Below are 72089 nucleotides of genomic sequence, written 5' to 3' on the forward strand. Positions count from 1 at the left end.
CACCACTATTAGTGTTAATAGAGGACGCTAGGCCAGTGTTACTTCCTCTTCAAACAGTAATCACCACCACTATTAGTGTTAATAGAGGACGCTAGGCCAGTGTTACTTCCTCTTCAAACAGTAATCACCACCACTATTAGTGTTCATAGAGGACGCTAGGCCAGTGTTACTTCCTCTTAAAACAGTAATCACCAGTATTAGTGTTAATAGAGGACGCTAGGCCAGTGTTACTTCCTCTTCAAACAGTAATCACCAGTATTAGTGTTAATAGAGGACGCTAGGCCAGTGTTACTTCCTCTTCAAACAGTAATCACCACCACTATTATTGTTAATAGAGGACGCTAGGCCAGTGTTACTTCCTCTTAAAACAGTAATCACCACCGCTATTAGTGTTAATAGTGGACGCTAGGCCAGTGTTACTTCCTCTTCAAACAGTAATCACCACTATTATTGTTAATAGAGGACGCTAGGCCAGTGTTACTCCCTGTTCAAACAGTAATCACCACCACTATTAGTGTTAATAGAGGACGCTAGGCCAGTGTTACTTCCTCTTAAAACAGTAATCAACACCACTATTAGTGTTAATAGAGGACGCTAGGCCAGTGTTACTTCCTCTTAAAACAGTAATCACCACCACTATTAGTGTTAATAGAGGACGCTAGGCCAGTGTTACTTCCTCTTAAAACAGTAATCACCACCACTATTAGTGTTAATAGAGGACGCTAGGCCAGTGTTACTTCCTCTTAAAACAGTAATCACCACCACTATTAGTGTTAATAGAGGACGCTAGGCCAGTGTTACTTCCTCTTAAAACAGTAATCAACACCACTATTAGTGTTCATAGAGGACGCTAGGCCAGTGTTACTTCCTCTTAAAACAGTAATCACCACCACTATTAGTGTTAATAGAGGACGCTAGGCCAGTGTTACTTCCTCTTCAAACAGTAATCACCAGTATTAGTGTTAATAGAGGACGCTAGGCCAGTGTTACTTCCTCTTAAAACAGTAATCACCACCACTATTAGTGTTAATAGAGGACGCTAGGCCAGTGTTACTTCCTCTTAAAACAGTAATCACCACCACTATTAGTGTTAATAGAGGACGCTAGGCCAGTGTTACTTCCTCTTCAAACAGTAATCACCACTATTAGTGTTAATAGAGGACGCTAGGCCAGTGTTACTTCCTCTTAAAACAGTAATCACCACCACTATTAGTTTTAATAGAGGACGCTAGGCCAGTGTTACTTCCTCTTAAAACAGTAATCACCACCACTATTAGTGTTAATAGAGGACGCTAGGCCAGTGTTACTTCCTCTTAAAACAGTAATCACCTCCACTATTAGTGTTAATAGAGGACGCTAGGCCAGTGTTACTTCCTCTTAAAACAGTAATCACCACTATTAGTGTTAATAGAGGACGCTAGGCCAGTGTTACTTCCTGTTCAAACAGTAATCACCACCACTATTAGTGTTAATAGAGGACGCTAGGCCAGTGTTACTTCCTCTTCAAACAGTAATCACCACCACTATTAGTGTTAATAGAGGACGCTAGGCCATTGTTACTTCCTCTTCAAACAGTAATCACCACCACTATTAGTGTTAATAGAGGACGCTAGGCCAGTGTTACTTCCTCTTCAAACAGTAATCACCACCACTATTAGTGTTAATAGAGGACGCTAGGCCAGTGTTACTTCCTCTTCAAACAGTAATCACCACTATTATTGTTAATAGAGGACGCTAGGCCAGTGTTACTCCCTCTTCAAACAGTAATCACCACCACTATTAGTGTTAATAGAGGACGCTAGGCCAGTGTTACTTCCTCTTCAAACAGTAATCACCACCACTATTAGTGTTAATAGAGGACGCTAGGCCATTGTTACTTCCTCTTCAAACAGTAATCACCAGTATTAGTGTTAATAGAGGACGCTAGGCCAGTGTTACTCCCTCTTAAAACAGTAATCACCACCACTATTAGTGTTAATAGAGGACGCTAGGCCAGTGTTACTTCCTCTTCAAACAGTAATCACCACTATTATTGTTAATAGAGGACGCTAGGCCAGTGTTACTTCCTCTTTAAACAGTAATCACCACCACTATTAGTGTTAATAGAGGACGCTAGGCCAGTGTTACTTCCTCTTCAAACAGTAATCACCTCCACTATTAGTGTTAATAGAGGACGCTAGGCCAGTGTTACTTCCTCTTCAAACAGTAATCACCAACACTATTAGTGTTAATAGAGGACGCTAGGCCAGTGTTACCTCCTCTTAAAACAGTAATCACCACCACTATTAGTGTTAATAGAGGACGCTAGGCCAGTGTTACTTCCTCTTCAAACAGTAATCACCACTATTATTGTTAATAGAGGACGCTAGGCCAGTGTTACTCCCTCTTAAAACAGTAATCACCACTATTAGTGTTAATAGAGGACGCTAGGCCAGTGTTACTTCCTCTTAAAACAGTAATCACCACCACTATTAGTTTTAATAGAGGACGCTAGGCCAGTGTTACTTCCTCTTCAAACAGTAATCACCACCACTATTAGTGTTAATAGAGGACGCTAGGCCAGTGTTACTTCCTCTTCAAACAGTAATCACCACCACTATTAGTGTTAATAGAGGACGCTAGGCCAGTGTTACTTCCTCTTCAAACAGTAATCACCACCACTATTAGTGTTAATAGAGGACGCTAGGCCAGTGTTACTTCCTCTTCAAACAGTAATCACCAGTATTAGTGTTAATAGAGGACGCTAGGCCAGTGTTACCTCCTCTTAAAACAGTAATCACCACCACTATTAGTGTTAATAGAGGACGGTAGGCCAGTGTTACTTCCTCTTCAAACAGTAATCACCACCACTATTAGTGTTAATAGAGGACGCTAGGCCAGTGTTACTTCCTCTTCAAACAGTAATCACCACCACTATTAGTGTTAATAGAGGACGGTAGGCCAGTGTTACTTCCTCTTAAAACAGTAATCACCACCACTATTAGTGTTCATAGAGGACGCTAGGCCAGCGTTACTTCCTCTTAAAACAGTAATCACCAGTATTAGTGTTAATAGAGGACGCTAGGCCAGTGTTACTTCCTCTTCAAACAGTAATCACCAGTATTAGTGTTAATAGAGGACGCTAGGCCAGTGTTACTTCCTCTTCAAACAGTAATCACCACCACTATTATTGTTAATAGAGGACGCTAGGCCAGTGTTACTTCCTCTTAAAACAGTAATCACCACCGCTATTAGTGTTAATAGTGTACGCTAGGCCAGTGTTACTTCCTCTTAAAACAGTAATCACCACTATTAGTGTTAATAGAGGACGCTAGGCCAGTGTTACTTCCTCCTAAAACAGTAATCACCACCACTATTAGTGTTCATAGACGACGCTAGGCCAGTGTTACTTCCTCTTAAAACAGTAATCACCAGTATTAGTGTTAATAGAGGACGCTAGGCCAGTGTTACTCCCTCTTCAAACAGTAATCACCACCACTATTAGTGTTAATAGAGGACGCTAGGCCAGTGTTACTTCCTCTTAAAACAGTAATCACCACCACTATTAGTGTTAATAGAGGACGCTAGGCCAGTGTTACTTCCTCTTAAAACAGTAATCGCCAACACTATTAGTGTTAATAGAGGACGCTAGGCCAGTGTTACTTCCTCTTAAAACAGTAATCAACACCACTATTAGTGTTCATAGAGGACGCTAGGCCAGTGTTACTTCCTCTTCAAACAGTAATCACCAGTATTAGTGTTAATAGAGGACGCTAGGCCAGTGTTACTTCCTCTTCAAACAGTAATCACCACCACTATTAGTGTTAATAAAGGACGCTAGGCCAGTGTTACTTCCTCCTAAAACAGTAATCACCACCACTATTAGTGTTAATAGAGGACGCTAGGCCAGTGTTACTTCCTCTTAAAACAGTAATCAACACCACTATTAGTGTTCATAGAGGACGCTAGGCCAGTGTTACTTCCTCTTAAAACAGTAATCACCACTATTAGTGTTAATAGAGGACGCTAGGCCAGTGTTACTTCCTCTTAAAACAGTAATCAACACCACTATTAGTGTTCATAGAGGACGCTAGGCCAGTGTTACTTCCTCTTAAAACAGTAATCACCACCACTATTAGTGTTAATAGAGGACGCTAAGCCAGTGTTACTTCCTCTTAAAACAGTAATCAACACCACTATTAGTGTTCATAGAGGACGCTAGGCCAGTGTTACTTCCTCTTAAAACAGTAATCACCACCACTATTAGTGTTAATAGAGGACGCTAGGCCAGTGTTACTTCCTCTTAAAACAGTAATCACCACCACTATTAGTGTTAATAGAGGACGCTAGGCCAGTGTTACTTCCTCTTAAAACAGTAATCACCACCACTATTAGTGTTAATAGAGGACGCTAGGCCAGTGTTACCTCCTCTTAAAACAGTAATCACCACCACTATTAGTGTTCATAGAGGACGCTAGGCCAGTGTTACTTCCTCTTAAAACAGTAATCACCACCACTATTAGTGTTCATAGAGGACGCTAGGCCAGTGTTACTTCCTCTTAAAACAGTAATCACCACTATTAGTGTTAATAGAGGACGCTAGGCCAGTGTTACTTCCTCTTAAAACAGTAATCAACACCACTATTAGTGTTCATAGAGGACGCTAGGCCAGTGTTACTTCCTCTTAAAACAGTAATCACCACCACTATTAGTGTTAATAGAGGACGCTAGGCCAGTGTTACTCCCTCTTCAAACAGTAATCACCACCACTATTAGTGTTCATAGAGGACGCTAGGCCAGTGTTACTTCCTCTTAAAACAGTAATCACCACCACTATTAGTGTTCATAGAGGACGCTAGGCCAGTGTTACTTCCTCTTAAATCAGTAATCACCACCACTATTAGTGTTAATAGAGGACGCTAGGCCAGTGTTACTTCCTCTTAAAACAGTAATCAACACCACTATTAGTGTTCATAGAGGACGCTAGGCCAGTGTTACTTCCTCTTCAAACAGTAATCACCACCGCTATTAGTGTTAATAGAGGACGCTAGGCCAGTGTTACTTCCTCTTAAAACAGTAATCAACACCACTATTAGTGTTCATAGAGGACGCTAGGCCAGTGTTACTTCCTCTTAAAACAGTAATCACCACCACTATTAGTGTTCATAGAGGACGCTAGGCCAGTGTTACTTCCTCTTAAAACAGTAATCACCACTATTAGTGTTAATAGAGGACGCTAGGCCAGTGTTACTTCCTCTTAAAACAGTAATCAACACCACTATTAGTGTTCATAGAGGACGCTAGGCCAGTGTTACTTCCTCTTCAAACAGTAATCACCACCACTATTAGTGTTCATAGAGGACGCTAGGCCAGTGTTACTTCCTCTTAAAACAGTAATCAACACCACTATTAGTTTTGATGGAGGACGCTAGGCCAGTGTTACTTCCTCTTAAAACAGTAATCACCACCACTATTAGTGTTAATAGAGGACGCTAGGCCAGTGTTACTTCCTCTTAAAACAGTAATCACCACCACTATTAGTGTTAATAGAGGACGCTAGGCCAGTGTTACTTCCTCTTAAAACAGTAATCACCACCACTATTAGTGTTAATAGAGGACGCTAGGCCAGTGTTACTTCCTCTTAAAACAGTAATCACCACCACTATTAGTGTTAATAGAGGACGCTAGGCCAGTGTTACTTCCTCTTAAAACAGTAATCACCAGTATTAGTGTTAACAGAGGACGCTAGGCCAGTGTTACTCCCTCTTAAAACAGTAATCACCACCACTATTAGTTTTGATAGAGGACGCTAGGCCAGTGTTACTTCCTCTTCAAACAGTAATCACCAGTATTAGTGTTAATAGAGGACGCTAGGCCAGTGTTACTTCCTCTTAAAACAGTAATCACCACCACTATTAGTGTTAATAGAGGACGCTAGGCCAGTGTTACTTCCTCTTAAAACAGTAATCACCACCACTATTAGTGTTCATAGAGGACGCTAGGCCAGTGTTACTTCCTCTTCAAACAGTAATCACCACCACTATTAGTGTTCATAGAGGACGCTAGGCCAGTGTTACTTCCTCTTAAAACAGTAATCACCACCACTATTAGTGTTAATAGAGGACGGTAGGCTAGTGTTACTTCCTCTTCAAACAGTAATCACCACCACTATTAGTGTTAATAGAGGACGCTAGGCCAGTGTTACTTCCTCTTAAAACAGTAATCACCACTATTAGTGTTAATAGAGGACGCTAGGCCAGTGTTACTTCCTCTTAAAACAGTAATCACCACCACTATTAGTGTTAATAGAGGACGCTAGGCCAGTGTTACTTCCTCTTCAAACAGTAATCACCACTATTATTGTTAATAGAGGACGCTAGGCCAGTGTTACTCCCTGTTCAAACAGTAATCACCACCACTATTAGTGTTAATAGAGGACGCTAGGCTAGTGTTACTTCCTCTTCAAACAGTAATCACCACCACTATTAGTGTTAATAGAGGACGCTAGGCCAGTGTTACTTCCTCTTCAAACAGTAATCACCACCACTATTAGTGTTAATAGAGGACGCTAGGCCAGTGTTACTTCCTCTTAAAACAGTAATCACCACCACTATTAGTGTTAATAGAGGACGGTAGGCCAGTGTTACTTCCTCTTAAAACAGTAATCACCACCACTATTAGTGTTAATAGAGGACGGTAGGCCAGTGTTACTTCCTCTTAAAACAGTAATCACCACCACTATTAGTGTTAATAGAGGACGCTAGGCCAGTGTTACTTCTTCTTAAAACAGTAATCACCACCACTATTAGTGTTAATAGAGGACGCTAGGCCAGTGTTACTCCCTCTTCAAACAGTAATCACCACTATTAGTGTTAATAGAGGACGCTAGGCCAGTGTTACTTCCTCTTAAAACAGTAATCACCACCACTATTAGTGTTAATAGAGGACGCTAGGCCAGTGTTACTTCCTCTTCAAACAGTAATCACCACCACTATTAGTGTTAATAGAGGACACTAGGCCAGTGTTACTTCCTCTTAAAACAGTAATCACCACCACTATTAGTGTTAATAGAGGACGCTAGGCCAGTGTTACTTCCTCTAAAAACAGTAATCACCACTATTAGTGTTAATAGAGGACGCTAGGCCAGTGTTACTTCCTCTTAAAACAGTAATCACCACCACTATTAGTGTTAATAGAGGACGCTAGGCCAGTGTTACTTCCTCTTCAAACAGTAATCACCACTATTAGTGTTAATAGAGGACGCTAGGCCAGTGTTACTTCCTCTTCAAACAGTAATCACCACTATTAGTGTTAATAGAGGACGCTAGGCCAGTGTTACTTCCTCTTAAAACAGTAATCACCACCACTATTAGTGTTAATAGAGGACGCTAGGCCAGTGTTACTTCCTCTTCAAACAGTAATCACCACTATTATTGTTAATAGAGGACGCTAGGCCAGTGTTACTCCCTGTTCAAACAGTAATCACCACCACTATTAGTGTTAATAGAGGACGCTAGGCCAGTGTTACTTCCTCTTCAAACAGTAATCACCACCACTATTAGTTTTAATAGAGGACGCTAGGCCAGTGTTACTTCCTCTTAAAACAGTAATCACCACCACTATTAGTGTTAATAGAGGACGCTAGGCCAGTGTTACTTCCTCTTCAAACAGTAATCACCACCACTATTAGTGTTCATAGAGGACGCTAGGCCAGTGTTACTTCCTCTTCAAACAGTAATCAACACCACTATTAGTGTTAATAGAAGACGCTAGGCCAGTGTTACTTCCTCTTCAAACAGTAATCACCACCACTATTAGTGTTCATAGAGGACGCTAGGCCAGTGTTACTTCCTCTTCAAACAGTAATCACCACCACTATTAGTTTTAATAGAGGACGCTAGGCCAGTGTTACTTCCTCTTAAAACAGTAATCACCACCACTATTAGTGTTAATAGAGGACGCTAGGCCAGTGTTACTTCCTCTTAAAACAGTAATCACCACCACTATTAGTGTTCATAGAGGACGCTAGGCCAGTGTTACTTCCTCTTCAAACAGTAATCACCACCACTATTAGTGTTCATAGAGGACGCTAGGCCAGTGTTACTTCCTCTTCAAACAGTAATCAACACCACTATTAGTGTTAATAGAGGACGCTAGGCCAGTGTTACTTCCTCTTAAAACAGTAATCACCACCACTATTAGTGTTAATAGAGGACGGTAGGCCAGTGTTACTTCCTCTTCAAACAGTAATCACCACCACTATTAGTGTTAATAGAGGACGCTAGGCCAGTGTTACTTCCTCTTAAAACAGTAATCAACACCACTATTAGTTTTAATAGAGGACGCTAGGCCAGTGTTACTTCCTCTTAAAACAGTAATCACCACCACTATTAGTGTTAATAGAGGACGCTAGGCCAGTGTTACTTCCTCTTCAAACAGTAATCAACACCACTATTAGTGTTAATAGAGGACGCTAGGCCAGTGTTACTTCCTCTTAAAACAGTAATCAACACCACTATTAGTGTTAATAGAGGACGCTAGGCCAGTGTTACTTCCTCTTCAAACAGTAATCAACACCACTATTAGTGTTAATAGAGGACGCTAGGCCAGTGTTACTTCCTCTTAAAACAGTAATCACCAGTATTAGTGTTAATAGAGGACGCTAGGCCAGTGTTACTTCCTCTTCAAACAGTAATCACCAGTATTAGTGTTAATAGAGGACGCTAGGCCAGTGTTACTTCCTCTTAAAACAGTAATCACCACCACTATTAGTGTTAATAGAGGACGCTAGGCCAGTGTTACTTCCTCTTAAAACAGTAATCACCACTATTAGTGTTAATAGAGGACGCTAGGCCAGTGTTACTTCCTCTTAAAACAGTAATCACCACCACTATTAGTGTTAATAGAGGACGCTAGGCCAGTGTTACTTCCTCTTAAAACAGTAATCACCACCACTATTAGTGTTAATAGAGGACGCTAGGCCAGTGTTACTTCCTCTTCAAACAGTAATCAACACCACTATTAGTGTTCATAGAGGACGCTAGGCCAGTGTTACTTCCTCTTCAAACAGTAATCACCACCACTATTAGTGTTAATAAAGGACGCTAGGCCAGTGTTACTTCCTCTTCAAACAGTAATCAACACCACTATTAGTGTTAATAGAGGACGCTAGGCCAGTGTTACTTCCTCTTAAAACAGTAATCACCACCGCTATTAGTGTTAATAGTGGACGCTAGGCCAGTGTTACTTCCTCTTAAAACAGTAATCACCACCACTATTAGTGTTAATAGAGGACGCTAGGCCAGTGTTACTCCCTCTTAAAACAGTAATCACCACCACTATTAGTGTTCATAGAGGACGCTAGGCCAGTGTTACTTCCTCTTAAAACAGTAATCACCACCACTATTAGTGTTAATAGAGGACGCTAGGCCAGTGTTACTCCCTCTTAAAACAGTAATCACCACCACTATTAGTGTTAATAGAGGACGCTAGGCCAGTGTTACTTCCTCTTCAAACAGTAATCACCACCACTATTAGTTTTAATAGAGGACGCTAGGCCAGTGTTACTTCCTCTTAAAACAGTAATCACCACCACTATTAGTGTTAATAGAGGACGCTAGGCCAGTGTTACTTCCTCTTAAAACAGTAATCACCACCACTATTAGTGTTAATAGAGGACGCTAGGCCAGTGTTACTTCCTCTTCAAACAGTAATCACCAGTATTAGTGTTAATAGAGGACGCTAGGCCAGTGTTACTTCCTCTTCAAACAGTAATCACCAGTATTAGTGTTAACAGAGGACGCTAGGCCAGTGTTACCCCCTCTTAAAACAGTAATCACCACCACTATTAGTGTTAATAGAGGACGCTAGGCCAGTGTTACTTCCTCTTAAAACAGTAATCACCTCCACTATTAGTGTTAATAGAGGACGCTAGGCCAGTGTTACTTCCTCTTAAAACAGTAATCACCACTATTAGTGTTAATAGAGGACGCTAGGCCAGTGTTACTTCCTCTTAAAACAGTAATCACCACTATTAGTGTTAATAGAGGACGCTAGGCCAGTGTTACTTCCTCTTCAAACAGTAATCAACACCACTATTAGTGTTAATAGAGGACGCTAGGCCAGTGTTACTTCCTCTTCAAACAGTAATCACCACCACTATTAGTGTTAATAGAGGACGGTAGGCCAGTGTTACTTCCTCTTAAAACAGTAATCACCACCACTATTAGTGTTAATAGAGGACGCTAGGCCAGTGTTACTTCCTCTTAAAACAGTAATCACCACCACTATTAGTGTTAATAGAGGACGCAAGGCCAGTGTTACTTCCTCTTAAAACAGTAATCACCACCACTATTAGTGTTAATAGAGGACGCTAGGCCAGTGTTACTTCCTCTTAAAACAGTAATCACCACCACTATTAGTGTTAATAGAGGACGCTAGGCCAGTGTTACTTCCTCTTAAAACAGTAATCACCACCACTATTAGTGTTAATAGAGGACGCTAGGCCAGTGTTACTTCCTCTTAAAACAGTAATCACCTCCACTATTAGTGTTAATAGAGGACGCTAGGCCAGTGTTACTTCCTCTTAAAACAGTAATCACCACTATTAGTGTTAATAGAGGACGCTAGGCCAGTGTTACTTCCTCTTAAAACAGTAATCACCACCACTATTAGTGTTAATAGAGGACGCTAGGCCAGTGTTACTTCCTCTTAAAACAGTAATCACCACTATTAGTGTTAATAGAGGACGCTAGGCCAGTGTTACTTCCTCTTCAAACAGTAATCACCACTATTAGTGTTAATAGAGGACGCTAGGCCAGTGTTACTTCCTTTTAAAACAGTAATCACCAACACTATTAGTGTTAATAGAGGACGCTAGGCCAGTGTTACTTCCTCTTCAAACAGTAATCACCACTATTAGTGTTAATAGAGGACGCTAGGCCAGTGTTACTTCCTCTTAAAACAGTAATCACCACCACTATTAGTGTTAATAGAGGACGCTAGGCCAGTGTTACTTCCTCTTAAAACAGTAATCACCACCACTATTAGTGTTAATAGAGGACGCTAGGCCAGTGTTACTTCCTCTTCAAACAGTAATCACCACTATTAGTGTTAATAGAGGACGCTAGGCCAGTGTTACTTCCTTTTAAAACAGTAATCACCAACACTATTAGTGTTAATAGAGGACGCTAGGCCAGTGTTACTTCCTCTTCAAACAGTAATCACCACTATTAGTGTTAATAGAGGACGCTAGGCCAGTGTTACTTCCTCTTAAAACAGTAATCACCACCACTATTAGTGTTAATAGAGGACGCTAGGCCAGTGTTACTTCCTCTTAAAACAGTAATCACCACCACTATTAGTGTTAATAGAGGACGCTAGGCCAGTGTTACTTCCTCTTAAAACAGTAATCACCACCACTATTAGTGTTAATAGAGGACGCTAGGCCAGTGTTACTTCCTCTTAAAACAGTAATCACCACCACTATTAGTGTTAATAGAGGACGCTAGGCCAGTGTTACTTCCTCTTAAAACAGTAATCACCACTATTAGTGTTAATAGAGGACGCTAGGCCAGTGTTACTTCCTCTTAAAACAGTAATCAACACCACTATTAGTGTTCATAGACGACGCTAGGCCAGTGTTACTTCCTCTTAAAACAGTAATCACCACCACTATTAGTGTTAATAGAGGACGCTAGGCCAGTGTTACTTCCTCTTAAAACAGTAATCACACCACTATTAGTGTTAATAGAGGACGCTAGGCCAGTGTTACTTCCTCTTCAAACAGTAATCACCACCACTATTAGTGTTAATAGAGGACGCTAGGCCAGTGTTACTTCCTCTTCAAACAGTAATCACCACCACTATTAGTGTTCATAGAGGACGCTAGGCCAGTGTTACTTCCTCTTAAAACAGTAATCACCAGTATTAGTGTTAATAGAGGACGCTAGGCCAGTGTTACTTCCTCTTCAAACAGTAATCACCAGTATTAGTGTTAATAGAGGACGCTAGGCCAGTGTTACTTCCTCTTCAAACAGTAATCACCACCACTATTATTGTTAATAGAGGACGCTAGGCCAGTGTTACTTCCTCTTAAAACAGTAATCACCACCGCTATTAGTGTTAATAGTGGACGCTAGGCCAGTGTTACTTCCTCTTAAAACAGTAATCACCACTATTAGTGTTAATAGAGGACGCTAGGCCAGTGTTACTTCCTCTTAAAACAGTAATCAACACCACTATTAGTGTTAATAGAGGACGCTAGGCCAGTGTTACTTCCTCTTAAAACAGTAATCACCACCACTATTAGTGTTAATAGAGGACGCTAGGCCAGTGTTACTTCCTCTTAAAACAGTAATCACCACCACTATTAGTGTTAATAGAGGACGCTAGGCCAGTGTTACTTCCTCTTAAAACAGTAATCAACACCACTATTAGTGTTAATAGTGGACGCTAGGCCAGTGTTACTTCCTCTTAAAACAGTAATCACCACTATTAGTGTTAATAGAGGACGCTAGGCCAGTGTTACTTCCTCTTAAAACAGTAATCAACACCACTATTAGTGTTAATAGAGGACGGTAGGCCAGTGTTACTTCCTCTTAAAACAGTAATCACCACCACTATTAGTGTTAATAGAGGACGCTAGGCCAGTGTTACTTCTTCTTAAAACAGTAATCACCACCACTATTAGTGTTAATAGAGGACGCTAGGCCAGTGTTACTCCCTCTTCAAACAGTAATCACCACTATTAGTGTTAATAGAGGACGCTAGGCCAGTGTTACTTCCTCTTAAAACAGTAATCACCACCACTATTAGTGTTAATAGAGGACGCTAGGCCAGTGTTACTTCCTCTTCAAACAGTAATCACCACCACTATTAGTGTTAATAGAGGACGCTAGGCCAGTGTTACTTCCTCTTAAAACAGTAATCACCACCACTATTAGTGTTAATAGAGGACGCTAGGCCAGTGTTACTTCCTCTAAAAACAGTAATCACCACTATTAGTGTTAATAGAGGACGCTAGGCCAGTGTTACTTCCTCTTAAAACAGTAATCACCACCACTATTAGTGTTAATAGAGGACGCTAGGCCAGTGTTACTTCCTCTTCAAACAGTAATCACCACTATTAGTGTTAATAGAGGACGCTAGGCCAGTGTTACTTCCTCTTCAAACAGTAATCACCACTATTAGTGTTAATAGAGGACGCTAGGCCAGTGTTACTTCCTCTTAAAACAGTAATCACCACCACTATTAGTGTTAATAGAGGACGCTAGGCCAGTGTTACTTCCTCTTCAAACAGTAATCACCACTATTATTGTTAATAGAGGACGCTAGGCCAGTGTTACTCCCTGTTCAAACAGTAATCACCACCACTATTAGTGTTAATAGAGGACGCTAGGCCAGTGTTACTTCCTCTTCAAACAGTAATCACCACCACTATTAGTTTTAATAGAGGACGCTAGGCCAGTGTTACTTCCTCTTAAAACAGTAATCACCACCACTATTAGTGTTAATAGAGGACGCTAGGCCAGTGTTACTTCCTCTTCAAACAGTAATCACCACCACTATTAGTGTTCATAGAGGACGCTAGGCCAGTGTTACTTCCTCTTCAAACAGTAATCAACACCACTATTAGTGTTAATAGAAGACGCTAGGCCAGTGTTACTTCCTCTTCAAACAGTAATCACCACCACTATTAGTGTTCATAGAGGACGCTAGGCCAGTGTTACTTCCTCTTCAAACAGTAATCACCACCACTATTAGTTTTAATAGAGGACGCTAGGCCAGTGTTACTTCCTCTTAAAACAGTAATCACCACCACTATTAGTGTTAATAGAGGACGCTAGGCCAGTGTTACTTCCTCTTAAAACAGTAATCACCACCACTATTAGTGTTCATAGAGGACGCTAGGCCAGTGTTACTTCCTCTTCAAACAGTAATCACCACCACTATTAGTGTTCATAGAGGACGCTAGGCCAGTGTTACTTCCTCTTCAAACAGTAATCAACACCACTATTAGTGTTAATAGAGGACGCTAGGCCAGTGTTACTTCCTCTTAAAACAGTAATCACCACCACTATTAGTGTTAATAGAGGACGGTAGGCCAGTGTTACTTCCTCTTCAAACAGTAATCACCACCACTATTAGTGTTAATAGAGGACGCTAGGCCAGTGTTACTTCCTCTTAAAACAGTAATCAACACCACTATTAGTTTTAATAGAGGACGCTAGGCCAGTGTTACTTCCTCTTAAAACAGTAATCACCACCACTATTAGTGTTAATAGAGGACGCTAGGCCAGTGTTACTTCCTCTTCAAACAGTAATCAACACCACTATTAGTGTTAATAGAGGACGCTAGGCCAGTGTTACTTCCTCTTAAAACAGTAATCAACACCACTATTAGTGTTAATAGAGGACGCTAGGCCAGTGTTACTTCCTCTTCAAACAGTAATCAACACCACTATTAGTGTTAATAGAGGACGCTAGGCCAGTGTTACTTCCTCTTAAAACAGTAATCACCAGTATTAGTGTTAATAGAGGACGCTAGGCCAGTGTTACTTCCTCTTCAAACAGTAATCACCAGTATTAGTGTTAATAGAGGACGCTAGGCCAGTGTTACTTCCTCTTAAAACAGTAATCACCACCACTATTAGTGTTAATAGAGGACGCTAGGCCAGTGTTACTTCCTCTTAAAACAGTAATCACCACTATTAGTGTTAATAGAGGACGCTAGGCCAGTGTTACTTCCTCTTAAAACAGTAATCACCACCACTATTAGTGTTAATAGAGGACGCTAGGCCAGTGTTACTTCCTCTTAAAACAGTAATCACCACCACTATTAGTGTTAATAGAGGACGCTAGGCCAGTGTTACTTCCTCTTCAAACAGTAATCAACACCACTATTAGTGTTCATAGAGGACGCTAGGCCAGTGTTACTTCCTCTTCAAACAGTAATCACCACCACTATTAGTGTTAATAAAGGACGCTAGGCCAGTGTTACTTCCTCTTCAAACAGTAATCAACACCACTATTAGTGTTAATAGAGGACGCTAGGCCAGTGTTACTTCCTCTTAAAACAGTAATCACCACCGCTATTAGTGTTAATAGTGGACGCTAGGCCAGTGTTACTTCCTCTTAAAACAGTAATCACCACCACTATTAGTGTTAATAGAGGACGCTAGGCCAGTGTTACTCCCTCTTAAAACAGTAATCACCACCACTATTAGTGTTAATAGAGGACGCTAGGCCAGTGTTACTTCCTCTTCAAACAGTAATCACCACCACTATTAGTTTTAATAGAGGACGCTAGGCCAGTGTTACTTCCTCTTAAAACAGTAATCACCACCACTATTAGTGTTAATAGAGGACGCTAGGCCAGTGTTACTTCCTCTTAAAACAGTAATCACCACCACTATTAGTGTTAATAGAGGACGCTAGGCCAGTGTTACTTCCTCTTCAAACAGTAATCACCAGTATTAGTGTTAATAGAGGACGCTAGGCCAGTGTTACTTCCTCTTCAAACAGTAATCACCAGTATTAGTGTTAACAGAGGACGCTAGGCCAGTGTTACCCCCTCTTAAAACAGTAATCACCACCACTATTAGTGTTAATAGAGGACGCTAGGCCAGTGTTACTTCCTCTTAAAACAGTAATCACCTCCACTATTAGTGTTAATAGAGGACGCTAGGCCAGTGTTACTTCCTCTTAAAACAGTAATCACCACTATTAGTGTTAATAGAGGACGCTAGGCCAGTGTTACTTCCTCTTAAAACAGTAATCACCACTATTAGTGTTAATAGAGGACGCTAGGCCAGTGTTACTTCCTCTTCAAACAGTAATCAACACCACTATTAGTGTTAATAGAGGACGCTAGGCCAGTGTTACTTCCTCTTCAAACAGTAATCACCACCACTATTAGTGTTAATAGAGGACGGTAGGCCAGTGTTACTTCCTCTTAAAACAGTAATCACCACCACTATTAGTGTTAATAGAGGACGCTAGGCCAGTGTTACTTCCTCTTAAAACAGTAATCACCACCACTATTAGTGTTAATAGAGGACGCAAGGCCAGTGTTACTTCCTCTTAAAACAGTAATCACCACCACTATTAGTGTTAATAGAGGACGCTAGGCCAGTGTTACTTCCTCTTAAAACAGTAATCACCACCACTATTAGTGTTAATAGAGGACGCTAGGCCAGTGTTACTTCCTCTTAAAACAGTAATCACCACCACTATTAGTGTTAATAGAGGACGCTAGGCCAGTGTTACTTCCTCTTAAAACAGTAATCACCTCCACTATTAGTGTTAATAGAGGACGCTAGGCCAGTGTTACTTCCTCTTAAAACAGTAATCACCACTATTAGTGTTAATAGAGGACGCTAGGCCAGTGTTACTTCCTCTTAAAACAGTAATCACCACCACTATTAGTGTTAATAGAGGACGCTAGGCCAGTGTTACTTCCTCTTAAAACAGTAATCACCACTATTAGTGTTAATAGAGGACGCTAGGCCAGTGTTACTTCCTCTTCAAACAGTAATCACCACTATTAGTGTTAATAGAGGACGCTAGGCCAGTGTTACTTCCTTTTAAAACAGTAATCACCAACACTATTAGTGTTAATAGAGGACGCTAGGCCAGTGTTACTTCCTCTTCAAACAGTAATCACCACTATTAGTGTTAATAGAGGACGCTAGGCCAGTGTTACTTCCTCTTAAAACAGTAATCACCACCACTATTAGTGTTAATAGAGGACGCTAGGCCAGTGTTACTTCCTCTTAAAACAGTAATCACCACCACTATTAGTGTTAATAGAGGACGCTAGGCCAGTGTTACTTCCTCTTCAAACAGTAATCACCACTATTAGTGTTAATAGAGGACGCTAGGCCAGTGTTACTTCCTTTTAAAACAGTAATCACCAACACTATTAGTGTTAATAGAGGACGCTAGGCCAGTGTTACTTCCTCTTCAAACAGTAATCACCACTATTAGTGTTAATAGAGGACGCTAGGCCAGTGTTACTTCCTCTTAAAACAGTAATCACCACCACTATTAGTGTTAATAGAGGACGCTAGGCCAGTGTTACTTCCTCTTAAAACAGTAATCACCACCACTATTAGTGTTAATAGAGGACGCTAGGCCAGTGTTACTTCCTCTTAAAACAGTAATCACCACCACTATTAGTGTTAATAGAGGACGCTAGGCCAGTGTTACTTCCTCTTAAAACAGTAATCACCACCACTATTAGTGTTAATAGAGGACGCTAGGCCAGTGTTACTTCCTCTTAAAACAGTAATCACCACTATTAGTGTTAATAGAGGACGCTAGGCCAGTGTTACTTCCTCTTAAAACAGTAATCAACACCACTATTAGTGTTCATAGACGACGCTAGGCCAGTGTTACTTCCTCTTAAAACAGTAATCACCACCACTATTAGTGTTAATAGAGGACGCTAGGCCAGTGTTACTTCCTCTTAAAACAGTAATCACACCACTATTAGTGTTAATAGAGGACGCTAGGCCAGTGTTACTTCCTCTTCAAACAGTAATCACCACCACTATTAGTGTTAATAGAGGACGCTAGGCCAGTGTTACTTCCTCTTCAAACAGTAATCACCACCACTATTAGTGTTCATAGAGGACGCTAGGCCAGTGTTACTTCCTCTTAAAACAGTAATCACCAGTATTAGTGTTAATAGAGGACGCTAGGCCAGTGTTACTTCCTCTTCAAACAGTAATCACCAGTATTAGTGTTAATAGAGGACGCTAGGCCAGTGTTACTTCCTCTTCAAACAGTAATCACCACCACTATTATTGTTAATAGAGGACGCTAGGCCAGTGTTACTTCCACTTAAAACAGTAATCACCACCGCTATTAGTGTTAATAGTGGACGCTAGGCCAGTGTTACTTCCTCTTAAAACAGTAATCACCACTATTAGTGTTAATAGAGGACGCTAGGCCAGTGTTACTTCCTCTTAAAACAGTAATCAACACCACTATTAGTGTTAATAGAGGACGCTAGGCCAGTGTTACTTCCTCTTAAAACAGTAATCACCACCACTATTAGTGTTAATAGAGGACGCTAGGCCAGTGTTACTTCCTCTTAAAACAGTAATCACCACCACTATTAGTGTTAATAGAGGACGCTAGGCCAGTGTTACTTCCTCTTAAAACAGTAATCAACACCACTATTAGTGTTAATAGAGGACGCTAGGCCAGTGTTACTTCCTCTTCAAACAGTAATCACCACTATTATTGTTAATAGAGGACGCTAGGCCAGTGTTACTCCCTGTTCAAACAGTAATCACCACTATTGTTGTTAATAGAGGACGCTAGGCCAGTGTTACTTCCTCTTCAAACAGTAATCACCAGTATTAGTGTTAATAGAGGACGCTAGGCCAGTGTTACTTCCTCTTAAAACAGTAATCACCACCACTATTAGTGTTAATAGAGGACGCTAGGCCAGTGTTACTTCCTCTTAAAACAGTAATCACCACCACTATTAGTGTTAATAGAGGACGCTAGGCCAGTGTTACTTCCTCTTCAAACAGTAATCACCACTATTAGTGTTAATAGAGGACGCTAGGCCAGTGTTACTTCCTCTTAAAACAGTAATCACCACCACTATTAGTTTTAATAGAGGACGCTAGGCCAGTGTTACTTCCTCTTAAAACAGTAATCACCACCACTATTAGTGTTAATAGAGGACGCTAGGCCAGTGTTACTTCCTCTTAAAACAGTAATCACCTCCACTATTAGTGTTAATAGAGGACGCTAGGCCAGTGTTACTTCCTCTTAAAACAGTAATCACCACTATTAGTGTTAATAGAGGACGCTAGGCCAGTGTTACTTCCTGTTCAAACAGTAATCACCACCACTATTAGTGTTAATAGAGGACGCTAGGCCAGTGTTACTTCCTCTTCAAACAGTAATCACCACCACTATTAGTGTTAATAGAGGACGCTAGGCCATTGTTACTTCCTCTTCAAACAGTAATCACCACCACTATTAGTGTTAATAGAGGACGCTAGGCCAGTGTTACTTCCTCTTCAAACAGTAATCACCACCACTATTAGTGTTAATAGAGGACGCTAGGCCAGTGTTACTTCCTCTTCAAACAGTAATCACCACTATTATTGTTAATAGAGGACGCTAGGCCAGTGTTACTCCCTCTTCAAACAGTAATCACCACCACTATTAGTGTTAATAGAGGACGCTAGGCCAGTGTTACTTCCTCTTCAAACAGTAATCACCACCACTATTAGTGTTAATAGAGGACGCTAGGCCATTGTTACTTCCTCTTCAAACAGTAATCACCAGTATTAGTGTTAATAGAGGACGCTAGGCCAGTGTTACTCCCTCTTAAAACAGTAATCACCACCACTATTAGTGTTAATAGAGGACGCTAGGCCAGTGTTACTTCCTCTTCAAACAGTAATCACCACTATTATTGTTAATAGAGGACGCTAGGCCAGTGTTACTTCCTCTTTAAACAGTAATCACCACCACTATTAGTGTTAATAGAGGACGCTAGGCCAGTGTTACTTCCTCTTCAAACAGTAATCAACACCACTATTAGTGTTCATAGAGGACGCTAGGCCAGTGTTACTTCCTCTTCAAACAGTAATCACCACCACTATTAGTGTTAATAGAGGACGCTAGGCCAGTGTTACTTCCTCTTCAAACAGTAATCACCAACACTATTAGTGTTAATAGAGGACGCTAGGCCAGTGTTACCTCCTCTTAAAACAGTAATCACCACCACTATTAGTGTTAATAGAGGACGCTAGGCCAGTGTTACTTCCTCTTCAAACAGTAATCACCACTATTATTGTTAATAGAGGACGCTAGGCCAGTGTTACTCCCTCTTAAAACAGTAATCACCACCACTATTAGTGTTAATAGAGGACGCTAGGCCAGTGTTACTTCCTCTTAAAACAGTAATCACCACCACTATTAGTGTTAATAGAGGACGCTAGGCCAGTGTTACTTCCTCTTAAAACAGTAATCACCACCACTATTAGTTTTAATAGAGGACGCTAGGCCAGTGTTACTTCCTCTTCAAACAGTAATCACCACCACTATTAGTGTTAATAGAGGACGCTAGGCCAGTGTTACTTCCTCTTCAAACAGTAATCACCACCACTATTAGTGTTAATAGAGGACGCTAGGCCAGTGTTACTTCCTCTTCAAACAGTAATCACCACCACTATTAGTGTTAATAGAGGACGCTAGGCCAGTGTTACTTCCTCTTCAAACAGTAATCACCAGTATTAGTGTTAATAGAGGACGCTAGGCCAGTGTTACCTCCTCTTAAAACAGTAATCACCACCACTATTAGTGTTAATAGAGGACGGTAGGCCAGTGTTACTTCCTCTTCAAACAGTAATCACCACCACTATTAGTGTTAATAGAGGACGCTAGGCCAGTGTTACTTCCTCTTCAAACAGTAATCACCACCACTATTAGTGTTCATAGAGGACGCTAGGCCAGTGTTACTTCCTCTTAAAACAGTAATCACCAGTATTAGTGTTAATAGAGGACGCTAGGCCAGTGTTACTTCCTCTTCAAACAGTAATCACCAGTATTAGTGTTAATAGAGGACGCTAGGCCAGTGTTACTTCCTCTTCAAACAGTAATCACCACCACTATTATTGTTAATAGAGGACGCTAGGCCAGTGTTACTTCCTCTTAAAACAGTAATCACCACCGCTATTAGTGTTAATAGTGGACGCTAGGCCAGTGTTACTTCCTCTTAAAACAGTAATCACCACTATTAGTGTTAATAGAGGACGCTAGGCCAGTGTTACTTCCTCCTAAAACAGTAATCACCACCACTATTAGTGTTCATAGACGACGCTAGGCCAGTGTTACTTCCTCTTAAAACAGTAATCACCAGTATTAGTGTTAATAGAGGACGCTAGGCCAGTGTTACTCCCTCTTCAAACAGTAATCACCACCACTATTAGTGTTAATAGAGGACGCTAGGCCAGTGTTACTTCCTCTTAAAACAGTAATCACCACCACTATTAGTGTTAATAGAGGACGCTAGGCCAGTGTTACTTCCTCTTAAAACAGTAATCGCCAACACTATTAGTGTTAATAGAGGACGCTAGGCCAGTGTTACTTCCTCTTAAAACAGTAATCAACACCACTATTAGTGTTCATAGAGGACGCTAGGCCAGTGTTACTTCCTCTTCAAACAGTAATCACCAGTATTAGTGTTAATAGAGGACGCTAGGCCAGTGTTACTTCCTCTTCAAACAGTAATCACCACCACTATTAGTGTTAATAAAGGACGCTAGGCCAGTGTTACTTCCTCCTAAAACAGTAATCACCACCACTATTAGTGTTAATAGAGGACGCTAGGCCAGTGTTACTTCCTCTTAAAACAGTAATCAACACCACTATTAGTGTTCATAGAGGACGCTAGGCCAGTGTTACTTCCTCTTAAAACAGTAATCACCACTATTAGTGTTAATAGAGGACGCTAGGCCAGTGTTACTTCCTCTTAAAACAGTAATCAACACCACTATTAGTGTTCATAGAGGACGCTAGGCCAGTGTTACTTCCTCTTAAAACAGTAATCACCACCACTATTAGTGTTAATAGAGGACGCTAGGCCAGTGTTACTTCCTCTTAAAACAGTAATCAACACCACTATTAGTGTTCATAGAGGACGCTAGGCCAGTGTTACTTCCTCTTAAAACAGTAATCACCACCACTATTAGTGTTAATAGAGGACGCTAGGCCAGTGTTACTTCCTCTTAAAACAGTAATCACCACCACTATTAGTGTTAATAGAGGACGCTAGGCCAGTGTTACTTCCTCTTAAAACAGTAATCACCACCACTATTAGTGTTCATAGAGGACGCTAGGCCAGTGTTACTTCCTCTTAAAACAGTAATCAACACCACTATTAGTTTTGATAGAGGACGCTAGGCCAGTGTTACTTCCTCTTAAAACAGTAATCACCACCACTATTAGTGTTAATAGAGGACGCTAGGCCAGTGTTACTTCCTCTTAAAACAGTAATCACCACCACTATTAGTGTTAATAGAGGACGCTAGGCCAGTGTTACTTCCTCTTAAAACAGTAATCACCACCACTATTAGTGTTAATAGAGGACGCTAGGCCAGTGTTACTTCCTCTTAAAACAGTAATCACCACCACTATTAGTGTTAATAGAGGACGCTAGGCCAGTGTTACTTCCTCTTAAAACAGTAATCACCAGTATTAGTGTTAACAGAGGACGCTAGGCCAGTGTTACTCCCTCTTAAAACAGTAATCACCACCACTATTAGTTTTGATAGAGGACGCTAGGCCAGTGTTACTTCCTCTTCAAACAGTAATCACCAGTATTAGTGTTAATAGAGGACGCTAGGCCAGTGTTACTTCCTCTTAAAACAGTAATCACCACCACTATTAGTGTTAATAGAGGACGCTAGGCCAGTGTTACTTCCTCTTAAAACAGTAATCACCACCACTATTAGTGTTCATAGAGGACGCTAGGCCAGTGTTACTTCCTCTTCAAACAGTAATCACCACCACTATTAGTGTTCATAGAGGACGCTAGGCCAGTGTTACTTCCTCTTAAAACAGTAATCACCACCACTATTAGTGTTAATAGAGGACGGTAGGCTAGTGTTACTTCCTCTTCAAACAGTAATCACCACCACTATTAGTGTTAATAGAGGACGCTAGGCCAGTGTTACTTCCTCTTAAAACAGTAATCACCACTATTAGTGTTAATAGAGGACGCTAGGCCAGTGTTACTTCCTCTTAAAACAGTAATCACCACCACTATTAGTGTTAATAGAGGACGCTAGGCCAGTGTTACTTCCTCTTCAAACAGTAATCACCACTATTATTGTTAATAGAGGACGCTAGGCCAGTGTTACTCCCTGTTCAAACAGTAATCACCACCACTATTAGTGTTAATAGAGGACGCTAGGCTAGTGTTACTTCCTCTTCAAACAGTAATCACCACCACTATTAGTGTTAATAGAGGACGCTAGGCCAGTGTTACTTCCTCTTCAAACAGTAATCACCACCACTATTAGTGTTAATAGAGGACGCTAGGCCAGTGTTACTTCCTCTTAAAACAGTAATCACCACCACTATTAGTGTTAATAGAGGACGGTAGGCCAGTGTTACTTCCTCTTAAAACAGTAATCACCACCACTATTAGTGTTAATAGAGGACGGTAGGCCAGTGTTACTTCCTCTTAAAACAGTAATCACCACCACTATTAGTGTTAATAGAGGACGCTAGGCCAGTGTTACTTCTTCTTAAAACAGTAATCACCACCACTATTAGTGTTAATAGAGGACGCTAGGCCAGTGTTACTCCCTCTTCAAACAGTAATCACCACTATTAGTGTTAATAGAGGACGCTAGGCCAGTGTTACTTCCTCTTAAAACAGTAATCACCACCACTATTAGTGTTAATAGAGGACGCTAGGCCAGTGTTACTTCCTCTTCAAACAGTAATCACCACCACTATTAGTGTTAATAGAGGACGCTAGGCCAGTGTTACTTCCTCTTAAAACAGTAATCACCACCACTATTAGTGTTAATAGAGGACGCTAGGCCAGTGTTACTTCCTCTAAAAACAGTAATCACCACTATTAGTGTTAATAGAGGACGCTAGGCCAGTGTTACTTCCTCTTAAAACAGTAATCACCACCACTATTAGTGTTAATAGAGGACGCTAGGCCAGTGTTACTTCCTCTTAAAACAGTAATCACACCACTATTAGTGTTAATAGAGGACGCTAGGCCAGTGTTACTTCCTCTTCAAACAGTAATCACCACTATTAGTGTTAATAGAGGACGCTAGGCCAGTGTTACTTCCTCTTAAAACAGTAATCACCACCACTATTAGTGTTAATAGAGGACGCTAGGCCAGTGTTACTTCCTCTTCAAACAGTAATCACCACTATTATTGTTAATAGAGGACGCTAGGCCAGTGTTACTCCCTGTTCAAACAGTAATCACCACCACTATTAGTGTTAATAGAGGACGCTAGGCCAGTGTTACTTCCTCTTCAAACAGTAATCACCACCACTATTAGTGTTAATAGAGGACGCTAGGCCAGTGTTACTTCCTCTTAAAACAGTAATCACCACCACTATTAGTGTTAATAGAGGACGCTAGGCCAGTGTTACTTCCTCTTAAAACAGTAATCACCACCACTATTAGTGTTAATAGAGGACGCTAGGCCAGTGTTACTTCCTCTTAAAACAGTAATCACCACCACTATTAGTGTTAATAGAGGACGCTAGGCCAGTGTTACTTCCTCTTAAAACAGTAATCACCACCACTATTAGTGTTAATAGAGGACGCTAGGCCAGTGTTACTTCCTCTTAAAACAGTAATCACCACCACTATTAGTGTTAATAGAGGACGCTAGGCCAGTGTTACTTCCTCTTAAAACAGTAATCACCACCACTATTAGTGTTAATAGAGGACGCTAGGCCAGTGTTACTTCCTCTTAAAACAGTAATCACCACCACTATTAGTGTTAATAGAGGACGCTAGGCCAGTGTTACTTCCTCTTAAAACAGTAATCACCACCACTATTAGTGTTAATAGAGGACGCAAGGCCAGTGTTACTTCCTCTTCAAACAGTAATCACCACCACTATTAGTGTTAATAGAGGACGCTAGGCCAGTGTTACTTCCTCTTCAAACAGTAATCACCACCACTATTAGTGTTAATAGAGGACGCTAGGCTAGTGTTACTTCCTCTTCAAACAGTAATCACCACCACTATTAGTGTTAATAGAGGACGCTAGGCCAGTGTTACTTCCTCTTAAAACAGTAATCACCACCACTATTAGTTTTAATAGAGGACGCTAGGCCAGTGTTACTTCCTCTTAAAACAGTAATCACCACCACTATTAGTGTTAATAGAGGACGCTAGGCCAGTGTTACTTCCTCTTCAAACAGTAATCGCCACCACTATTAGTGTTCATAGAGGACGCTAGGCCAGTGTTACTTCCTCTTCAAACAGTAATCAACACCACTATTAGTGTTAATAGAAGACGCTAGGCCAGTGTTACTTCCTCTTCAAACAGTAATCACCACCACTATTAGTGTTAATAGAGGACGCTAGGCCAGTGTTACTTCCTCTTAAAACAGTAATCACCACCACTATTAGTGTTAATAGAGGACGCTAGGCCAGTGTTACTTCCTCTTCAAACAGTAATCACCACTATTATTGTTAATAGAGGACGCTAGGCCAGTGTTACTCCCTGTTCAAACAGTAATCACCACCACTATTAGTGTTAATAGAGGACGCTAGGCCAGTGTTACTTCCTCTTCAAACAGTAATCACCACCACTATTAGTGTTAATAGAGGACGCTAGGCCAGTGTTACTTCCTCTTAAAACAGTAATCACCACCACTATTAGTGTTAATAGAGGACGCTAGGCCAGTGTTACTTCCTCTTAAAACAGTAATCACCACCACTATTAGTGTTAATAGAGGACGCTAGGCCAGTGTTACTTCCTCTTAAAACAGTAATCACCACCACTATTAGTGTTAATAGAGGACGCTAGGCCAGTGTTACTTCCTCTTAAAACAGTAATCACCACCACTATTAGTGTTCATAGAGGACGCTAGGCCAGTGTTACTTCCTCTTCAAACAGTAATCACCACCACTATTAGTGTTAATAGAGGACGCTAGGCCAGTGTTACTTCCTCTTAAAACAGTAATCACCACCACTATTAGTGTTAATAGAGGACGGTAGGCCAGTGTTACTTCCTCTTCAAACAGTAATCACCACCACTATTAGTGTTAATAGAGGACGCTAGGCCAGTGTTACTTCCTCTTAAAACAGTAATCAACACCACTATTAGTTTTAATAGAGGACGCTAGGCCAGTGTTACTTCCTCTTAAAACAGTAATCACCACCACTATTAGTGTTAATAGAGGACGCTAGGCCAGTGTTACTTCCTCTTCAAACAGTAATCAACACCACTATTAGTGTTAATAGAGGACGCTAGGCCAGTGTTACTTCCTCTTAAAACAGTAATCAACACCACTATTAGTGTTAATAGAGGACGCTAGGCCAGTGTTACTTCCTCTTCAAACAGTAATCAACACCACTATTAGTGTTAATAGAGGACGCTAGGCCAGTGTTACTTCCTCTTAAAACAGTAATCACCAGTATTAGTGTTAATAGAGGACGCTAGGCCAGTGTTACTTCCTCTTCAAACAGTAATCACCAGTATTAGTGTTAATAGAGGACGCTAGGCCAGTGTTACTTCCTCTTCAAACAGTAATCACCACCACTATTATTGTTAATAGAGGACGCTAGGCCAGTGTTACTTCCTCTTCAAACAGTAATCACCACCACTATTAGTGTTAATAGAGGACGCTAGGCCAGTGTTACTTCCTCTTCAAACAGTAATCACCACCACTATTAGTTTTAATAGAGGACGCTAGGCCAGTGTTACTTCCTCTTAAAACAGTAATCACCACCACTATTAGTGTTAATAGAGGACGCTAGGCCAGTGTTACTTCCTCTTCAAACAGTAATCAACACCACTATTAGTGTTAATAGAGGACGCTAGGCCAGTGTTACTTCCTCTTCAAACAGTAATCACCACCACTATTAGTGTTAATAGAGGACGGTAGGCCAGTGTTACTTCCTCTTCAAACAGTAATCACCACCACTATTAGTGTTAATAGAGGACGCTAGGCCAGTGTTACTTCCTCTTCAAACAGTAATCACCACCACTATTAGTGTTAATAGAGGACGCTAGGCCAGTGTTACTTCTTCTTAAAACAGTAATCACCACCACTATTAGTGTTAATAGAGGACGCTAGGCCAGTGTTACTTCCTCTTCAAACAGTAATCACCACCACTATTAGTGTTAATAGAGGACGCTAGGCCAGTGTTACTTCCTCTTAAAACAGTAATCACCTCCACTATTAGTGTTAATAGAGGACGCTAGGCCAGTGTTACTTCCTCTTAAAACAGTAATCACCTCCACTATTAGTGTTAATAGAGGACGCTAGGCCAGTGTTACTTCCTCTTAAAACAGTAATCACCACTATTAGTGTTAATAGAGGACGCTAGGCCAGTGTTACTTCCTCTTCAAACAGTAATCACCACCACTATTAGTGTTAATAGAGGACGCTAGGCCAGTGTTACTTCCTCTTCAAACAGTAATCACCACTATTATTGTTAATAGAGGACGCTAGGCCAGTGTTACTTCCTCTTTAAACAGTAATCACCACCACTATTAGTGTTAATAGAGGACGCTAGGCCAGTGTTACTTCCTCTTCAAACAGTAATCACCAGTATTAGTGTTAATAGAGGACGCTAGGCCAGTGTTACCTCCTCTTAAAACAGTAATCACCACCACTATTAGTGTTAATAGAGGACGGTAGGCCAGTGTTACTTCCTCTTAAAACAGTAATCACCACCACTATTAGTGTTAATAGAGGACGCTAGGCCAGTGTTACTTCCTCTTCAAACAGTAATCACCAGTATTAGTGTTAATAGAGGACGCTAGGCCAGTGTTACTCCCTCTTAAAACAGTAATCACCACCACTATTAGTGTTAATAGAGGACGCTAGGCCAGTGTTACTTCCTCTTAAAACAGTAATCACCACCACTATTAGTGTTAATAGAGGACGCTAGGCCAGTGTTACTTCCTCTTAAAACAGTAATCACCAACACTATTAGTGTTAATAGAGGACGCTAGGCCAGTGTTACTTCCTCTTAAAACAGTAATCACCACCACTATTAGTGTTAATAGAGGACGCTAGGCCAGTGTTACTTCCTCTTCAAACAGTAATCACCACCACTATTAGTGTTAATAGAGGACGCTAGGCCAGTGTTACTTCCTCTTAAAACAGTAATCACCACTATTAGTGTTAATAGAGGACGCTAGGCCAGTGTTACTTCCTCTTCAAACAGTAATCAACACCACTATTAGTGTTAATAGAGGACGCTAGGCCAGTGTTACTTCCTCTTAAAACAGTAATCACCAGTATTAGTGTTAATAGAGGACGCTAGGCCAGTGTTACTTCCTCTTCAAACAGTAATCACCAGTATTAGTGTTAATAGAGGACGCTAGGCCAGTGTTACTTCCTCTTCAAACAGTAATCACCACCACTATTATTGTTAATAGAGGACGCTAGGCCAGTGTTACTTCCTCTTAAAACAGTAATCACCACCACTATTAGTGTTAATAGAGGACGCTAGGCCAGTGTTACTTCCTCTTCAAACAGTAATCACCACTATTAGTGTTAATAGAGGACGCTAGGCCATTGTTACTTCCTCTTAAAACAGTAATCACCACCACTATTAGTGTTAATAGAGGACGCTAGGCCAGTGTTACTTCCTCTTCAAACAGTAATCACCACCACTATTAGTGTTCATAGAGGACGCTAGGCCAGTGTTACTTCCTCTTAAAACAGTAATCACCAGTATTAGTGTTAATAGAGGACGCTAGGCCAGTGTTACTTCCTCTTCAAACAGTAATCACCAGTATTAGTGTTAATAGAGGACGCTAGGCCAGTGTTACTTCCTCTTCAAACAGTAATCACCACCACTATTAGTGTTAATAGAGGACGCTAGGCCAGTGTTACTTCCTCTTAAAACAGTAATCAACACCACTATTAGTTTTGATAGAGGACGCTAGGCCAGTGTTACTTCCTCTTCAAACAGTAATCACCACCACTATTAGTGTTAATAGAGGACGCTAGGCCAGTGTTACTTCCTCTTAAAACAGTAATCACCACCACTATTAGTGTTAATAGAGGACGCTAGGCCAGTGTTACTTCCTCTTCAAACAGTAATCACCACCACTATTAGTGTTCATAGAGGACGCTAGGCCAGTGTTACTTCCTCTTAAAACAGTAATCACCAGTATTAGTGTTAATAGAGGACGCTAGGCCAGTGTTACTTCCTCTTAAAACAGTAATCACCACCACTATTATTGTTAATAGAGGACGCTAGGCCAGTGTTACTTCCTCTTAAAACAGTAATCACCACCGCTATTAGTGTTAATAGTGGACGCTAGGCCAGTGTTACTTCCTCTTAAAACAGTAATCACCACTATTAGTGTTAATAGAGGACGCTAGGCCAGTGTTACTTCCTCTTAAAACAGTAATCACCAGTATTAGTGTTAATAGAGGACGCTAGGCCAGTGTTACTTCCTCTTAAAACAGTAATCACCACCACTATTATTGTTAATAGAGGACGCTAGGCCAGTGTTACTTCCTCTTAAAACAGTAATCACCACCGCTATTAGTGTTAATAGTGGACGCTAGGCCAGTGTTACTTCCTCTTAAAACAGTAATCACCACTATTAGTGTTAATAGAGGACGCTAGGCCAGTGTTACTTCCTCTTAAAACAGTAATCAACACCACTATTAGTGTTAATAGAGGACGCTAGGCCAGTGTTACTTCCTCTTAAAACAGTAATCACCACCACTATTAGTGTTAATAGAGGACGCTAGGCCAGTGTTACTTCCTCTTAAAACAGTAATCACCACCACTATTAGTGTTAATAGAGGACGCTAGGCCAGTGTTACTTCCTCTTAAAACAGTAATCACCACCACTATTAGTGTTAATAGAGGACGCTAGGCCAGTGTTACTTCCTCTTAAAACAGTAATCAACACCACTATTAGTGTTAATAGAGGACGCTAGGCCAGTGTTACTTCCTCTTAAAACAGTAATCACCACCACTATTAGTGTTAATAGAGGACGCTAGGCCAGTGTTACTTCCTCTTAAAACAGTAATCACCACCACTATTAGTGTTAATAGAGGACGCTAGGCCAGTGTTACTTCCTCTTAAAACAGTAATCACCACCACTATTAGTGTTAATAGAGGACGCTAGGCCAGTGTTACTTCCTCTTCAAACAGTAATCAACACCACTATTAGTGTTAATAGAGGACGCTAGGCCAGTGTTACTTCCTCTTAAAACAGTAATCACCACCACTATTAGTGTTAATAGAGGACGCTAGGCCAGTGTTACTTCCTCTTCAAACAGTAATCACACCACTATTAGTGTTAATAGAGGACGCTAGGCCAGTGTTACTTCCTCTTCAAACAGTAATCACCACCGCTATTAGTGTTAATAGAGGACGCTAGGCCAGTGTTACTTCCTCTTCAAACAGTAATCACCACCGCTATTAGTGTTAATAGAGGACGCTAGGCCAGTGTTACTTCCTCTTCAAACAGTAATCACACCACTATTAGTGTTAATAGAGGACGCTAGGCCAGTGTTACTTCCTCTTCAAACAGTAATCACCACCACTATTAGTGTTAATAGAGGACGCTAGGCCAGTGTTACTTCCTCTTCAAACAGTAATCACCACTATTATTGTTAATAGAGGACGGCTGCCTAGTACAACAATCGCCACCACCATCACTGGGTTAATTCCTGCGCACAAAGACGGTCGGGCATCTGGCACTAATGTTTCGGAAAGTTACCTTTCTGGCCTGTGTGGAGATTTGAAGTGAGCAATATCCAACTCACGCCTTTGAAAGAAGGGCTTTCTTCTGTGTAAAGTATGTAAATTCATGTCGTCATTGTGTAGTGGTGCATCCGAAATGGAGATAGACCATTTTTAAAAGACGTCCTAGCTCTCCCTTGCATTACTAATTTCTGGCAGTGCTTTGAATCGAACCCGTTGTGATCACCGTACGACTCCAGTGGCGCCCAGATGAGACACCCTGCTTTCCTCAATTTTGCTAAAAAAATGTCAAAATTCCCTAGGGGCTCCGAGGTGTCGCCATTGAGACTAGTATTTTGAGTCCAGTGACAGTCGACAGAAAGTGTGTCTGTTAGTTCCCTTGTAACGGAGTAGAAAACGTTCAACTGTGCTGTTAGTTGAGAGTTGTGAAAGTACGTTGTGCTAACCAACGAGGTTTGAACCAGTTTGAGGCCAAGCCCCCCTGCACGATACAATTAAGTGGCTCCCTCTTTTTAGTCGTATGGCTGCTCGGGGCACAGAGCTACACTCACACCTCAACCAAAAATTATCAGCAGACAAAACGAAACAGAGGTTTCCAATGCCCGTTTATTGTGAGAAACACTTCTCGTGAATGCAGACAATCAGTCCATAATGTTTATTGATGAACAAAGGACAGAAATACCATGCAATCTTCTCGTGTGATCTGTCTTGAAAAGTGATTCTTTAAATGTGTCCATCTGTAGGCATGTGGGGCAGATCCAGAGATCAGTTATGGCACACGAATGGAGTTGCGGGGGAAGGCGGTTGGGGGAGTACTTTGCTGCATCCATTTTTTGTTGGAGAGTTAAGTTTCTGACACGACAAAAATGGCTCAAACTCCGTATGAATGTGGTTATGCAGCATCCTCGACGAAATAAGGGCCCAGTATGCCATGATCGGACACGTGTTTGAGAAATCGTCCAGGTGACGTTGACACTCCGCTGTCTCCTGCTTTCATTTTCACACCGTTCGTGTCCCTCCTCTTTCTTTAGCTTCTACCTTCGTCACACGCTTTCTACTTCTCCGTCTGATTAGTGTAATAATCACCACCACTCCGTATGTTCCACGTTGAACATACACTGAATTCACAATATGTCAGCTGCTGGAGGAATGCACAATAAATGAGAGTATTTCAAAATTTAGTAATTTTAACCAAAACTAAGATGTCACAACAAAGTACTAGAAATTTAAATAAACTTCTAAGTAACGTAATTGTTTCCAATTTACCTATTTTTTTTTTTAACACAACAGGAAATGTCTTTAACAGAAGTTGTCTCTTAACGAGGCTGATCAGTGCTCTATACCCAAACGGAGGGGAAAAGCTCTGACTCTGTTGAGGGACAGAATGTTTTCTTTAATCTGAAAAAGGAGAATTATTGTGCCATCGTTTGCACATACGAGATGTTGACACGAGCGATGTCGCCACTCTACGTCTGATGTCCAGTGGAGACAGGACAGTGCTAATTGGCGATTTCAAAGTGAGAGTTCAAGTTTATGAGAAGGTGGGGAAGATATTGAAGCAAATGACAATTGACTACTGTGCTAGTGGAATCTCGTTAATCTACTACTGGACTGCACTGAGGATGGTTAAAGAATGTGAGTTCCCTGCCGTCCTTCAGTGTATTTCAGCCTTTCCTTAAAAAGTAGTCGATCGAAATAGTCAATAAAATAGAATGTTTACGAATTATTTTACAAACTAAGGATAACATACAGACAGAAATTGAACTAGTGATCTTTAAGGCCTGTATGTGACATGGAAAGGTTTTTTGAAAAACATAATGTAAATTATATTTATAGAGACTAGAGGAGCCGTGAGGTCAAATAACGTGCCTTAATATACTCCACAATTGCTCCATGCGCTGGCCCGCCTAATTTTTGAACTTTTATTTTTAGGATTGTTATTGCCTGTTAGTTATATGTGATATGAGCTTTTCTAGATTTTGTATTACCGAGCTCGATAGCTGCAGTCGCTTAACTGCGGCCAGTATCCAGTATTCGGGAGATAGTAGGTTCGAACCCCACTGTCGGCAGCCCTGAAGATGGTTTTCCGTGGTTTCCCATTTTCACACTAGGCAAATGCTGGGGCTGTACCACGGCCGCTTCCTTCCCACTCCTAGCCCTTCCGTGTCCCATCGTCGCCATAAGACCTATCTGTGTCGGTGCGACGTAAAGCAACTACCAAAATAAAAGATTATGTATTTGTGATGTTGATTGATATTGTACGAATTCTCCTAAAAGTTTGTTTTATGTCGCAGCGATACAGAAGGGTGCTAAGGGGACGATGGGATAGGAAAAGGCTAGGAATGGGAAGGAAGCGGCCGTGGCCTTAATTAAGGTACAGCTCCAACATTTGACTGGTGTGAAAATAGGAAACCATGGAAAACCATGTTCGGAGCTGCCAAATGACACTCTCCCGGACGCAAGCTACTTGATGCAAACTGCGCAGTAACAAGGTCGGTTTTTACTAAGTACTAGTGGAGCCGCATTCACTGCTAACTCGTTTTGTCTGCCCTTTTCAATGGTCTTTATGAACATTTAATAAGAAGCGCCGCAGTTCGTGCCCTCTGTTTGTATCCTACAGCTCTTGATGTAAAGCTTGCTATTGTGTCGTAGAAGGCACTCGCTATATCTTGTGAGCTCATAGGTTAGTTGCCAGGCAGAGATCTTTTGTGAGGTGTCTTTCTAGTGTAGCTAGCTTATCTTCCGATAGGTCTCCCCAGATAATCTCTAAGGCTATCAATTACTACTGATCTGCATTTAGGGCAGTCGCCCAGGTGGCAGATTCCCTATCTGTTGTTTTCCTAGACCATTCTTAAATGATCGCAAAGAAATTGGAAAAATTATTGAACATTTCCCTTGGTAAGTTATTTCAATCCCGAACTCCCCTTCCTATAACCGAATATTTGCCCCAATTTCTTCTCTTGAATTCCAACTTTATCTTCATATTATGATCTTTCCTACTTTTAAAGACACCACTCAAACTTATTCGTCTACTGATGTCCTCCCACGCCATCTCTCTTCTGACAGCATACATACCATTTAATCGAGCAACTCGTCTCCTTTACCCCAAATCTTCCCAGCCCAAACTTTGCAACATTTTTGTAACGCTACTCTTTTGTCGGAAATCACCCAGAACAAATCGAGCTGGTTTTCTTTGGATTTTTTCCAGTTCTTGAATCAAGTAATCCTGGTGAGGGTCCCATACACTGCAACCATACTCAAGTTGGGGTCTTATCAGATACTTATATGCCTTCTCCTTTACATCCTTACTACAACCCCTAAATACCCTCATAATTATGTGCAGAGATCTGTACCTTTTATTAATCATATTTATGTGATTACCCCAATGAAGGTCTTTTCTTATATTAACACCTAGGTACTTACAATGATCCACAAAAGGAACTTTCACCCCATCAACGCAGTAATTAAAACTGAGAGGACTTTTCCTATTTGTGAAACCCACAACCTGACTTTTAACCCCGTTTATCATCATACCATTGCCCACTGTCCATCTCATAACATTATCGAGGTCACCCTGCAGCCGCTCACAATCTTGTAACTTATTTATTACTCTGTACAGAATAACATCATCTGCAAACAGCCTTATCTCTGATTCCACTTCTTTACACTTATCATTGATACATATAAGAAAACATAAAGGTCCAATAATACTGCCTTGAGGAATTCCCCTCTTAATTATTACAGGGTACGTTAAAGCTTCGCCTACTCTAATTCTCTGAGTTCTATTTTCTAGAAATATAGCCACCTATTCAGTCACTCTTTTTTCTAGTCCAATTGCACTCATTTTTGCCAGTAGTCTTCCATGATCTACCCTATCAAATGCCTTAGATAGGTCAATCGCAATACAGTCCATTCGGCCTCCTGAATCCAGGATATCTGCTATACCTAGCTGAAATCCTACAAGCTGAGCTTCAGTCGGATAACCTTTCCTAAACCCAAACTGCCTTCTGTCAAACCAGTTATTAATTTCGCAGACATGTCTAATATAATCAGAAATAATGCTTTCCCAAAGCTTATATACAATGCATGTCAAACTGACTGGCCTGTAATTTTCAGCTTTATGTCTATCACACTTTCCTTTATACACAGGGGCTACTATAGCAACTCTCCATTCATTTGGTATAGCTCCTTCAACCAAACAATAATCAAATAAGTACTTCAGATATGGTACTATATCCCAACCCATTGCCTTAAGTATATCCCCAGAAATCTGATCAATTCCAGCCGCTTTTCTAGTTTTCAACTTTCGTATCTTACTGTAAATGTCATTGTTGTCATAGGTAAATTTTAATACTTCTTTAGTATTACTCACCTCCTCTATCTGGACATTATCCTTGTAACCAACAATCTTTACATACTGCTGACTGAATACTTCTGCCTTTTGAAGATCCTCACATACACACTCCCCTTGTTCATTAATTATTCCTGGAATGTCCTTCTTGGAACCTGTTTCTGCCTTAAAGTACCTATACATACCCTTCCATTTTTCACTAAAATTGTATGGCCACCAATTATGTTGCCATCATGTTATCCTCAGCTGACTTCTTTGCTAGATTCAATTTCCTAGTAAGTTCCTTCAATTTCTCCTTACTTCCATAACCATTTCTAACTCTATTTCTTTCCAATCTGCAGCTCCTTCTTAGTCTATTTACTTGTCTGTTATAATATAGTGGATCCTTACCATTCCTTACCACCTTTAAAGGAACAAACCTATTTTGACATTCCTCAACACATCCCAGAGTCTGTTTACATTTTTATTTGCCATTTTCGAGCGATCATATTTATTTCGTGAGAGGGTCTGTTTTGTACGTAGACTTTTTTTCCTCTTAGCAGCATGTACGTTATTAGGAACGTTCTGACATTTGTTGGATATATTTCGAAGCTGGGAAAGGTTAGAGAATCAAAGAGTATCTAGCAGGAAATAGTATTCTTCCGTTATCAGAGGAATTGTGTACCATCTCGCTTGACAGGAGTAATCAAACATGACTGCATGCAATGGCATTACTAAGGATGAAAATCACATATTTCGGAATATTAACGCAAGTGTTGGTCGCTTAGCTAAGTGCAGGATGTATTGCGGGTTAGGGTAAATCTTCGCCTGAAGTTATTGGAGTGATCACTTAACGTAGAGATCCGATTCACCGGCAGGTAATTCCAGAGGGAATAAAACGAATTGTCCAGTAGAATGGACGGACTGTTTTTAGTAAACTGTTAATACAGAGAAGCTGTATTTGTGTATTTAATTAAAGTTTTAGTTTAATGGAACTTTGTCGTTGTTGTAGCGAAGCAGTCGCGCTATAGTCACCAGTAAGGCTAGCGAATCTGAAAACTCTGAATTAAGTACTAATCTCGGTCATTTTGGAGAGACGGCTTCCAGTTCATCTCAGTGGACACTAATATTGGTCGTTTTCTACACGTGACTCCGTCCCCCCCCCCCCATTACACGTGTTGTGCATGCCGGACACTATTCATGTCAAAAACTATCGATACGGACTGATGACCACGCCGTTTTACTGTTACAATGGTAAAACTGACAGTAGAGACGCCCCCTGCAATAATTGAAAATCGCTCCTTCGTTTCCTGATAAGGAACGTTTCGTAGTGTTACAATGAACAGCAACATAATTGCATAATTTAGTTTTCAAATCCGAAGGAATTAAAATAATACACGTATGAACACACACGCACAATTATAGTAACCAAAACACGCTGACCGTCACACTATTAAGAAATAATCTCAAATAATTTACAACTCAACCGTCCATTCTTATTGACTGACTGCTGAGAGTTATAAACAGTCTGTTTTTTATCGCCTCTTCGCTGAGTACTGGATTCTCAGACGTCAAAAGCCTTGTTGACTATTGTCAATGGCAGTAAGGGATGGTTATTATTAGAACAGCTTGTAGAGACAGTTAGTGGGATATAGCATGTCCTGCTTTTCGCAGGACACTCCTATCCTGCGGTCCGCGAAGAGGCTCGAAAATTTTATAAATATCCTGCTTTACATAAAATATCCTGCGAAAATACTGCGAAATATTTTTGCATTATAAATGGTTTAATTTCTTTTGCAGAATATTGAACCCATGACCTTTGTGCCCTAAGGATATTGTGTATTAAATTGTCAATTGGATAAGAAGTTCGATTCTTGATAGCATGGAATTGACACGTGGCGAGGGGTGATTACCTTCGATCCCACGCTCTGTGATACGTGACGTCATTCGCACGTGTCAACGGCGGAAGAATCTTAAGTTATATTTGTGAACTATTTCAGAAGAGCACGTGTATATGGCGTGCCCAAGCCAAGTCGAAGATATAGTGCCTATCAAATGAGGGCATTTATCCAGCTAATTAAACATGTATAAATTTTAAATGTCCATGAACACTACCGCTGGAAATGTAGCGAGTATGTAGTCGCCTTCAGAACTCTTGTAATTACAGTTTAGTTAAGTCAGAAAGTTATAGAAATTTTCTTGGCGGCAAGGGGAGATGCCCGGAGAGAGGGGGTAGCTGCTATAAATAAAAATTGACGCCATGACGAAGCCCCTGCATTTTGTGTTACGAGGCTAACGACAGAGGGTTGAGCTGCTCTGTGAAATCGAACGACAAAGTAGACTAAGTCCAACCAACATATTTAGCCATTGTGGCTGGGGTCTTGACTCCATGTGGATACAGTTTCTTGAGTGCAAATAATTGTACCAAATAGGACGGCCAAGGGACCGAATAAAATTTGCAGTGGATGAAGAAAGTAATTCGTGTGCGGAAATAATTACAGACCACCGTGTGCGCTCAACAAAAACAAGTGAGGGGTATTTTCTTTATGCTTTATTTCCAGGAAACTGGAAGAATTAAAAATGATCTGTACAGCCAAAAATGTAAAAATGGCTAAATAAAAATGCCAGGGTCGCTGGTGAGCCCAATGATGACCGATGGCGTAACGTAAGGTATGTGACTTACCATCTTACCACCTATTATATCTTGTTTCATGATGTCTAAAATACATATAATTGAAAGGGGTATATACGACGCAGTTGGTCACCCTTATGTGGTTTTTGTAAATGTTAGAATACGACGAAAAAAGGGTCATTTGTTTTATTTTCCACTTGGATAAAATGTTGAAGTCTTGCGAGTGCCGTATGATGTTGTAAAACTGTATTAAATAGGGTTTCGAAGTGATATCACGTCCAATGTAGATCGTCATTTCCGTGTGTTTATTGCCTATATTTTGTGATGTCAAATTAAGATGTTCATTCGACGTAAAATTTTTCTGTCTGAAATTTTGACGTAAATAATATAAGAAATCCATAGTTACCCATTTTCAATCGAGTAGAAGCGCGCTGTCGGGTGAGAGTATAGAGTGATAAATTTGGTCACGGAGTGAAACGTTTTTCTAGGCCCATTTAAACTGTGTCTGACTGACAATAAAAAGGATTTGGTAGAATTTTCAGTCATTTGCGTGAAAATCCAGTTATTAAAATACGATATCATTTTATGCGAAGTTATTCATTATTAAAGCATTGTGCGTTATTAGACGTCGTGGATTCTAGTAAGGATTTTATTCCAGTTCTTTTGTCGGTGATAGTAGTGAGTTGGGAAACAGAGGTTAGTTTTGTCGTGTGAGTCGAGGTGAGATTTGTGAATCAGGTTGGAGACCTGTCAATGAAGCCGGGACTTGTGGAAGCCCGAGGAAGATTTTATAATGTTGGGAATGGAAAGCAGTATACAAGGATCCGCGCTGGTATTAATTTGCGAAGTGTATAATTATGGTGGGCATTTTGAAGTATAATCTATGTGCATTTTGTTGGTCAGAAGTATCGTATTGTTTAATTATGTCGGCGGAGTTTAAAGGGAGCATTCTGAGAAGCCAGTCAGGTAGAACGGACCAGATGTCTGACATCACTGCCAAGCGACTTGGGGGCGAAATGCCGTCAGCTGATAGGGGTTCACCGCTGGGATAACGGGACTTGCAAAGCGTGTTACGCATGGAATTGAGATTGCATTTCTCGGCAGGGGATAACGTTAAATGTTGGATTTAGTTGAAATTTTCATCCGGTAATAACTTGTGTGTTATTAGACACTGTAATTTTGTTTAATTGGGAACGTAATGTGCATTTGATGCCATGGACTTAGAGTATAATGAACCAGATTAGCCAAATTCAGGGTTGTCCAAAATATAGAGCGATGGTAGTGGTGATTGTTTGTCTGTGAGGGGTGCGCAAACTTTATAAAATGTTATGACGAGATATGACATCGTAATTATATGGCGAGTTGCTTTTGGTTTGTACGTAAATTATTAGGGTTATCCACGTGTTAATTATGGCTAGGGTTAGATTAGATTTAAAGTGTGAGGTCATGAAACAAGATATAAACTGGACATGAATGATGTAATAGTTCTTCTCCAGCTATCGGAATCAACAAATAAACATCACAGTATTAAAATTTTTACATCACAACTGCGTAGAATTTGTGAAGAAACCATTAGTCCGCGGAGATAGAATTTGTTGTTCATTAAGATTTCAATAAATCATTTAAATTTATTTAATTATTAAATTCAGTGAAACCGCATTTTGAAATAACTTTAAATCAAGCGAATAACTTGGAGATGCATTCTGGAAATCTTAGTTTGTTTTCTGGGGAATGTGTAAATGTTGACGTAACGATTAAGGGGACATATCCGAAGGTAATGGATTTTACTGCCACAAAGTATTGTGAGCATTGCTGTTGTAACGATCACTCACCTATTTTCGGCTACCGTCATCTGCAACTTCATCTATGTTCATATACTCGCCGATACTTCATCCATCTAACCGGCCTTGGACCTTCTCTGCTGACGCGCCGTGCATCCGTCCTGGTGAACTGCTGACTACACACTGAGTCTCCTCTGCGTTACGTCATCTGCTACGTCAGTGTCCGATATTTCTCGACGTTTTGTGTACTTTTTTCCGGAACTTTCTGCAGCGGTATAAAGGCTTCCCCCACATACTCGGTCTTCAGTCCAGCACTGATTCCGAGTGTGGTTGGAGGGTCGTCTGAGGACTTCCCAGTATTTGCTGGGAAGCTCCACTTCTTTTATTTGCTGCATTGGGTGAGCATCAGAGTATTTATTTTATAATTACCACTATTATTCTCCTCCTATGGATTTTGGAGTTACCTTCATTGCTGTGGCCGGTTTTCTTTTAAGTCTAATATGAGTGACACCTTTTTCTTAACAAATGAACATTGAGTAATATCCAATTTCAATGCTGTGTAGAACAATTTCCCGAGTTCAGTCACAAGACAGATGGATGGACTATCATTTCCCCACTGACAGATAAAAAGTGCACACACAAAATTAACGATTCAAGAAACTGCCATAAACTGAGGAAGAATGAGCAATATTTTCATATTTAACAATGAAAATGCTGCCACTTGAAGATTTTCTTAATGCATTGTGCGAAAGTCCTCTTCCTCAAGATAAATTTTTAAATGAAAAAGAAAAAAGGCCACACTTCCAAAGAGTTAACAGATTTTGAATCCAAGAACATGATCTCTATTTTTAAGCAGAGGAACAAGAAGAATGCCATTCCAAGAGATAACTACTTTAAAAGTGCTCTTGAACGTTGCAATGTCGTTGAAAATCATCACTTGGCATAATGATTTCCACACTCCAACCCCATTCGAACTTTGTTAACTACAATTGACTTACATTAGTTTTTTCTTTTGAACAATAGTTCTAACTAATAATAAAAAGAATATACTTTGACAATACCCAAGCAAATCAATTAAAAAGAAATCTATTCCCCAGTAAAATGAAGTGGGGAAACGGACTCCTAGAGAAGAACACTATTTCCTCCAACGTTGCAACGTGAATGAAAATGGAATGAATGTTATTTTATTCCTTCATAAGAAACAAAATATTATTCACACATAGTACAGAACATCCGTCATCGAGGGTTTGCCTGCTCTTTAGATAGCATCGATGTCCAGGTCGTCTTCCCCTTCCTCCTCTTCGTGCTTCACCACGGGTTGCTCCTTCAGTGGGGAGGTTCTGCTCATACGATCACTGTACTCAATCTCTAGATCGTCTTGCTCATCCTCATCGTCACTATCGCTCTCCTCTTCTTCTGCCTCTCGCAGCCACTTGATGAAAGGTTCAGCCTTCTGGTGGATCTCCTGGCTAAGCTCACGGCTCACATACTTTTTGCTGATCTTATCAGCCCACTCGAGGATCACCTTCTCTTCCAGAATGTCAGTGTCATAGAATAGTTTGAAAAGAGCAGGAACTTTGGGCAGCAAGGCATCCTTGTGCAGGGCAATAACTTGCTCAATTCCACCAATAAGGTATTTCTGAGCCTTGTGATCTTCATGTGTGAAACGAAGGAACAGCACACGGTACTTTCTTACCTGTGTGTGGATATTTTGATCGAAGAGCAACTCTGCGAGAACCAGGGGAACTTTAGACTTGATCTCAAGGCGCTCAGCTTCTGCTAAGAGTTCCTTATAAGATGAATCTAAAGTTCCCTGGTCACGACGAGCCTTGACAAACTCGAACATCAAATCACAACGTTCTCTCTCCGACTTCTCAAGATCGTCCGTGATGGTCATACCCTTGGCTCCGTCTGTCAGGTCTTGTAGACGTGCACGCACAGCTTCTTCCGACACATCCACTGACCAGCCACAATCGTCTTCATCATCGTGAGAGCCACCATCATTGTCGGCAGTTTCTTGTCCATGTTCGCCATCATCGGACGTACGAACATCTCCGTTAGTTTCACCATTAGTTTTCTTGGAGCGTTTCCCGCGCTTTCCTTCAGTCAGAGATGAATCTTGAGCAGCTGGATTCAGATTGGGAGGATTCTTTAGGATGAATGTGTTCAGCTTATGGTTGAACTCAAGTGGTCCGTGGTAGCCACAAGCTTTGCAGGATTGGCTGATGGTCTGCTTCTTTTGGCTGACTGTCAGGACAGTCTCAGGGTTGTCACACCCAGGGCAAAGCACGAATTTACGGATGAAGCCATCCAGTAGGTCCTGAAGCTTGGAGGCATCATGGGAGCCATTCACAATGAAGCGGTCGTTCTTGAAATCGAACTGGGTCTGAGCACCCAACTCGCAGCCAAAATACTTTGTGGGATATGTAGCAGGGCGCCCAATAGCTTTTGCAACGTCCACCATGTTGACGATTACTGTCTTAATCCCATTGCCCTTGCCCTCAACTTTGGCAAGAAGCCTGGGCATTTTGTAACGATAGAAAGCATCGCTGACATTGCGGTTCACGTTCACGCTCCCCATTTTGATGTGCAGATGGTACTAACTTCAAGAATGGCACCCGTGGGCTCAGTGGTAACGATGATGACAGTGATAAAACTTTGGAGAAAACAGTGTTGCTAATCAGTCACGTTTCTCTGAATGGCTGTAACTTCCGGTGCCGATTACTGGAAAATTTTGATGTCCTATAACTGATAGGCTCCTGCCGCTTAGATGAAATCATACACCTTGAGTCTAGGCCACGAGCTGGCTCTAGGGCTATGTGGAAACTCCCAGATTTTCCTCTGGATAATGTTGTCTCTGGGCCGGGCAGCACCATAAGTTTGAGCAGGCTGTTGGTGAGTCTTCTCTCCGGCGGTAATTGCTGCAGTCTGCGGTCTGCGTCCTTCTCTGCATGAAGGTAATAAAGTCATATAAGATGGTAACGCCCAGCGGGACGATAGCACGACTGCGGTAATAAAAAAAAGGACACACAGCAGATACTAATCACAACTCGGGTGGATTATTTGTATTATTTAACTTTGATTGATTGAGCAGTGAATGTGCTGGGGATAGTAAAGTGGAAACTTTAGACATCAACCGATGTAACTTAATTGTGTTTAGCCTTCAGCTTAGAAACTTGGATGGTCAGGGGGTCATCAACCTCAGTGACTTAGATTAGGGCCATATGCCACTGTAGCATCATTTTCATTGCAGTCATCATCCACAGTGACTTTAAAGTAACTTAGAAGTTTAGATGTCGGTCCATGACATAGTCGCAGGTCACATCGATTCAATTAAGGGTCCATGCCGTATAACCACTGTGTGGCACACACCGATTGGACTGCCTTAATTATACCCAGAGTCTAGAGTTCGTGTTACGAGGGCTGGACCATAAAGAATCACTATGATGGTACATGCAGTCTCACATGGAAGCCGAATTTAAGGATTTCCAGACTTTCCTTTCTTTAATTAATAATTGAGACAATGGTTTCTAGTAAGAATGCCCATCAGGCAGTTACGTCAAAGGTTCTCACCAGTGTTCTGATCCTCTATGTAAAGTAATTGTGGTGTCCAGTGGACACAATTGAGTTAAATGATACCGTGGATATAGCAGAAATGCTACATGATATTATTGAATAAATAGGAACATTTTTTAAACAAACCTTTCATTTGAGTAGATAGATTAGAATTACTGAACCCTACCTTTACCTCAGCAAGTGACGAAGAACCCGATACGACCCAAGAGACAGATCTCATGAACTTTGCTGATAGGTAAGAAAGGCAGATATCCTTCGATATGGACCTAAAGGGTACAATATGGTATATGTAATTATTAATGTTTTAAACGAATGAAAGGGAACGAGAAATAAGGAATATTTAATTTAGGATGGCTACAACTTCAAATATAAAAATACCTGTTTCTGGTTGTCGTTGCGGTCGTTCCTTTCACGGCGGAAGGAGCAGTTGGGACCAGTGTAGTTGTGGACTGGCGTTGTGACAACAGTTCTTTCACGGCTTTGAGTATAACGTAGGCAACGGTACTGGTGATTATCCAGATCATCAGGTAGTGTGGTTTAAGCTAGCCGTGGTAATTATGCCGAACGTTAAAGGTAAACGTGTACTAAATGCCGAATTGCATTTTCTCTACCCATTTATAGTAGCAGATAAATCGAAAAGCGACGTTCGCTGCACCAAGTGTTCAACTTTGTTTCCAATAGCAAACGGCGGGAAAAGCGAGATACTAAGAAACACAAACTCGCTGACAATGCTGCTGCATCCAGCTCATTTCTCACTACTTTCTTTCGAGGAGCTGAACAGAAATTGGCAGCTTCTGAAGGCAGTTTTGCATTCCATACTGTTAAACATAACCAAACATTTCGCACGTCTAAACTGTTTCAGAAGTGTTTCGAACCAAAATATTCCTGTGCTAAGACAAAGTGTGAAGCTATTGTCACTAATGTGATTAGTTCATTTGCGACATCTTGGTCTACACAGACTCTTCAAATCATAAATCCACCAAACTTTTCTCCCTTCTTGTTCGCTATTTTATTTACAACAAGGGGGTACAGGTAAAATTGTTAGATTTTGAAGAACAGGTAGGGGAAACTGCTAACATTATTTCGTCATTTGTCCTGAAAACCTAAATGATTTTCATCTTGAAAGTAAAGTGGTTGGACTTTGTGCAGACAACACTAATACTAACTTCGGTGGCTCATCTCAGGAAGGTTCTAAAAATGGTTATTCCATCGTGCAGAAATCTCTTGAGAAATCGATTGCTGGTGTTGGTTGCAGTGCTCACTTTGTCAACAATGTGTTCAAAGTGTAGTGCAGAAAATCTACTCATATTTTCACATTTACACTCTACGTGAGGCCTTCTTGATTGATTTTCGTGATTTCGTCGAAATTGAATATTCCAAAGTTCTTGGTTTCAGTAGAACTAGGTGGCTTTCCTTGTTACCTTCCATTGAACGAAGTTGTATCCAGCCCTGAAATCATATTTTGAATCACAAAGCAGGTGTCCAACTGTAATCAAACAGTTCTTTGATGATCCCTTGTCTGAGGTGTGGTTGAATTTTGTGCATACTCAAGCAGCAATTTTTCACTGTGTTATTCAGTTATTAGCGGGGCAACATGTTGCTATGTTAGATGCTTGTAAAGTATTTGAGGATCTCAGGAAAAAAGCTCTCAAATAGGCTAGACTGTGTGTTTGTACCCTCGGTTGTTCAATCTAAACTAAAGAACGTTGAAAATGATGGCTTAGTTAATGTTTCACATTTCAAGAAAAATGTTGAAACATTTTACTCCACTTGCTTGGAATACTTAGAACTCAGTGTATTAATTTGGGCAGATCTTAATTCTTTGTTCGAATGGAGGCGACCATTCAAGTGAAAAGCACGAGAGCCTGTCACAGTGACTTCACACTGCAACGTGTTAAAGTAGCACTGTGTTTTGTAATGTAAACGAATGTTTTTCTTTTTTTTTTTTTTTTGCTAGGGTCTTTACGTCGCACCGACACAGATAGGTCTTATGGCGACGATGGGTTAGGATAGGCCTAGGAGTTGGAAGGAAGCGGCCGTGGCCTTAATTAAGGTACAGCCCCAGCATTTGCCTGGTGTGAAAATGGGAAACCACGGAAAACCATCTTCAGGGCTGCCGACAGTGGGATTCGAACCCCCTATCTCCCGGATGCAAGCTCACAGCCGCGCGCCTCTACGCGCACGGCCAACTCGCCCGGTATAAACGAATGTAATAGCATAATAGGTTAGTAGGTTAATAAAATTTGGTAATTTTTGTTATTGGAGCACATTACCCTTTTTTATAGCATCTAAAAATCAGAGTGTTTTCAAGTGTAGTGAGTAATAATACACTGTAGTGAGTAATAATGTACGATTCGTATCGCTTGGTATCGCTTAAAAGGAACGAGAAAGTTCGCTGCTAGATCATATTTACGATCAGGTCTCTGAATATCTGGTCACCCTAGATATCGCGGGCATGAAAACTGGAAAAAAAGGGGCTACAAAGTGGTAACATTGTTGATGCTCTCTGGGTGAATTTCGACAGAGACTGCCATAATAATACTTTTGATTCAATACTAGACTGTAGAATAGAACTTTCACCAAAGGAACACTATACACTTGTATTAGAACAGAAGTGCAGCATGATTATGCAATTATAAACCATTTCGTATTTGACTACTGACTCATAAACTAAGAAGAGACTGCGCGCGGCAAGTCGGTGAATCCCCTTTCTCACTCGCTGTGCCGCGAATTTCCGCTAATAATTAAATAAACTAGAATTAGATGACAAGACAACACAGCTTGTACATTCCTACTTTCAGCCCGCTAAAACGCAATGAAAATGTAATACAGTATTTTGTCCAGGAAGTCTGCCCTCCCCTTCGCGCGCTATTGCTCTCATAAATAACTACCGTACTCGTATTGACGAGAGAATCTCTGCACTACGACGGCCCAAGTTTGGAACAACCCTCTGTAATACCGTGCTGTAGCTTTATCAATATGAAGTAAGAAACAGTGATGGGCCCCGCGGGGTCTGTAGGGCCCTTATCCCCGCCACCGGATATGTAGTATTTATCGATAGGAAAACTAACAACATAAATACCTGAGAATTACATTTTAGGCCTTCCCCTAAACTACCATATATGTATAGCCTAGATTATAGTGCCTCATATCGATTTTCATAAATTTTCTTCACCGGGCGAGTTGGCCGTGCGGTTATGGGCGCGCAGCTGTGAGCTTGCATCCGGGAGACAGTGGGTTCGTACCCCACTGTCGGCAGCCCTGAAGAGGGTTTTCCTTGGTTTCCCATTTTCACACCAGGCTGTACCTTAATTAAGGCCACGGCCGCTTCCTTCCCATTCCTAAGCCTTTCCTATCCCATCGCCGGTGCGACGTAAAGCAAATAGCAAACAAAAGTAATCTCTTCAGCCATTTTCTCGTGATGCCCACACAAACACACAGACATGACGGAGAATTAAGAAGTGCATTACCTTGTTACCGATACAGAAATACCATTCCTTTTTAAAATTGTGAGCATTGTACGGACAAAACTCTTATTTTATATAGATAGATTTATTTTCGCATACGCCACAAATATCTCACATTATATTCAGCCTTCTCCCAATGATCAAATCCAACAAATAAACTGCCTGCTGTTCTAAACTGTATGTAAGAGCATATTCATTTCAACAACTTAATAGAAATGTGGTTAGAACTAAATTCCTAGAGATATTTTTTACTACACGAGCCCGGATAAAGGAGGAGGCTTACAGCAACATGCATCTAAATGCACTGGCTTCAAGAAATATTGAGATAAACTGCTAGGGCGTTCCCTACTTTAAGAGACGCGCATCATTATCGCCTGAATGGTGTGAGAAATAGGCAAGGGCTACCCACTCAAAGACGGGGTCGGCTAAAGGAGCAAGTCCAATAAATCAGCATGGCGTCCATCAACATTGGTACTCTGAATAGTCGAAGTCGAGAACTTGCTGATGTACTGAATAACTGACACATAACATTGCCTGCATCCAAGAAACGAAGTGGACTGGTTCCAAGGCTACAGGTTGTTCTACCACAGGAAAACACCTAACCGTAATGGCGTAGCTATTGCTATGAGCCCTAGTATCCGAGGTCTGTGATCGACGTTAGCCCTTTATCCGACCGACCCATGCCCATAAAGATTAGTAGTGGACAGTAGCGTAGCCAGGATTTCAGTTGGGGGGGGGGGCATTCATCCAGAATTTTATTTTGATAGGTGTTCAAACTTCCATAGTTTAGGTGGTGTAGAATACCGAAAAAGGAAATGAGTGCCCTTGGATCCAAGTAAGAGTGGTGGATTCGTGCGGATTCCGGAAGCTAATAGTAATTTTCTTCTTCTTCTTCTTCTTCTTCTTCTTCCCCGCTTTTCCCACATCTGTGGGGTCGCGGGTGCGAACTGTGTCGCACATGTGGATTTGGCCCTGTTCTACGGCCGGATGTCTTTCCCGAAGCCAACCCTATATAGAGGGGTGTAATCAGTGTTGTGTGTTTCTTCGGTGGTTGGTAGTGTAGTATGTTGTCTGAATATGAATATGTTGGTACAAACACCCAGTCCCCAGCCAGAAGAATTAATCAGACGCGATTAAAATACCCGACCCAGCCGGGAATCGAACCCGGACCGTCTGAACCGATGGCCTCAACACTGATCATTCAGCCAATGAGTCGGACTCCGGAAAAGCTAATATTAATGTACATTATGTATAAAATGTTCAATAAAAGGACATTCGTTAAAACTCTCGGGTGTCTGGACTCCTTGGACGACCCCCCCCCCGTTCCCCGGCTACCTCTGTTACTCACATACCAACACAACTGCAGCATTTCATATGTTCCGAGTACGAGTGAAATGAATGCAAGAATAAACAGTTTGAGTAAGGATGCAATATTCTGGTTTTAGAATAAATACGGTAATGCTGTTATAATAATGGCCACGTGTTAAGCAATAAAGAAATGACATTTTATACAAATAATGCGGCAAAGATATACACACATGCGCGTCGAATACAGGTTTCTCGTTCTTTTCCATGGCTAGATGATGAAGGCAAGAGAATGATGGCCCACCGTAACTCGTTATTTCGACATTATAAACAAACCCTAGATGACACAGACTTCGAATCTAACTGCATCTTAAGAAATCGCACAAAGCAGTTAATCAGAAATTTTTAAAAATGTGTATATTTTCGGAATTTAGCTAACAACTTAAATTATAATCGCGCATGGGACCAACTTAGAACTATGGGAATAGGAGAACATCAACAGAGACAGACGACTTGTGACACTCCACTTGACGAACTGAACGATTACTTTAGTAGAATAAATATTCAACCTACCCAAACAAACTGCACAGACTCGCCGCCCTCCCCTCCAGCCAATCCACCATTCACATTTCACACTGTCACAGAAAATCAGGTTAAAAGGCTTTGTACTCGATTAGATCAAAGACTACAGGTGTAGATGATATTCCTATTACTTTTATACATAACATTATGGGTGCTGTTCTGCCAATACTACTGACGCACATACTGAACTACTGTTTACTAAACGGAACTTTCCCTGCTGTCTGGAAAACAGCCAATGTTATATCGGTACCTAAGAGTTTAGACCCACAATCACCCTCTGACTATCGTCCTATGTCTATACTCCCTGCGCTTTCTAAAGACTTTGAACGTTTAGTATACGAGCAAGTTCTGGAATACCCAAATAAAAATGCTCCTTTGGACCCTTTGCAATCTGGATTTGAGAAGGGTCACAGTACCGCGACAGCACTTTTGAAGGTTACTGAAGACATTAGAAATGCTATGGACAAACGACTGCTCACTATACTTATCCTTCTTGACTTCAGTAGCGCCTTTGACACTATAGTAATTCCGACTATGCCAAAGAAAATGGAACTGCTAAATTTCGACCTGGCTGTGCTTAAGGTTTTTAGTTCTTATGTGAGTAACCGTCAGCTGCGTGTAACAGTAAACGACAAGGCCTCTAAATGGAAAATGAAACTTAGTGTTGCCCCTCAGGGCAGTATTGCAGGGCCCCTAATTTTCTGTATTTTTATCAATGACATACCATCTCTGACAGGAAACACACATGACCTCTGTGCTAACGATCTTCAAATATATCGGCACTGCAAGCAAGATATTAACAGGGACCTCCGACGACTCAGTGTATATGCACAACGAAGCTCTCTTATACTAAACTGCAAGAAAAATCAAACAATTATAATTGGATCACGAAAATTACTGAGCTGCTCAAACAATGTCGCAATCCCGCCTATCCTACTGAATGGTAACATTATTCCCTACAGTAAAACGGTTAAAAATCACGGCGTAATGATGAATGAAACAGTTGATTGGTCTGATCACACGAAAGAAATACGTGAAAAGATTTTTGGAGCGCTTCACCCTCTTAAACGGCAGAGGGATATATTTCCATTTGAGCTAAAGGCCAAACTAATACAGACACTCATTCTCCCTATTCTTGACTATTGTGACGTTTTAGTTGACATAACGAGAGAAGAAACACTTAAACTTCAACGAGCACTGAATACCTGCTTGCGATTTATTTACAACATCGGGTACGATGTTCATACCACCCCATACTATCAGGCTGTCTCATGGCTGAAGCCTGATAAACGTCGGCAGCTACACACTTCAACGATGGTGTATAGAGTGGTAGCTGAAAGTCAGCCAATGTATATTTCTTCTAAATTCATCTTTTTATCATCATTTCACAACTTAAATAAACGTTCTAGATTCATTCTTTTTATTTCACTGCACCGCACAAATAAAATTAATAGACACTTTGTGGTGACTGTCGCCAGATTATGGAATTCCTTTCCAGTTCAGGCCAGAGAAACTAGCCTTTTTTAATCACGATTTAAGGTCACCTGCCGAGACTACGTGCTGAGGACAGCTGACTGAATGGTTGAAGTATGTGTGCGTTCCTGAGGATTAGCCATTGTTAAGAGTTTTTAATATTAATTAGTTCTAATATTAATTTAGTAAGTAATTTAAATTTAATTTCAATTATCTTAATTTATGTAGTTTTAACAATGTTAAGTATCTCAGTATTTTATTTAAGATTCTGATTAGTATGTGGTTAAGTGTACGAGAGGGCCTGGAGCCCTAACTTCGCCACTGTACTGAAGGCACTAATAAATAAATAAATAAATAAATAAATAAATAAATAAATAAATAAATAAATAAATAAATAAATAAATAAATAAATAATGTAAACCATATGGGTATAGATATTTTGTTAGTTGGTAAAGAAAAATACACGTTACAACATATGCTATGTAGGGTTTACCTTGTCCTATTAGTTTCCAACGTGGTTAGGGCAACGCAGCTGTGAGCTTGCATCCGGAAGATAGTGGATGCGAAGCCCACTGTCGGCAGCCTTGAACATGTTTTCCCGTGGTTTCCCCATTTTCACACCAAGCAAATGCTGGGACTGTACCTTAAATATTAAGGCCACGGCCGCTTCCTTCCCACTCCTAAGCCTCTCCTATCCCACCGTTGCCATAAGACCTATCTGTGTCGGTGCGACGTAAAGTAAATTGTTAATTACTTTCCCTCGCAGGATACATAATATAGTAGTATACTTTTTTTTTGCTAGTTGCTTTACGTCGCACCGTAGGTCTTATGGCGACGATGGGACAGGAAAGGGCTAGGAGTGGTAAGGAAGCGGCCGTGGCCTTAATTAAGGTACAGCCCCAGCATTTGCCTGGTGTGAAAATGGGAAACCACGGAAAACCATTTTCAGGGCTGCCGACAGTGGGGTTCGAACCTACTATCTCCCGAATTCTGGATACTGGCCGCACTTAAGCGACTGCAGCTATCGAGCTCGAGTTAGAGTTAGAGTTTTGTGACGCTAATATTCGTATGTATAACTTTTATTATCGTGCCAGAAACCAACGACACTGAGCTGTTGCCATTTCAACACCTTTTTAAGGGTTACCGATCCAAGCCGGGATTTGAACCTGCGAACTCAGACTCAGAAGGACAGCGACACAACCAACCGAGCCACATGAAAAGGAGGCGTTTGTAATTATTGTTATAAATAGATGCAGTTGGTATTTTTACAAAGGTTTTATGAGGAGCATTTATTAAGACGTACGTTTTCTTACTATCCTAAATGCACGAGGTCGGACAGAACTAGCTGGAAGCTAAGGAGCCTTGCAGGGGTGTCGCTTCCTTCTCTGTTCACTTTTCCAAACCAAACTCCATGGCGTAACAGCCCCGAAGGGCCATCGCCTACCAAGCGACCGCTGTTCAGTCCGGAGGCCTGCAGAATACGAGATGTCGGTGGTCAGCACGACGAATCCTCTCCGCCGATTTTCCTGGCTTTCCAGACCGGGGCCGCCATCTCACCGTCAGATAGTTCCTCAATTATAAACACGTGGGCTGAGTGTAACTCGAACCAGCCCTAAGATCCAGGTAAAAGTCCCTGACCTGGCCGGGAATCGAACCCGGGGTCTCCGGTAAGAGGCAGGCACGCTACCCCTACACCGTGGGGCCGGCTGGTTACTTTTAGGTATCCTTATTTTCGAATTTGACTTAAGGCATCCTGCATTCGATTTCCGGCACTGACAGTTAAGAAAGGCATGGGATGAGGAGGATACAGGCTTGTTTTTGGGTGCAGTAGAGTTTTCCTTGAGTCTCTCGTGATCGAAATATCTACGGCCTGGAAGGTAGTCACCTTCACGGGGTGTAGTACCAAAGTGGTTCCTTTTTTTTAAGAAGACAAATTAAATGAAGATTCTACTTCCTCACAAACGAAGAACGATATTGTCAATTTTACGAACAGTTTCAATAATGCAGCAGGTTTATGCTAAGAGTACAGAAGCTATGATGGTACATGGTAACAATCAAAACCAACAATATCTACTGAAGATCCGTCACCGCACTCGGTAGGACCGGCTTTCTTTTCATATCCACCGGGCGAGTTGACCGTGCGGTTAGGGGCGCACAGCTGTGTGTTTGCATACGGGAGATAGTGGGTGTTTTCTGTGGTTTCGCATTTTCACACCAGGCAAATGCTGGAGCTGTACCTTAATTAAGGCCACGGCCTCTTCTTACCACTCTCAGTCCTTTCCTTTCCCATCGTCGCCATAAGACCTACGGTGTGACGTAAAGCAAATTCTAAATAAAGAAATTAAAACATTTTTTCACAACCCCTTCCAAGGAAAAGTTGTATCCACACTACTGGCCACTGAAATTATTTTGTGGGTACGCCACTGCATTCACTCACCATTTAAGGTACAAGGTAAGTCCGAATAATGGTTGGATACTCAAAATACACCACCATAAATGATGCGGTTCTGGCTCAAAAGTCTATAAGGAAAGGTAAGGGACGGGATCTAGTGTCTTAAGTAGAATCCATATCAATAGAATGTGACTTCCCATTTTTAAAAAATGTTTCATGGACTGCGATTCAAGCCTGGGCCGTCCTGATGAGAAGATAGAACCAGTGGAACTGAGTTATCACGCCCGCCAATTACAAAATAGTTACCCGCACTTTTGATGGTGCCATTTGAGGTTCCAATCAGTCCCCGGGCATTTGACAAAATATATAGGCCTACCTATCGAACTTAGGCACGCATTCGCGATTGTCTTGCTACTGTAAGAAAAAAAAAAAACGTTTTCATAACTTACCGAGGATGCACATAGTGATGGCTTCTCAGTGACAAAACGGTCCCTCTTCAAAAAAAAATGTTACTTATATGGCACAAAATGAGGAACTAACGTGCAGGTCACAATCCTGTCACAGTCTTCCCAACGCTGCAACTTAAACACAGCACATCTCTCAACCACGGTACAACCCGAGGATCCCTAGGACATTGTTGTTTCCTGGAACCGATGGGCCAAAGATGACACGATGTTGTAAGCTTGCATCTGTTTCTGGCCGTCGCCCCCGTTACCTCGGTGGTCACGTTCCGGCCTCCTACTGAGTAATTCCTTGCTAATTGCCCCTTTCTTCATGTCTTGACATTTTTCAACACACGGTTACATTCTCAATAGTGAGACCTCTACAGGGAAATATCCCCGCGCATCACAATCCTAAGTGTCTTCCTTTCATCCAAGCAGTACAAATATGGAGAGTTATGTATGGCCCTATTGAGCCCTGCTAGTAGATTCTTGTCGCTACGTTAAATTAACATTTCGGCGTACGTTTTTTAAGTTGTTCGTACCGTACGTAAAACAACGGCTGATCCTCGTTCTAGTTTCAGGAAATATTTTGGGGGGCCCAGCCCCCCTGCCCCCCCCCCCCTTGGCTACGCCAGTGGTAGTGGAACGAAATTGTTGCGCTATGCGCCACAAACTGGATGTGTTGACGATGAAAAAGATGAATTGTGGACCAGCGTTGAATCTCATCTACAACATCCTGAGCAAAACGAGCTCTTCTTCATTGGTGGTGACTTAAACCGACACGTCGGGGTAAATAGGGATGGCTATGATGGAATACATGCAGGTCAGGGCTCTGGAGAGACACATGAGGATAGGAACAGAATCTTGGATTGTGCTGCGGCATTTGACCTGTATCGATTCTGTATCGGAACGCTACCAGCTCTGTCCGATGTGCTGCTGGAAAGTCTGCACCAAGTTGGCGTTCATCAGGGATCGGCTCTATCTCCGCTTGTGTTCATCCTCTGTCTTGACACCATCAGCACAGAAGTGTTAACACCACACTCGTGGACTCTACTCTATGCTGATGACGTTGTGGTCGCCTGTGAATCCCGCCAAGATTTGCAACAACTAGTCGAACATTGGAAAAACTCCTTGGACAGATATGGCCTGCGACTTAACGTCGGGAAGACTGAGTACCTAGAGTGTGGGGTACAAAGTGATGGGTCACTTAACATCGACGGCGTTGATACATCAGAATTTAAATATCTGGGATCACTTATCGGATGGTGACATGCTCCTAGATGTTCGAGGCAGAATCAACCCTCCCTGGATGAAGTGGCGCCAAGTTACAGGAGTCCTTTTTGATTAGAGGGTGCCAATGTATCTCAAATCCAAACTCTATAGAGCCATCATTAGACCAGTGGCACTGTATGTTACAAGGAGACACGAACATCAGCTGCATGTCATGGGGATGGAGATGCTTGGCTGGCCAGTGGGACTCGCTAGACTGGACCACATCAGAAATGAAGATGTTGGGATGGCATTTGGTGTCGCCCCAATCCCTGAGAAAATGTGAGAGAATCGTTTGCGATGGCTACGCAGAAATGGTGCTTCAGTTGCGAGAAGGGCATTACACTTAATTGCTGAGGACCAGAAACCACAAGGGTGACCAAAGAAGTGCTGGTTGGAAATGCATGTGGCGAAAGTGTCTCCTAAAGATGCACAAGTGGAAAAGAAATTGCACAACAGCAGACCCTGCAATTAAGCGGGATAAATGCTAAGCTTATTACACAAGGATTTTTTATTTTTATTTTTACAATTTTGCTTTAGGCGGTGCCGACACTGATAGGTGTTAGGGATAGGAAAGGGGTAGGGAAGTGGCCGTACAGCTCCAGCGTCTGCCTGGCGTGAAAACGGGAAACGACGGAAAACTATCTTCAGTGGGGTTCGAACCCGTAACCGCACGGCCAACTGACTCGGTACACAAGGATTATGAAATAATAAAACAGCAATATATTTTTAATAAAATAACTACTATACAGTTTTAATAATTACAAGAGAAACTAAATTAGAAAGATCTTTTTTCTGTAAGGAACAGAAATTAAACGTGTGATTCCCCTAAATGCTGAATGATCGAAGGTGCAAAATACGCCGGAGGAACGTATTTCTTTCATAAAACAAAATATACGGGCGATCGTGTTATAAAGAAATAAGGGATTAATAGTTTGAACGGATCTTGAATATCTATTGCCTGTCTTTATAAGTAGTGTACCAACGAATCTACATGTTTAAATATAAAGTAAATATGATTTGCTATTTCCCCTAACTTAAGTTCGAAAAAAATAAATCTACCTACGGACACCAAGTGAACTACTTGATATAAAATTTAAATAAATATCGCTAATTTTAGTTTCTACCAACAACCACTAAACAAAAATGTAATATATATAGCACTAAATGGATCACACACGCAAAATTAACACCAAATTTCAATAACTCCTTTATCACTCTGAGAACTCATTAGCGCGTCCTGTATACAGAAAGCAGGTTATACAACTGTCAAAATGTCGGTATTTTTGGACAGTTATTCTGGAAACGAAGTGGTCTTATAATTGTAAAAAAAAAAAAAATCTAAAGAACCCTGGTTGAATTTCACAGGTAACACTTATTTTAACACTATTCTAGATAGGACTCTAAGTTTCAAAGAACATCTTAGCAGAACTTCCGCCAAACTCAGAATATCCTGCAGAAACTGTGCGGCACTTCTACACTTCGGACTTCTGCCCTTGGACTAGTTTATCCCGTGGCTGAATATTGTGCTCCAATCTGGGTAAACAGCGCTCATGTTAAGCTTGTTGATACTCAGCTCAAGCAAACCATGCGTTTAATATCAGGGACTGGCTGCCATCATTAAGTCACATACCACCTCCATCCGTGAGAAGAGAACAGGCACTTATCAAGGTGTACAGTAATATGTGCAACAATTCTTCTCTTCCTGTTCATCTTGACCTCCCTGTTATTAACAGGAAGATACTTCGCTCTCGCCACCCTCCACTGAATACTGCAAGGAAGCTTGCTGATTGACAGCTGGAAGCAATTATGGAAGACCTCTGGAACACCAGAACAGCAAGCTATGCCATGCATCACATCTAAGCCACCAGGTTTTGAGCTCGCCAGAAAAATTTGGTGTACTCTAAACTGAATCAGAACTAATTGTGGTAGATGTGCAGACTCCCTTTATAAATGGAAGAAAATTCCATCTCCCGAGTGTAGTTGTGGTGCTGAAAGACAAACTGTTCAGCATATTATCCAAGAATGCCCTCTATCAGCCTTCTCAGGAGATCCAGCCGAGTTCCTGATGGCTACTCAAAACGGTTTAAATTATATTAGAGATACCAATCTGACATTGTGATTCATTGTGTTCAGACGTGAAAATAATTTTAAAATACTTTTATTGTGATGTGATTTTAAACCATACGATAAATATATATATACCACAATATTCTAGCAAACATTTTGAAAAGTCTATACTTGATTTTAAATTACCCTTCTGATTAAGAAACTGTCCTTATGCATTTTTCTTCAGCCAATCCAGTCATTTGAATTCGTTTTCAATTGCTGCAAAATCCTTCTTATTTCGTCTGTGCTAAATTCTTGTGTCGAACATATAGTTCTTTATTGACGTGTTCATGCTCCACGGGCGTATCTAGCAGACAGTCCCCATAACACGAAAAACATTAAGCAATTGTGCCTAAAATTGAAGGGCAAAGGGCCCGGAAAGGTTTAAAATTATGAGTCTTCGGAAGCTCTATAAAAATAAAAACAAATTTCCAAAATAATTTCCCGCCTAAATGCAGTACCGGAAAACCGCTTGCTGCTTCTTTACTCGTTTCTTTTTTATTGACATCCTAGCCAAATTAACTTATTTGTGTTCCTTGGTTCGATACCCCCAGGCGATTTTTGATTTTTTTAAATGTGCACATGGAATGTAGTTATAAAGGCTTAAGTGAAACAACGTATTGAGTCACATTATCAATCAATCAATCAATCAATCACTACTGATCTGCATTTAGAGCAGTCTGTTGTTTTCCTAACCTTTTCTTAAAGGATTTCAAATAAATAGGAAATTTATTGAACGTCTCCCTTGGTAAGTTATTCCAATCCCTAACTTCCCTTCCTATAAACGAATATTTGCTCCAGTTTGTCCTCTTGAATTCCAATTTTATCTTCATATTGTGATCTTTCCTACTTTTAAAGACACCACTCAAACTTATTCGTCTACTGATGTCATTCCACGCCATCTCTCCGCTGACAGCTTGGAACATACCACTTAGTCGAGCAGCTCGTCTCCTTTCTCCCAGTTCTTCCCAGCCCAAACTTTACAAAATTTTTGTAACGCTACTCTTTTGTCGGAAATCAGCCGGAACAAATTGATTTCATAGTGGCAGAAAAAGGCAAACTGCTAATCTAATCGACCGGATAACGATGATTAAGAAAAGGATTGTATTTTTTAGGAATAAATAAAGAATACATTCTCATAATTTATTATACTTTATTCACCTGCAATTCGTAGCTCATATCTGTAGGATGGTTTCAACATTGAGTTGCTTGCCTGAGTTCATTGATTTGTACAAGAGCTTTCCGCGCTTGTGGCGTGTTGCGGAGAAAAGAAGAATCCTGCCTATGACTCCTTGGTGCTGAAGTACAAAGAGACTGATCAAGCGGCAAACTGAGAAATAGTCAGACAGAATATATATTTTTCAAAAGACAACAGTTCACCACAAAGATCTTGAATTGTTACAATTTAGGCGACGATAATCGAACATATTAAAATTATTGTGTGGAAAGGAAACACTAGGACTAGTATAAGTGTTGATTTAAAATTATCACCGAATCTTTTAAAACGTGCACTGTAATCGTGTGTTGGATTCCAAGCTTTTCCCAGTATTTCCCACGTATGCTTAGGTGAAAATTAAATAAGTCAGTTTGTTGAGGCGCTGGAGACGATGGCGTTTATAAGCCGACCTTATGGAATTTCGCTTTGTTCCAAATTTTAACTAATCATGAAACTGCGAGGAAGTCTACTAATATCATGCATGAAGTAAAATTCGCCGTTTTCTTGCAAGGAAATTGACCTGAGTAATTTCCACGAAACTGAGTGGTAAAATTTGTGCTGAAAACGGTGCCATGTGGCCACATTTGTTTTACGTCACACCAATACAGATAGGAGTTGGAAGTGGCCGAGCCTGGTGTGAAAATGGGAAACCACGAAAAACCATCTTCAGGGCTGTCTCCCGGATTCAAGCTCACACCTGTGCGCCACTCACCGCACGGCCAACTCGCCCGATTATTTGATTTGCACAGAAAAGTCCTTACTTGTGAGTTCCATGTACTCCCCTGAAGGGCGAAGCGGGCCTCTTAGACAGTGAAGGAGATGCACGGAGCGGCCGTGGAACTGTCCCGCCGGGTTTGACCCCCACGTGGCAGGTTCGATCCTGCCTCAGTTCGGTGGTATTTGAAGGTGCTCCAATACGTCAGCCTCGTGTCGGCACGTAAAAGAACTCCTGCGGGACTAAATTCCGGGATGTCGGCGTCTCCGAAAACCGTAATATGTAATTAGTGGGACATAAAGCAAATAACATTATTATTATAGGAACTGCACCTTAGTGCAGGGGAATGCAAAACTAGGGAGAATGATTGTCAGGACAGACCGCAGAGCTGTCGGACTACTTGTGGACTTGTGCACATGTCTAACAGGGGGGCATTCCCTACTCGTCACCACCGATTTCGCTCAAATTTATAGAACATGCAGGGCTTGGCTAGAAATGAAAGGACCCGAAGTGGGAACTCTAGATGGCCAAGCTTATAGAAAATAAAAATAAAAATGTCGACGCGACTCTCGCACCGTGTAAGCCACTTACGTTAACGCACACGCCGACCAGTAGTTGGCGTAGCGGTAAGATGGTCGTGGGTTCGACTCCCCGTGTGGAGATTGTATTTTTTTTCTCTCAACTTTTATATTATTCATTTTCCAATTAAGCAAAGAGGTGAATAATTCATTTTATTTATTTATTTATTTATTTATTTATTTATTTATACGCAAAAGGCATAGAAAAGGTAAAATATGGGGATTTCATTGTCAGACTTTCTTCTACCTGCACCAAGAATCTATTGTTTGTGTAGAGCCGCCAGGAGCAACCTTCACTTGTCAGGTGAAAACGAATCTTACAGCGAAACGACTTTTCACGTTTATGTCACATTCCCCAAGGAGGGGAGATAGCCAATAAAGGAGAAAAAAGAAGAATTTCTGTTTGAACACGTCGGGAAAGTTCGCAACTCCAAATTTTCTACAATAATGCGCTCATTAAAAATGACGTCCTATATGGCTTTTGCATATAAATAAATAAATAAATTAATTAATTAATTAATTAAAATAAATGAATAATATAAAAGTAGAGAAGGAAAAAAAACAGTCTCCACACGGGGAGTCGAACCCACGACCATCTTACCGCTACGCCAACTACTGCTCGGCGTGCGCATTAAACGTAAGTGGCTTACACGGTGCGAGAGCCGCGTCAACATTTTTATTTTTATTTTCTGTAAGCTTGGCCATCTGGAGTTCCCACTTCGGGTCCTTTCATTTCTAGCCAAGCCCTGTATGTTCTATAAATTTGAGCGAAATCGGCGGTGACGAGTGGGGAATGACACTGCACCGAGACTGGGTCCGTAAAGTATGTGTCTGCCGGGCTGAGTGTCTCAGAGGGTGGGACAACATTCCGGCACCTCGGCCTGTCCGAAAACCATACAAGTAGTTAGTGGGACGTGAAACCGATAATATACGCACATACGTCATCATTATAGACTGTTATGCCCTTCAGCATTCAGTCTGCAAGCCTCTGTGAATGTACTAAATGTCACCACAATCCTGTATTTTCAACTAGTGCGGTGGCCTCATTTACTTCTATACCTCTTATCTTAAAATCGTTATGAAGTGAGTCGAACCATCGTCGTCTTGGTCTCCCTCTATTTCTGCTACCCTACATAACAGAGTTCATTATTCTCCCAGGTAAGCTATCTTCCTCCATTCGCCTCACATGACCACCGAAGCCGGTTTATGCGTACAGCTTCATGCATCAAGTTCATTCGTAACTTAGCCTTTATCTTGTCATTCCGAGTACCCTCTTGTCATTGTTCCCACCTGTTTGTACCAGCAATCATTCTCGCTACTGTAATGTCTGTTACTTCTAACTTATGAGTAAGATATCCTGAGTCCACCCAGCTTTGGCTCCCGTGGTCTGAAAACAGACTTCCTACTTACTGCTGATCGCACCTTACTACTTGACACTATCTGGCCAGGGCTCCATGCTCGCAGCGTGGAGCTCTTGTCAGAATCTCTTCATCGTCTCTGTGTTGGTTCTAATCTTGGGTTTTTGGCCAAAATTATATCTAAAGCTGGGCCCCACCTCTTATGCTCATTTCTTGAAGGTCTTTTTCAATTTCGATTATCCATCCCGTTATTCTTGCTTTTTACTGAGGAGGCACAATTAGTCTTCCACTGTCCATTATTGGAATATGGCCATAACATTTCAGTCAGAATGCTCGTGTAATTCGGCAGACCACTGCGTACTGCGCCAAAAATATCTCAAGTTTTGGTCAGTGATCTGCCTCCAATTTAGCGTTCAGAAATATTTATTTTTTGTTGTACATATAGGCTCCCCCCGCTTAACGATTTAATTCCGATGTTTCAATGATTTCCGCTAATAATGTGAGGGATTTTGGTAAACCGAGTTACCAGAGGTGGTGTCGAGTTCTCTTTGTCCCGCTGTTGGTCGGCACGATGATATCCACTGTTGATGGTGATTCCCTTGTCGGATGGAGACATTCAGTCTTGAGCAGACCACCATAGGGTATGTGGCGGCACCCCGACATTTAGTCGTTAGAATACTAAACATTCACTTTCTTACATACAGACCACTATCGAGCAGCCGATGGCGCTAAACGTCACACTTCAACTCTCGTGCGCCCAATTATAAACAGATTCGAGTGTGGATTCTTTAAAGGAAACTATGCACTTTCTGTAACAATACAGTTTTGCATTATCACGTACTTTTTAAAAGAAATTACGCTCATTTGAGACACGACAGTAAAAGGTGCGCGATACACAATTATTTGCGACATATACAAGGCTGCCGAAGTTTTTCTGTGTGTTTTTATAAAATACTTTTATTTTTACCAAAAAGCATGTACAGTAATCGCTAGAATATATTCGACATGATTTTGTCTGCTGTCTCTCATATATGTGTTTATTTTTCTGTAGCGAGGTAACTCATTGTGTCCCGAAGAGTTAATAAAGGGTTTTCTCTCATATTACCCACTATTTCCTGTGGTTGTGACATTTCAAGAACTTGCACTGGAGAATTACTACAAAGAAACTGCTGAGTGATACGTATGTTTGGTACCCAATGCCGATAACTGTTTACAAAGTTTAGATACATGAGCCAGCACTAGTTAAACAATTTGTACTAGCAATCGGACAATTGCCTGAAGATGTCCTGGAGTCTAGGTACAAAGAATTCACAAATTTTCGATCGGAATATTCAGTGATAAGTTCAAGATTAAATACCAACACTCAAATAGTCCATTGTTTATTAGTATCGTGAGATTCTCGGATTACTTCGTTAATGCGAGACAAATCCTTTAGACGAAAAATACTACATCATAAATGAAGGAATTGTTAGGGGTATCAGATTAACAACTAGGCATGAGACTATCATCATATTCCAGTGACCGTGAATGTGATGCAGATGTCAGTGTAGTGACGAGTGTCATATATTTCATCCTATTAACCCCCCTGTTTTAGAACTAACATAATGTGATTGTGTCGTAATTTAACGGGTCCTCATGTGGAGTTGCTAATCATTTTGTTGACGCATTTTTGTGTTTTATTGCAAACTAGCTGATGTACGGGATTCTCAGAAAGACTGACTTTGTTGTTTTCCTAACTGAATTCAACATAGGTCATTACAAAAACGTCAGTAGGAATGTAGCGATTGAAAGCAATGTTATCATATAAAATACTCGATCAAATGAAAAACCGCACACTTTCTCACTTTCAACGAACAGTACTACGGTGCCGATCTAAGAGTCCAAAGTTCCAGAGCTGGAATAACCAGGTCGCAGACAGCCGTGAACACTCCTCTGTCATTATTCCGTTAAATATGCACACTACTCATTCCAATCAGTGCCTCAGAGAAGGGATTGAATAGCTCAAATGCTATGATGAACCAGTGTGTTACGTACCAGTAATATCAGAAAATGTATGAACCGGAGGAATCGCATGCTAAAGAAGAAAGTTGTCTTACACCCCAGCTACTTCGCACCAATATACAGGCAGGCTGTTACAGTCGGTACAACCAGGCGAGTTGGCCGTGTGGTTAGGGGCACGCAGCTGTGAGCTTGCATCCGGGAGATAGTGGATTCGAACCCCACTGCCGGCAACCCTGAAGATGGTATTCGGGAGATAGTGGGTTCGAGCCCCACTGTCGGCAGCCCTGACGATGGTTTTCCGTGGTTTCCTATTTTCACACCAGGCAAATGCCGGGACTGTACCTTAAATAAAGCTACGGCCGCTTCCTTCCCCTTCCTAGGCCTTTCCTATCCCATCGTCGCCATAAGACATATCTGTGTCGGTGCGAAGTTAAGCAAAAAAATGGTATTCCGTGGTTTCCCATTTTTACACTATTCACACCAGGCTGTACGTTAAAGCCAAGGCCGCTTCCTTCACACCACTATTCATTTCCTATCGCATCGTCGCCATAAGACCTACCTGTGTCGGTGCGACGTCTAGCAAATTTAAAAACCTCGGTACACTGCAGTAATCCTATCTATCGGGGATGAGTGGAAACAGAAGACAAAAAGCACATCACAACAAACAATGGTCAATGTAATGTTATTGTTGATAAAGTTTATGAGCTTTCTATATTGCAGGCCTTCACATTAGTTTTCTTTCGACACTGTGATATTAGGGTGTCTTACAAAATTATTTATATCGTAGACTGTAGTTCCTTATTCTCAGACTTTACATACCGATTTTCACTAAATTCTGTTTACCCATTTTCTCGTGACTCGGCGCTGATATGGACTTAGTAACAAAAATCCAAATTCATGAATATCTCCGACTATATGCGGTATGGTAACAATGTATAAGCATAAGTGATCGGAAATTTAATAACTTCTTACATAACTACTACCTACTAACTTACGACATAACTAAAGTTATGTTAGTTATGTAGTATTTATCAATACGGCCACTAATAACATAAATAACTTATTTGAGAATTACATTTCAGGCCTTCCCCTAAACTACCATTTCACTCAGCGTGAATAAAATAATTTATAGCCGAGCTTGTAGTGGTTCATCACCCGACATTACATACCGATTTTCATTAAATTCTCTTCAGCCGTTTTCTATTGATGCGTGTACAATCATACATACATACATACATACATACATACATACATACAGACAGACAGACAGACAGACAGACAGACAGAAATTACGGAAAAGTAAAAAATGCATTTCCTTGTTACTGTGGACATGACAGATACAGAAATACCATTCATTTCAAATTCTGAGCAATGTACAGGCAAAACACTTATTTTATATATAGATTACATTTCAGGCCTTCCCCTAAACTACCATTTCACTCAGTGTGAATAGCATTATTGATAGCCTACATTATAGCGACCTATTCCCCGACTTTGCATACCAATTTTCGTGAAGATACGACCGCTAATAAAATAAATATTTGACAATTAAATTTTAGGCCTTCCCCTAAACTACCATTTTTCTCAGCGTGTATAGCATATATTATAGCGACTTATTTCCCATCTTTGTCTAGCGATTTTCATTAAGACACGACCACTGATAACATAAATATTTGAGAATTAAATTTCAGGCCTTCCCCTAAACTACCATTTCACTCGGCGTGATTAAAATAATTTATAGCGACTTATTTCCCATCTTTGTCTAGCGATTTTCATTAAGACACGACCACTAATAACATAAATATTTGAGAATTAAATTTCAGGCCTTCCCCTAAACTACCATTTCACTCGGCGTGATTAAAATAATTTATAGCCTAGATTGTAGAGGTTCATCACCCGACTTTACATTCCGATTTTCATTAAATTCTCTTCAGCCGTTTTATTGTGATGCGTGTACATACATACACACATACATACATACATACATACATACATACATACATACATACATACATACATACATACAGACAGACAGACAGACATACATACATGCAGACAGACAGACAGACAGACAGAAATTACGGAAAAGTAAAAAATGCATTTTCTTCTTACTGTGGAAATGAACGATACAGAAATACCATTCTTTTCAAATTCTGAGCAATGTACAGACAAAACTCTTACTTTATCTATATATATGTATATAAAAGTCATTGTATGTATGTGGGTGGGTGGGTTTGTACCACATCTCTTCCCAAACCATTGGAGCGATTTCAACCAAATTTGATACACTTATTACTTGGTATCAGGAGACAAACCGCGTGGGGGTAAGACATCCCAAACACCCCTGGGGGCGGGGGGGCAAGGGGGGTCATATATAAAAATAAATGAAAATAGCGTCGAATCCATACTTTTTGGTGTCGCTGAGATGAATAGTGACACTCCGAATTTTTTTAAAGTCCAAGTTCAGCCCCCTTTGGGGTGGGGGCGAGGGGGGAGTGATATATATACAAATAATTGAAAATAGTGTCGAATACATAGTTTTCGGGGTCGCCAAAGTGAATAGCGACACTCCGGATTTTTAGTATCACGAGACAAACCACGTGGGGGTAAGACACTCCAGGAACCCTTAGGGGCGGGGGGCGAGGGGGGTCATATATAAAAATAACGAAAATAGCGTCGAATCCATACTTTTCGGTGTCACTGTGATGAATAGTGACACTCCGAATTTTAAAAAAAGTTCAAGTTCAGCCCCCTTTGGGGTGGGGGCGAGGGGGGAGTGATGTATATACAAATAATGGAAAATAGTGTCGAATACATAGTTTTCGGGGTCGCCAAAGTGAATAGCGACACTCCGAATTTTTAGTATCAGGAGACAATTCACGTGGGGGTAAGACACCCCAGGAACCCTTAGGGGCGGGGGGCGCCATATATAAAAATAACGAAAATAGTGTCGAATCCATACTTTTCGGGGTCGCTGAGATGAATAGTGACACTCCGAATTTTTTTAAAGTCCAAGTCCCTTTGAGGTGAGGGCGAGGGGGGGAGTGATATATACACATAATCGAAAATAGTGGCGAATTCATACTTTTCGTGGTCGCTTAGATGAATAGTGACATCTCGGGAATTTTTAAATTCCAAGTTCAGTCCCCTGTAGGGTGGGGGGCAAGGGGGGAGTGATATATTAAAATAATCGAAAAGAGTGTCAAGTACTCTTTGGGGTCGCTGAGATGAATTGTGACACTCCGAATTTTTACTATCAGGAAACAAACCGCGTGGGGGTAAGACATCCCAAACACCCCTGTGGGCGGGGGGACAAGGGGGTCATATATGAAAATATACGAAAATAGTGTCGAATCCATACTTTTCGGGGTCGCTTAGATGAACAGTGACATCCCGGGAATTTTTTCATTCCAAGTCCAACCCCTTTGGGGTGGGGAGCAAGGGGGGTGAGATATAAAAATAATCGTATTTAGTGTCGAATCCACAGTTTTCGGGGTCGCCGAGGTGAATAGTAACACTCCGGAAGTTTAGTATCGGGAGACAAACCACGTGAGGGTAAGGCACCCCAGGCGCCCTTAGGGGCAGGGGGTGGGGCGATGGAGCTGATATATAAAAATCATCGAAAGTATTGTCCAATCCATACTTTTCGAGGTCACTGAGATGAACAGTGACACTACGGAATCTTTTAACCCAAGTTCAGCCCCCTTCGGGCTAGGGGGCGAGATATATAAAATTATCGAAAATTGTGTCGAATCCATAGTTTTCGGGATCGCTGAGATGAATAGTGACACTTATAATCTTTTTAAAGTCCACGTTCAGTCCCCTTTCGGGTGGGGGCGAGGGGTGAGTATATATAGAAATAATCGGAAATAGTATCGAATCCACAGTTTTCTGGATCGCTGAGATGAATAGTGGCACTCTGGACCTTTAAAGTCCAATTCAGGCCCCTTTGTGGTCGGGGGTTAGGGGGGAGTTAGATATAAAATAATCGAAAATAATGTCACATCCATGGTTTTAGGGGTCGCTGAAATGAGGAGTGACACTCCGGTTGTCGTTTAAGTCCAAGTTGATCCCCAATTGCCAGGCGGGTGAGAAGGAGTCAAAAACAGAAAATATCCAAATGACCGAGATTAAGGATGTTTTTTGTACGTTCCAGTATAACTGTCAGCAGAACAAATATTACCTACTGCCTGAAAAAAATACTGAGGGGGAAAGACACCCCTAGAAGCTATGGATAAGGGGACGAAATGTAATTAAGACTGAAAATGACCGATATTAGTGTTGAATCCATACGTTTCGGGACTACGGGAGCGATTTCAAACAAACTTAGTCACTTATGACTTATTATCAGAAGACAAACTGCGTGGAGGTATAACAACCCTAGCACACCTACGACGGGGTGAGATGTAGAAATAATCGAAAATAGTGTCGAATCCATTCTTTTCGGGGTCGCTGAGATGAATAGTAGATGAATAGAAGTCCAATTTCTGCCTCCTTTCGCATAGCGGTGAGAAAAAGTTAAAAACAAAATTTCGAAAATGTCCGAGAGAATGGACGCATGTGTGTATACTGGACCTACTGTCTGGAAAAATATACCTTAGAGGTAAGAGACTCCTAGCCTCTAAAGTAGGGGCGAAATGTAAAAATTAACCGAAAACAACCGAAATTTGTGTCTAATCCATTGTTTTCGGGGTCGCTGAGATGAACTGTGACACTCTGGATGCCGTTTAAGATAAAGCTCAGTCCTAATCGGCAGGCGGATGAGAATTGGCAAAAAATTGAAAACGTCCAAAGGGACAGAGTTTAAGGATGTATGTGTGTATGTTCTAGCATATCTCTCGATCAAACTTGGTATACACATGACTTACTATGTAGAAAACATTACTGTGGAGGTCAGATACACTTAGCCCCCGCTGGTGTTGGGGAATGAGAGGGGCTGACGTGCAAAAATGAGGAAAATAACCAATATTAATGTCGAAATCCATTGTTTATGTGTCGCTGATACGAACTGTGACGCTGTGGATACCGTTTATGTCCACGTTCAGCCTCCATCGAGGCAGGAGCTGAGAAGAGCTTAAAAGTAAATAGTATGAAATGACCGAGATTAGAGTTTACTCAATAATTAAATAATCTAAAACTTGAAATCAGATACATCTAAATAACTCTAAAACTACATAATAAGTCGTAAAATCAACATCTCAGAAAGAATTCTATAAGCATTCACTTCACACTTAACTAACTGGTAATACAAATATTAAAGGTAAACATTCAAAAACTATCCGGGAAACGCCGGGTACTATAGCTAGTATATACAGAGTGAAGCGTAATTCGCGCACTCGGGCGTCGCAGCGCGTCTCCTCACATGCCAGCAATAAAAAAATGTCTCTTACAAAATTTCATCTTGCGAGTATATCCGGCAGAAAAACGACGTTGAAGATTAGCAATCTGGCAACACTGTAACCATATGTAGGGTAACTACCTCTGTCAGCAGCACTTAGTCGTATTGTACAGTTGGTGCAATGGATAGAGTTTTGGGTTAGCATGCGAAGGTCGAGTGGTCGATCCTGGGTTGAGGCGTATGTTTTTTATTTCGTAAATGTAGTCCAGGTGGCATCTTAATCGTCAACAGCGATTGCAGCGGGTCCTCTAGAAACCATTTGCACTTACATACTACGATCCTAGAAATGGACGAACAATCGTTTTCATTGGTCAGCTTTGAAAGGCGCCCTTTCCACGTCGTGGGCGTGAATTTATTCGCACCACTTCATCTACTAGATGTGAAACCTGTTTTCGTTGTACCCTCCTCCAATGGTCCCATAGATTAGTCATCATCATCATCATCATCATCATCATCATCTGTTTACCCTCTAGGGTCGGCTTTTCCCTCGGACACGGCGAGGGATCCCACCTCTACCGCCTCAAGGGCATTGTCCTGGAGCTTCAGACTCTTGGTCTGGGATACAACTGGGGAGTATGACCAGTACCTCGCCCAGGCGGCCTCACCTGCTATGCTGAACAGGGGCCTTGTGGAGGGATGGGAAGATTGGAAGAGATAGGCAAGGAAGAGGGAAGGAAGCGGCCGTGGCCTTATGTTAGGTACCATCCCGGCATTTGCCTGGAGGAGAAGTGGGAAACCACGGAAAACCACTTCCAGGATGGCTGAGGTGGGAATCGAACCCACCTCTACTCAGTTGACCTCCCGAGGCTGAGTGGACCCCGTTCCAGCCCTCATACCACTTTTCAATCGAACCCGGGCCTCCGGGGGTGGTAGCTAATCACGCTAACCACTACACCACAGAGGTGGACCCCATAGATTAGTACCAACTATTATTCTTGCCTCGATTAGGTCCATTACATTTCGTTAGGGCCTTACGTTACCAGTAGGCCTAGCAACGTGCTCTGCGAATAATGTCCAAACTCGGTTACAATTTGTATGTGTTATCACCATGGTCCCAATAATTCTGCCTTTCAACATTGCGTGTTGCGTCTGGTAACCGCATGCTGTTTAGTACGTATCTCAATGTATTATTATTATTATTATTATTATTATTATTATTATTATTATTATTATTATTATGTTGTAAATGTAGGATACATGTGACCTCGGAAACGATGTCTTACTGTATTACAGTAGGTAATGTCAGATGGAAATTATCAAATAAAAAATGCGCCTGAACCCAGGATCGAACCTGCATGCCAACCAAAAATGCTACCCACTGCACCAACTGTACAGCACGACGAGGACGTGCTGACAGTGGTAATTACCCTACATATGGTTACAGTGTTGCCAGATTGCTACTCTTTAAAGTCCGTTTTCTACCGGATATACTCTCAAGACGAAATTTTGTAAGAGACATTTTTTTATTGCTGGCATGTGAGGAGTCGCGCTGCGACGCCCGAGTGCGCGAATTACGCTTCACCCTGTATATATAGATAATAGATAATAACGTTGTCGCGCTGATCGCAGAACTGTGCCGCATAGAGAAACGGGATATGGGTTCGACATACAGTGAACACAAGACTGCAGTTCAGCAATCCACATATTATGTAACTTGTGTACTGGTAGAAGGCAGGTACACACAGTGTGTTATTGTTCTGATCAATACCGACGCGAACTTTCTGGTATTCTCATACCGGATTGGTGATTGGAGCCATTAGAGATCATTGAACTGAATACACCTGATTAATCTCAAAACATGGTTTCTGTGTTGTTATTTTACCTGCAAATTACAACATGAGGGCCAGCTTTTATATACTGTCGCGTATAATCCGTTGAAGGTTTAGAACCGCTAGGCTCTCCTTCAGATCAGCTACTGTTTGTGAACTTGTGAAGCCACTGTTCCCCCTCAATAAGAGAAAGGCGCACGAGACCAAGCGATCTTAATACTAAACAGAGGCAACATTAGAAGATGACCGATACTTGGAGAAATGAAAGTATCGACAAAACAAACGGATGGGCCACGAAGAGTCCTGGGATCCTGTTGCGACAGAGAAGCACCTTGACCCGAAATGAGCTGTTGTGTCCTCATAGAAACAAGTCGCTGTTTATTTCACGGTCAGCGAATGGAATCAACCTCTTGTGCTTCAATGAAATATACATGTGCTGTGAGTACAGTCCCTTCCTGCAAGAAAGTGGAACAAACCACCCACTCTGTGGATTCTTCTTCTTCTTCTTCTTCTTCTTCTTCTTGCGTTCCCGCCTTCTAAGGACCACGTTACAATTTCAATTCTTCATCCTTAGTTGTTCTTTCCTTTTCTTCCAGTATTCTTTCATTGTTTCACTGTGCTTCTTTTTACTATCTTCAGTCCAGTTTCTGCCTGTTTTCTTTTCCTTCTTCCCTTGGAATTCTTCCATTTGTAAGACTTTCTTCCTAAAAATATTTCTTTCCAATAATTCTTCTTCTCGTATGTTGTTCCTTTCCAGGTCTTTCTTGACTTCTTGAATCCAGGTGGTGGTTGATTTCTTTTCCCAAAGGTACTTGAAGATTCGTTTAGTTAGCCTATTGTCATCCATTCTGTAAATGTGTCCAAGAAATAGCAATCTCCTTTTCCTTACTGATTCTGATATGTTTTCTATGTTCTGGTAAATTTCATTGTTATTTCCAAAACTCTGCAATTATTTCTTCTTCTTCTTCTTCTTCTTCTTCTTCTTCTTCTTCTTCTTCTTCTTCTTCTTACGGGCACCTTCTGTGAATGGACAGCGGCAGGCTTACGAAGAAGATGTTCTCACTCATCAAAAGGTACAAGACTGGAAGCATGTAGCTCAACGAAGTAAGAAAGGAGTTATCTTCCGCTGGGATTTCTGATACTGATGGCTCAGACCGCCCTAAATTTTGTAAATTGGTAGATTCGTGGTCTTCTCTAGCAAAGGTTGGTGAATCTGGCAAACAGGAAAGGAAGGAAAACTACTTGCAGGGAACGTAAGCGAGGATCCAAAAGGAACTAGTCATAAGCGTTCCCAAGTGAGCTTAAATCGCTAATAATTATTATTATTCAAGGGAACTGACGACTTGGCCTGTCCAGGCTCTTCCGGTCGTTTAAGTTCTGCCTCTGTGTTCATAACATTTGGAGCTCCGCGTTTCCTTTATCCGTGCTGCAGTGCTCTTCTTCTTCAGTGTCTGCCAGCTTATATTCGGGACATAGTGGGTTCGAATCCCACCGTCGGCAGGGCACCCGCGACCCCACAAGCGCACTACCGTTAGTGTTCGTTTTTGAAAGCCCCCCCGCCTCCGAAAATAAATCCTGGGTATGGGCTTGTTTTGATGTATGCTGATCTTGTTATGTGATTAGAGGCGCGGCACAATACCGGGCGAAGGTGGCAACAGCGAGACACGTCACTGGTCTTATCACGGAGGAAGAAATTCCTGTTCAGGTTATCAACCGACGGAGCGACAGAATGGCCTCATGTCCGAGTCATGTACAGCAGAACCACGAGGTGTGGCGCCATACCTCCAACAACCCGGACTCGTGGACGTCGGTTTCATTCGGACGAGGAAGTGTATCGCTTTTGATCGTCTCGTATTAACCGCTCCATTGTGGCGAGTGTTCGCTTTTCATTTGACTGCCCCTTATATTTCACAGGTTTTCACGGACGCAACGACGAAATGTGTCATCGATACATGTCAACGGAGAAAGCTGAAAACGAATTAAAAAGTAAACAAAAATTAAAAGCCGGAAAAGACACAAACGCATCAAAAGATTCGTCTTCAGCTTTAGAATTCATCATATGTAGACGTGCAGGTCGTATGTGGGTAGCTCTGGTGATATTGTCAACGGATGTGAAAGTTATGCCGCGCCTTAGTGCGGAGTCCTTAACGCTGAACCTCGCGCTACGTTACCATAGTCTGCAGTACCGCCACCAGGTGCCGCATCCGACAGAGTTTTGTCCACAAGACACATACTTTACTCAAGTAAATTTTTTATCTTGTCGAATAAAGAAACAGGCCATAGCGCGGACGTATTTGAAGACAGTATGGTTGGCCATCGTAGGATTCCGATGATAGTGCTTAAAAGCCCGTCGGCAATTACGGATGGCTGCTGCAATTTCGTCGACCCACCATGGGATTTGTTTTCGGCGAGGTATGGCGGAGGACCAGAGACCTAATGGAACAAAAGTGGTCGTCAACAGACCCCAGCAGCTCGTCGGCCATCACTGAGCGTTTGCCCAGCGCTAGAGACTACTTTTGATTGAAGAGCTTGAGAAGTATCGAGAAATGGTCACTATCACAGAGGTACTTGTAACAGGGGAACTAGCAGACTGCTGAGCACACACATATCGAGCTGGTGGATCAACCGCTCGAGAATCGTCTCGAGGAGACAGAGACAGTGGTGGTGGTGATTATTGTTTTAAGAGGAAGTGCAACTAGGCAACCATCCCCTATTAACTCTAATCAGAGAGAAAAAATGTAAGGAATCCGATACTTCGAAAGATGAAGCTAGAGGAAGACTAGAGCGACGAAGGGCGTGAAAATGAGACTCCCCGAGCCTCGAGTGCTCTAATACCGTAGGGGTCGCAAAAGAACAAGAGTTGACCAAGAGAGGTCGGATAGGATAGATGAAAGTGAGAAGTGGAAGCAATGTCAGAACTCAGGTAAGGCCCCCGTGGTCGCCAATCCACGGTACAATGTTCAGAGCACATGGGCCTCTCACGACAGGTAAGAGGAAAGGCGCGATGAAAATCGTGCACAAGGGAGCGCGAGCTGCGTCACTCGCCCACCTGCTGGCCATGATAGTCCATATAGTCTAGAGTAGGCTACGTGCCGGGACAAGCCCTACCAAGCCTCGGATCCTCCCGGCGCTAAAGGCGATACGACCGAGCTCGATAGCTGCAGTCGCTCAAGTGCGGTCAGTGCGGGACGTAGTGGGTTCGAGCCCCACTGTCAGCAGCCCTGAAGATGGGGTCCTCGATTTCCCATTTTCACACGAGGCACATGTGGCTG

At 41.5% G+C, this 72089-nt stretch overlaps 1 protein-coding gene across 1 annotated transcript; it reads right to left on the reverse strand.

Annotated features, from left to right (window-relative positions):
• Positions 1–39714: 39714 nt before the first annotated feature.
• Positions 39715–42220, reverse strand: LOC137501171 (eukaryotic translation initiation factor 5-like). Its single transcript, XM_068228032.1, has one exon. It carries the CDS (start codon positions 41745–41747, stop codon positions 40425–40427), a length of 1323 nt encoding a protein of 440 aa, XP_068084133.1. The 5' UTR covers positions 41748–42220; the 3' UTR covers positions 39715–40424.
• Positions 42221–72089: the final 29869 nt, after the last annotated feature.

This window comes from Anabrus simplex, chromosome 6 (genome assembly GCF_040414725.1).
Source record: "Anabrus simplex isolate iqAnaSimp1 chromosome 6, ASM4041472v1, whole genome shotgun sequence".
NCBI lineage: Eukaryota > Metazoa > Arthropoda > Insecta > Orthoptera > Tettigoniidae > Anabrus > Anabrus simplex.

Bases quoted from the DNA above. Each gene is read 5' to 3' on its own strand.
- LOC137501171 (XM_068228032.1), bottom strand. From the start codon at position 41,747: ATGGGGAGCGTGAACGTGAACCGCAATGTCAGCGATGCTTTCTATCGT.